The sequence below is a fragment of the Anopheles moucheti genome, chromosome 2 (genome assembly GCF_943734755.1).
Source record: "Anopheles moucheti chromosome 2, idAnoMoucSN_F20_07, whole genome shotgun sequence".
Classification (NCBI taxonomy): domain Eukaryota; kingdom Metazoa; phylum Arthropoda; class Insecta; order Diptera; family Culicidae; genus Anopheles; species Anopheles moucheti.
In genome coordinates, this window is record NC_069140.1 from 41539569 (window position 1) to 41611657 (window position 72089).

Genomic DNA, 72089 nt, shown 5'->3' on the forward strand with positions numbered 1-72089 from the left:
CTAGAAATTTATTTGACTTCCCGCGCCTGCCATTTTCGTCGGTGTGCTTCGTGTATCTTCGCAATCGCAACTCAATTCCCTTGATCCAGGAAAGTGTATGTTCTTTCTACCTTTTTTTCCTCTATCCCGGTACAACATTCCCTTACAGTACGATTGTTAATGTCGCTATTGTTGCTGTTGCTATTATTGGTCTTTTCCGTGGCACTTCCGTTCGGTTCAATAGCAGCACCAGCAGTAAGATTTATTGCATTCCTGATCGGGTCGTTGCTATCGAGCAGGCTCGAAACCGGCTTATGTTTATGCTGTCGAATTTTGCTGATTCTTCTAAGAAAGAGATGCAGACAAATATTGCATTGTAGGTGCACTTGCAATTCTTACGATGGAACGTTTGTTCCGATGTGAAACCAATCCACGGATACATATCTCTTCTGCTGAGCTGGAAAATGAGCTGATAAACAGTAAACAATCTACAAGATCGCATACAATGTGCCCTTCTTGATGGTGTGCTATGGTGTGCTTTTTTAAGATTAGCCTAGTTGTATGTGTTTTAAGGATTTTAATATAGATTTTTGCATTAGTATTTTATACAAAAAGATAGATCAGTGAAGAAAACCCAAAGCAAATGTAAGTTTGAAGATTGATAAAATCCAATAAAACCGTATTACTTATAAATTATTACCTACGTAGTCTGTAGTTGAAATATGTGTTAAACTCGATAGAAAATACATCTAAATTCACTAATTTAGACCTACCTTACTACCCTTTTGTAGTACGCTAATATTGTAATATTGTTTGACGTCCTTCAGGAATACAGCACAGGAAGGCAAAGAGGTATGCAATCAGACTCCTTCCAACTTCGCCATCAGAAATTCAACAACGCAAAACCAGATTATATCTTCCGATGCCTTCTATTGGGACTTCAGCAATAAAATAAATGGCAGCTCAGAACCTGCTCGTAGCTGGTTAGATCATCAACGAAATCGATGCCACAATTTTGTCTATCTTCGAAAACTTTTCTTGCCTGACCAGGAATAAAAGGCCGCATGAAAAAATAGAGATGCTTATTATTGCAATAATATTCTACCACTTATGATTTGCACTGTCTTTCACCGCATGAACATGGGATGTTTCAGTATTTATTTCGTGAGTTTCTTCGTATGCGTCACAACTAAAGTCGTCGGCATAGATTGTAAATAATTTAGTTACTTTAAATAATAACATTAAAATCTCATAAAATATATAACACCATGTCCGATGAAACGTTTATATACATTTCTTTAATACAAATTAAAGTTACAAGTTAAAGTAAAAAGTAGCGCTAAAATGATTCGACTAGTGAACAAATAGATGAGAATTATCTAAACAAAATTCAAAGTGTTCAAGTATTTCAAATATAGGTAGCTGAAAACTTTATCAAAATACTCTTTTTGGAATGCTGATTTTGAAAGAAAAAAAAGCTGATATTATTATACGACAGCATCTTTAGATGGAAACAAAAAACCCTTACTCGCAACACGCTCACACCATTAACTGCTATGTCACACGCGTAAATCCTATTCCTATAGAACTTGTTTCCGTTTTTGTCAGGACGATAATGGAAAATCAATGACAATATCAGCTTGTTTGTCCAACATTTGCCCAAAGCGAGCTGTTTTAGCGCTGAGAAACTGTTACGTAAACGAGATTCGCGTAGCCACGTACCCGTCAGTGGTAATTAAATTTCGGTTTATTACCCGCCTAGTTAGCGTCCATCGGAACATTATCGTTGTCTTGTCCCTGGATGGAGACTTCCGACACCAGCACACACACACACACACACACACACACACACACACACACACACACACACACACACACACACACACAAACACTAGCGTCAGTCAGCAATAATTCTTAAGCAAAGCATTCTCACGCTCCTGCACTCTTGCGTTTAACGTTTTTGTTTCGCAATGCAGCCAAAACACAAATGGATCAATTCATCAACGCATCAGCGACCAACTGCAAGAACTGCGATTGCTTTTTGCTGCCCTGTTTCGCAATGACACCGTGATGGAAATGTCATGAAGACATGGACGCACGCATCTTCCAACGCAAACGCCTACCCCACCCCCACCCCATCAATGTGCTGTACTACCGTATCGAAAAACATATTGAATTAATAATTGAATCCAATCGAATGGAAGCGGGTATCAGTGAGCTGTGTGTGTCTGTACGAGCAAGCTTTTTGTCGCTTGATTAATTGTGCTTGCACAAAGCGCGCTCTTGTCTTGTCCCGGTTCGCTTGTGGCTGATGGGCCGTGGTTCTGGTGAACGAACACTACACGGAACGAAATCGGTATCGAAAAACCATGGTACAATGCACTAGTTTTGTTTCTCTTCCTGGCTGTAGCTCAGTTCGAGTGTGTGTGTGTGAATGTGAGTGATTTTTCCCTTTGTTTATTTGGTGGTTTCAAGCACAAAAACTACCACCTTTCCCACACACAGCGATGGAAAAGCTTTTAGCCCTCGTACTCGTCCCGTACAACCAATAGAAAAAAAAATCCCCACTGTGGACAATGGCGGCGGACGGAAGGTACAGTGGTTCTCGGGGAAACGATTGAAATAAATGCTCGCAAACCCGCAAACGAAGGATCCGTTGATGGCAGAAGGAGAAGAAAGACGCATGTTAGACAATGGAAACTCTCGTTCAGCCTTTCGCTTAATTTGATTGGATTTAAGCAAAATCGCTCTCGCACATACACGCAAAAACAAGGGGAACACAATTTCGCCGGCTAGTGGCTGATTTTTGCTGCCCGGCCACGACCGTGTCGGTGGAAAGAGAAATTGCACACTTTTTAATCGTACTTTCGCCTATTATCAAGATGATGCCATCGAGGCGGTTCATTTCGGGGTATGTTGGTCCATTTGTGTGTGTGTTTTTTTGCACATACTGTTGCATTTTGCATGTAAACCTGCCGAGCCATTGCAATTTAAGGGCTGCTGATCGCATCGCACCATCGCTGATCACTTACAATGGATTTTACACTTTCATTCACGCTTCAGTCTGCACCGACGTGTTTTCAATGACTTTCAATCAATTTTCTATTTCTGCGAGCAAAAACAATTGGTTAGCGGATGTGTTTTTTTTTCGTTTTATGAAGTGCTGAGTTTTAACTTCTTTTTTCGCTAGTTTTTTGTCTGCCCAATCTCACGTGGCAAATCAAAGTAGAATAATGGAGTGTGTGTGCATGTTTTAATTTTATTCTATTACGGGAGTCACATTCATGGAATCACTTTTATGTGAGCCATTTGAAGAGTGGACAAAATAATATTATTTAATTTGAACAAATGTGTTTTAAAGTGCACATTTAAAATTTATTTATTAATTGATTAATTTCAAGAAATTATGTAATTATATTGCAAATGCGATTTAAATAATTTCAACAAGTCCAATTTTTAGTTCAATTATTACCGTTGATTTATATTCAATTAATCTAACATTATTATATTTCTTTATAGCTTTGTATATAAGCATTTGCGTTCAATTGGCAAACCCGAGGCCGATTCTGAACTTAATCAAGTTTTACTGCAATGTATCGAGTTTGATCCAGATTTCTTCTGCTTCGAATTTCATGTTTTCCTGCTTTCAAACATTTTGAAAAGTTTTCAGTGTGTTATTAAAGAACCTGAATAAGCGTAATGAAACAAATAAGCAATACTAATTTTTTTGCAATTCTAATAATTGTAATTAATTAAAATGAATGAAATTGTTTAGCAAAGATTTATTTGACCTATTTATTATATTTCGTGTAAAATGCTTTCGAATTAGACTTTGAAGAAACTTTGTAGCGTAAAAAATGCATCAAAATGTTTTGTCCTGCCTATGCATCCGCTATGCCTTCGCGGTGCAAATGAAATGCACACTACTGCCACGCTTGCGAAGTATATTTTAGCTTCACCAGTGTGAAAGCACTTAGATCACAGGATGAGCGCCCTCAAAGGGATTTGTGGTTAGGAATTTCGGGGTAAATGAGGGCCAACCACCACCACCAGCACCAGTGACGAAGAAAACAGACAAACGAGTGTTCGCGCCGTAGAACGGGCATCGTAGGCAAATAAAAGTGCATCGCAATCATACTCAAATGCGAAAATACAAATCTGATGGTGTGGAATATTTCGATCAATTGACACGGCTGCATAGGCGAACGTTTCCGGAACGCGTGGTACAGTCTTCTCCCGGGTTTGCCACTGCCCGAACACACCGGCACACTCGAAAGACCACGGGTTCTAAGTGTCCTGAGGTGTTTGCAGTGCACAACGAATGATGTTATGGTAGGGTAGGATGAAATTGTTGGTCTATTGGCATTTGGACTGCCATCTCGCTATCCCGAGGAGATAGGGAAAGGGAAATCGAGGCTAGCGAACACACGAAAAAGAAAAACACATCACCGAAAAGGGGCTGAAGTAGAAACGGTTCATACTCGAGTTTTCGTTATCGGGGGCGGAAAATTGATGAGCGAGAGTTTTGTTCTGCATTCTGCCGATCGGATGGCAGTTATGGTGGTAGTGCTTTTGTCTATTTCTTTTGAGATTTTCCTCACCGCGTACCGGCAAGCAAACCCACGGCCACAAACTGATGGGGCGTCATCGGAAGTCGAGACGCTCCAAACCGAGCGAAAGTTCTCAAAATTGCAATGATTTAGAGTCGATTCATGTGCGATTCCGTTCTATTTGGTTCTTTATGCACCGGTCCTCTTCATGCCTCGGGGACGAACCAATTTCGGCGTATTGATGTGGTTTTTGCTACCGGCTACGGCGACACAAACCGAAACCACGACTTGTCGCAACAAGATTTTTGCTCCTCGATAACAATTAGTCGAACGGGAAATGAATTGAGCGAACATTAATATTGAAGCCAGCATGCAGCTGCGGAATGGCCGGGATGTTCGTTCAACTTCCGTTTCAGGGGTTTTTGAGGATGGAACACGGCTGGCACTTTCTTTTAATTGGAGTGTTAAGAGGTGTGGCTCTTTTTTTCTTTCTGTTATTTTTCCACTACACACGGTTTTATCAAGATGCGATCTATTTGTTGTAGTTTTTTGTAGGTTCAACCATAGAAATTTATAGAAAGGTAAGAAAGGTAGTAATTAATTTTGAACAGATATCTTAGTCCCATGCTTCCTGTGAATATAAATGTTAAAAATGTCCAACAAATTTTTAATGACACATTTTTTTTATAATACTTGCAATTCTCAATACGTTCGATCTGAATACTAAATAGAATTGGAAGTAATGTTAAGTGGAGGTATAGGAAAAATGTAGAATTAACGTTATTGCGGTCTATGTATTACTAATCTCAAATGTTTTCCTCTCCCAATTTATGATTTTAACTTACAATGATGCTTGTTTCAAAATGAGGATCATTGAGAAATTTTTGAAAACATACAGTTCTCACCATAATTATAAGGTGAAGATTATAAGAGATTTTTCAAAATTGGTTGCTCACGCGTAACGAGGCGAACAGATTAAAGGTACATTTTCACATTCGGTTTTTGAAGATCTAGTTGAAGCTCAACGTCACTCAAAGTGGGAGTCATGTTTTAAATAGTGCAATTCCTTAGTCCTTCATATATTATGGAGTAACACACGATCCTAATGATATAATACGTACATATGAATCGTGTTAACAAACATTCATACATTCGTGTCTTTACTTTTGTTTTGTACATCCTAACTAGCACTACTACTTGCTGCTAGACATTAAATATCACTGCACGAAAGCACATCAATTAGGCCATGCTGGAATGGTTTCAAGCAGCAACGCAACCGTTTACCAAAGCTTTTCAGGCGCCTTTTAGGCAAGCAACACACTAATCCGATTGCGAGATCGCTTAAGCTGCCGGCCGGTCCAAATAACGTTAAGTGACACTTGATTTAGATTCGCGCTGTTATGGTGAATTGTTTCCACGCGTAGCTTTGTTTAGTCGCGTTCCGGGTGCACCGTTTCTTCTGCTTCAACTTTTCGATTGTATCATCTCCGACTTCCACAACACACAAGCAACGTCCGGTGCGGTGCGAACAAACTGTCGCTCCTTAGTTTGATGGAGAGTCGGTTTTTGGTCATACTTTTAATTCGGCCAACCGTATGAATTATTAAGCAGCTTTTCTTCGTACCGCATGCCGGCTCGGTGTCCAGTATCGTGGGTACGGTTTTTGCTGAAGCGTCACCAGCGCCGACAAACGGAAATCATCCAAAATAGTACCAGTTCCGGTGGGATGCCGGATGAATCCTGCGGATGCTGCCGTGTGCCGGACGTGAACGTGGAAAAGGCACACCCGCTTTTTGAGGTAGGCTTTGCGCGTAGTCACATTTGTCAACATTAATAGCAAATATTATTCTTTCCCCCATCCTTAGCGAGAACGACCCTTTAACAACGTTCCATTTTTTTATTCCTTCCTCTAACCTCAACACCGGAAGAAGAGAAACATTTACCGAAATGGAGTGTTTGTGTGTGAGTGTGTTTGTGTATTTGTCTCAAAGCATTTGCAGCACCTTCTTGTTGGTGAAAAGTTTTGCGACCTCCATGCTCGATCTCGTCCCATTTCTGTGTCCATTTTGCCCCATATTACCATGAGCTGGGTCGGTGATCCTGAAAGTTTAACCTCTCCGACCGAAAGTTGCTCGTTTTGCCGCACAACTTTTCACGCGCCAGATTATTGCTAGTTGTAGTAGTTCCGATACGCATACAAAATATGCTAATTTCATTCCGTACCCTGGCATGTACCGACTGGGTAGAACTTCTTGGCGTTCCTTACCGCCATCAACAACAGCGTCCCATTTGCAAATGGATGCACATTAAGAAAAGCGCACGTCCTGGGTGTCCATAAATTAGTCAGGGCACTCGGCAGAGTTTAGATCAATAGATGAAATCGTAGTGGGTACGTTGGTGAGGAAAATCATATTTAACTTGTTACGTGCGAATGATTGTCTCTGAGTAGTTAGCCGGTATAATGTTTTGGCATGAAATATGGAAAAAAGGGGTTATAGACATTTTATCTATGCATTTATTGAGCGTTGTACATAATAACTATTTTAATGTGGAAACAACATTGATAATCGGATATTTACAATCTCAACAATTCAGAAAAATTGAACAAGATTAACAAACACTACCATGAAGATTACAAAAAGAAGCAAGAGGGATTGTTAATTAGTTTTCAAAAATATATTTCAACGTGTGAATAATTTATTATCTAGTGCAATCTGACCGAAGCGTATTAAAAACTCTTGCGCGGTTACTGTAGCTACGTATTGCACAATACATTAAAGTACAGATCATTTGCTTCCAGAACCGTTGTTCTTTTGAATTAAGGTTCTATTTTAAATCACTAGTTCTTGTTTAATATAAGATTTTAGTTAAGTTGCAACATATACAGAGTCTTGATTCTGCATTTAATGTATTCAGCAACTGAATGATAATCTTCCAGCATCCAACATAACTGTAAAATTATCTTTTGGTAATTGACGATGGCACAGGTATAAAAACTATCGCAATCACTAGCTACCGTTGATGCACCGATCTACGTTTTCTATGTTGGTGAACAGCGTTATTTAAAATAGCCCAAGGAACCTGCATTTTATACTCTTGATTCTTGCATTCTTCATTCAAGGTCTCAACTTGAATGCCAAATTTGCAAAGTGCTTCATAGTATCCATGGTACTGGAAACATAAAGCTGCAGGAAATAGTACTCATCGTAACTGATAAAGTGGAGGATCAAACTCCTTGTAGGCCCAGGGCGGAATTATAGTCAAATTTTGCCAGACCCTTCGGGGCCCCCTCTAGCATAAGGTGAGGGGGCCTATGTATACATCTTTTACTACTACACAAATGTTTTGGGGCCTACTGCCTACTCCGCCTACCGTTTGATCTGCCGTTGCTTAATAGGCAATACAGATGATAGAATCTATTAGTGCAATACATTTCAATTTGTTCTTCAATCCTCAGCACAAACAAGTTCTATATCTATGTAGTATTAATTTTACAATTAGTATAAATTGAATATGTACATTGTACTTTGAAACCTCCCCTAAATCACATCCCAATTCCATTTGTTTCATTAATATGGCTCTGTTATAAAGCTTAAAAACTTCATTTCGAAAGACATGAATCACTTGCCAGATCAGTTCCCCGTGCTGTCCGCAACTGAAACAAAACCACAACACCGCGGATACAATGCGATAAAAAGGGTCAGGAAAATGTTAGCAAACTCGCTCAGCGATGCGAGAAAATTTGCACCGAAACGTAAGTCAGCTGGAAGGAAGCGAACCGAAAGTTGGCTCGCCTTCTAATTTGCTCGGCTGAACCCGCTGAACGCGTCCCCTGCGGGCAGGGTTTGCCGTTGCCCTGAAAATAGTAGCATCAAACCCTGGCAGCATCCCCGAATAGGGCTGCCACATTGGCAAATACACCTCAAACACGGGAAGGGTGGCGTTAATATTTCCGATGCAAACATTTCACCATATTACCTTCAACGCCATCGCCGTTTTCTGATTACGAATCAAACTTGTTGGTGTGTAACGATTGCTGTTGAAATGTTTTACCCAAAAGCACATTTTATCACACATTAAAGGGGAAAAGTTTTTACCTGCTTTTTCATCGAAATAAGAGGGCAACAGTTTAGAATGTGTGCAGTGAACGTACAATCACGACATATCATTTGTATATCCAGTTTATCTTTAGCCTTGATGCTCACCGTCAGGGTTTATGGGTTGGAAAAATAGAGAGTTAATTCTCCCTTAATTTAGTGCTACTTGAAGTGGAAAAAAAGTATTACATCTTATTACATTTGCTTGTGGTAGTATATTTATCAACAGGAGATTAATTCTTTTTATTAACAGCCATCCCACAGCACACAATCTCAGCGCTGGTTATAGAGGTTTAAGTGTGCACTGATGGATTGTGTCTAAATGGGAACAGTGCTGGTGGAAAATAAATTAAATTTTTACGCCATCCTCAGTTACAGCCCACCTATGATGGTTCTTGCCCGCGTTTCAACAGTAACTTGTTGTGGAAAGGACAAAAAAGAAAATACTGAAAGGGCTGTGTGGTCGGGCTGAAAACAACATACCAAAGAACGTCTCCCGTCCTATACTTTTCCGGAGTCAAACCCGCGCCACCCAGTGGGCACACCGATACAGCAAGCACATCCTTCAGCTATCCATCGCCACGCGAACCAGCTCTCTAAAACCATTAATTAAAACACGTAGCTGCCATAAAGTAGATGTCTAGTCTAGGAGTGTGCACTCTCATCGCGAACTTGCCGACCACTGGATTGTTACAATTTATGCCGGTTAGCATTGCGATTATGGCTCATTCATAATTACAAGTGCTATACAGAGTTGGAGGCTTGCGGTAGCTGAGCCTTGAGGTTGCTGAGCCCAGGAATGGTTCAGAAACGGGTCACAGCGAAGCGGTAATAGTTGTGTGCGGTTGATTCAAATTACTTGTGCAAAGCGGCACGTGGAATGTAATCTGCTCAAGGCAGGTGAGGTTGATGGCTGGGAAAAAATGTTGTAGCTGAAACGAACGAAACGCCTGGGAGAGATTAAAAAGCAACCATTATGTGGCAAACAGGCACGCATTCCGGGTGCGTCCGGGCGAAAGTATTGCAATGTTTTTTAATGAGAATATCTCCATTTTCCTAGCGCACATTTACCCATTTACAGACATTGAATAGTGAATAGAACCCAATTCTCTTGTGCAGGCACTTTGGTATATTTAGTGAAGAATGTATGGCAAAATGGGGGTTTTAACGTTCGTGAACAATCGCTTCAACTATCATTCGTTATGTTGAATGGAACATTTCTTCTTATCGGCACAACAACCTTAAGCGGGCTAGGCCTCCCGTGTCTGGTTTAATTTGACTTAATTTACCAGTAGCTAGATAGACAGTCTTGCGGACCAGCCGTCGATTTACATACGGTTAAGGATGGAATATTAATTCTTCTTTTTCCAAAAATTACTACATAAATGCTGTTTTGCAGAGTGCAAGGAAAGCTTTGCTATTCTTCAATTGTACTACAGTTATCCGAGGTCAAGGTTATAATTACTTCATGATGTCTTCAAACATTAAATGTGACAATTCGGCAGGACCAGTTAAATTAATGTTGACACTCGTTAGCAACTATAACACTAGACAAGCAAATGTGTCTGGTACTGATATCAATATCCGCATAATTGATTGACCAAAAGTATGTTCTAAGTTTACATTTGAAGTCTTACAATAGCGTTATTATAGTTTTAATATCTTCCCCGTAAACATCTGGCAATTGTAAACTTACCGATACCGTTCAAAGCTGTAAATAAATATATTTTTCAATACGATTTGTTGTCCCATTACCACATTCTGGAAATCTCTTTTAGTAAATTAGTCAGCATGCACTTATTAATGTAAGGAAATCTGTAAATTATATCACTCAAAACAAACTTCATCACCTGCGGTAAAATCATATAGAAGCAAAGGTCAAATTAATTTTACTCTATGAAATTACTTCACATTTAAAATGCTGCACCCTTAAAATGACCGGATGGTCACTACAGTGTTAAGCTTTTTTAAATTTTCCACATTTTCCATCACATTTCAAACGAATTACTACACTGCATCCGATTGCTTCAAGCCACTTCTTTAAGCTGTCTGTATGCTAAGTTCCGTCACCCTATATACGCTTCAAGATATATTCAAAATCAGTAATAATCACATACTCACTCTCACTCGCCTCATAAACACGCTTGCCACGACATTTGCCTTTATGACAGGAGCCCGACGGAAACCGGTACGGAACAATGCAAAAGATTTTATTAGACTTAATTAAGCTCATGGTGTAATAAATGGACTTGTTTTTATCCTTCACGCCCAAGTGTTTCATCGTTCCATCTAGAGGTGCGCCTTCTACCTACGGCTCGCGTTCGACACTCAGCATAATCGTCTGGCAGAGGTTGAGTGAAATGGTTGCTACGCCTTTTTGCCCTCGGAAGTGCTCTCGAGAAGTCGCATTGTAATTCGCACGCAGCCAAAGATGTGTTTGTGTGTGTGTTTAGGTCTGTGTGCAAGGAAAGCTTTGCACGAAACAAACGGCACCTTCACCGGATGGGCAACGGCACCCTATGTGTTACGGTGAGCCGATGGACCATTAGACAATAACGAACGGTACAGCAAAGACATCAGCATCTTTGGTGTAATGCTTGTCTTCCACTTCATTACTAACGGGTAGACTTTCCGTTGTTTGGCCGCCGTCTGGAACGCGTGTTCATGTTCAAGAAGCTTAACTACATGCAACACACTACACCCGAAGCCGGGCAAGATATTAAAGGGGCCGCGAACGGGACACGCTTTGAAGTGACAATTATTCGCTGTAGCAGTGTTAAAATGGCATTTAAAACGCCCGTTTTGGCATCTTGTTCAACGAAAGATTGCAAAACAAAAGGATCTGCACGGATACGGGTGGTACGCAGTCTGCTTCAAGGTTCAGCATTAGAACACCTCTGCAAGATGGTTGTTTCCCGCCAAATGCATAAGGATAACAGCTACTTCGGCGCAGCTTCAAATAAGAGGGAAAAGTTTTCCCCATCGTCTTATAACGAAACACGCATCCAGCAAGCAAATGTTTAATTTTGTTATCATGTTTCGGTGTGTTGCTTTTGCACTTTACACTTCATCACCCGACAAACACGAAGCAACAAACAATTTCACAAGGCATGTTTTCAGCAACATTAGCAAAAGCTGCTAGCGGTGGTGTGAATGCAAAATGTCTTTAGAGTATTATTTTGTGTAGCCAAAGCTAAAAACTTACTCAAAATTACCAGCTGTCACATGGTACTCTCATCGGCTTTGTTCCAAACCATTAACCAGAATGATAAAGTGCAGCTTTTCTAGTTCGATTTCACCATATCACTGTAGTCTTGCATGTCCATGAACTTATGACTATGCAAAGGCAGAATTTTTTGGATGAAGCAAACGGTCAGGACGTTTATATAATTTAATTGATGACAAGTGTATTGGTGTCGACATCGGTCTTCACACGACACGACCGGTCCAATATCCCATCCGGACCATTCCCCCGAACGTAATCGTTCTTTACTCGATTTAATCCGACATGGGGTAGTTTTAGATGATCAGCATTTTTTCAATGACTTCCATCTGTTGGTGCTGTAGGACTTTTGCTTTCTGGCTGCTTTTTACTACTGCTTTGTTGATTCGTTGCTGCAGTAGTTTACGCTTCAATCTCTCCATAATGTGATGAAATGATGAATTAAAATTTAATTAAATTAATAACTACTGTATATGAATAATAGATGAATATGTTTTAAACAAGTTTTGAAAATTTAGAACCACATCTCTCTTATGGATTACTGAACTTACTTATATTTACAGTTGTTTCTAACTTTTCCACTAGTTATCAACTGTGCAGGACAAGACTACAATAATAATGTAATCTTTCTAGAGCAAATATATCTTTACGCTGTGTGAAATAATTGCAAGACTCTCAAAAACGATTATAATAATCAAAAAACAGGAAAAAAACAAAAAGAAACCTTCAATAATTTGCATGACCGATAGTGAACGTGAAAAACATAACTATCAGGAAAACAACAGAAAACCCATTCAACTAAATGTGTATCAAAAGCATTATAGCATTGAATGTTGTACAACTATAGCACAATATGTAATGAAAGCGTACTCTTGGTCGTCATTGCATACCGGCTAAAGGGAACAATCGCCCCGCTAGTTCTATCCACTTCATATGTCATTGGGAACAACAAAAATAACTTCTCGAAAATCACAATACGAGATGCATCTTCGTTATTTCTCTTCACTACTATTTGTATACAGAGTAGATAGCATTCAACCAGGCCGGTTTGTCAAGCACATGCACTTGACATGGTTCGCTAACTATTGCCAGAAAGATGTAACCGATTTTGCTTTCCACAGATACCATGAGCGCAGAATTCGTTCTCTTTTCGGCACTTGAACTCTGGAATGATAGTGGATAAGTGTACTTCGGTGGAACAAAAGTAGTTCAAAGATCTGTTGTTATTTGGTTCAGGTCACTGTCAATACTGTTACCGCGTGATGTAACTGTAAAAGAGAAATGTATTTAAATGGGTTCTATTTTTAAGTAGCTGATTTTGAAACCATAAACAGACAAGTCTTTGTGAAGGCAGAGCTATGTTTAACATTCGGCAAAGAGGTTGAAAATCGATTATAATATTGTTTCTATAGATGAAAATTTTATGTAAACTGAATCTATTTCAAGAATAAACCCAGGAAAACTATGAAACTTTCGATAGATGCGCCATAAAAACAATTAGCTGAAGTATGCTTATTTTGCATTACAAAGAAGCGGAACAAAACGGATTACACGGGCAATCTACAAAAATGCAGCAAAAGCAAGTGCCACTGCACATTTGCACAAACCTTTCTTGCCGAAGCCGAAACTCGCTGGAGCGTGGTGATCAAAATTACACCATCCGGGGCAGAATTTACATCCGGCGTGTGCAAAATCCGCACGTACACTTGCATCCAGCGCCGGACACACGAATTTGCAGCGGCGAGCTAATTACGCGATGCGATGCAGAAATCAGTTCCTCCATAATTCACCAACGCCCGGAAGGCTCATGCTACATTACCTCCGATAAGGAAAATGGATGAATGAGCTGCCCGTTCCAGGCCGCCCGTCGAGCCACACAATTTTTCCACCAATTTCCATCCCTCGCTGCCGGGCCGAATGTGTTCGCGTTCCTGACATGACCAAGTGTGCTGCAATTATCAAGGTCGTACCAACCGGCTTACAGCGTGTGTGGCCGAGCGCGCTTCGACTCGACGATCGTGGCAAGGGTAATGTAGTGCTCGGGTTTTGCTAAATTATAGATGTCGAGTACCGATTGGAATGCAAACATTTTAATCAAATATGAAATATATGACGGGCTTTTGGTGCTTTTCCTGCACGTTTGTGGAACAGTTCAGTGTCAAACTCGGGAGGGATGCGGGCCGGTTCCTGTTGTGTGAAGCTTACTGAGGTAATCGCTTCCCGACAGGTTGGCTCACGAGTGAAATTAATATGCTCGTGCTACCGGATGGGGCACGTTGCTGTTTGCAAGCGTCTGGTAGGTAATGTGTCTATTTCTAGACACGTACACTGTGCTGTATCAAACAAATTCATTGTCTCATTAATGGTGATGCAAGCAACACATAATTGAGACAATGTACGTATGGCGTTGCTATTTAGTGTTGAACAGAACGCTTGAATATTTGAAAATAAACAGCTTGCGTTTAGCGTAAAGCACTTGCCGCATTCTGTATTGAGCATCTAATATTTCTACAGATATATCGAATATCGATAGGAATACATCGAGAACTCGAATCAATTGAAGGGGAGATACGAATTTAAAAACGTTCATGCAGCTTCTTGCATTTCCAGATCTCAGAAATATCGTGCGTACTACCATGCTAAATCATCCCCATGCCAAAATGACTATTGTGCAACGGTCCATTTCATTCTTTCTCAAACCACTGTTTTGAAATTTGTTGCATAACCCCGAATTTCTTGAATACATATGAACCGAATGATTTAAAATAGTCATCATTAGTGTTTTATAAGGTTTAATACAACTTCTCAAGAGCTAAATTCCTTTCAATTAATTAACTTGTGATAAAAACCAAACCCGAACTGCTGTCGAACTGCTTAATTATCTTTAAACATATTACATTAAGCTTCTTACGAGCTTCCTACTGAATCCTACATTTGTGTCTCAGCGATTCTCAATTTGATTAATTAATTTTCCTATTTTACTACTACGGTCAGACAGCGTCAGAAGCGTCTAGCTATTTGTATTCCAGTTTATAACTCATTGTGTGAAAAGTAGTACACGACGATCAACGCAATACGTACGATAGCAACTTTCCTTTCTGAATACTTTCCATATTTCTCTTGCAAAGATGTGCAGACCGCTTTAAACAGTGGATATGTACTTGAAGTTTCGAGACACATTGCCCCAAAACATGCTAAACTAACTATTCTTCACCGCAGAGCAGCGATGCTTTCGCCCTTAACGCCACGTTGCTCACTCGCATCACTTTACTGCTTGGTGGCTAATCTACTTGGTGGAAAGAAAAATGAATGATCGAACTTACTATCATGCCTGTTTCGATATTAATTGGATGTGGGAATACATTTTATGAATTATAAATTACATTTTCCCTATACCACCCAGTGCAACCAGTTTTCCCTCGCTTATAGGTTGAGCTTCATATATTTCGCACTCTTTTTCTCTCGCGCTCACTCTCTTCTTTCACTCATTTTGTTATCGGGCATGTGATCCGGTCACTCGGAATGGACTCATCCATCTCATCGGGTGCACGTATCTTTTGGGTACACCGGCAACCGGCGATGCTGCTGGGACCTGTATCGGGTTTTCCCGGTGCTTCCCGGTATCTTCACCGGCTTTGCCCATTACCGTCGCTTTCCGGGAAATCGCAACAGCAACGAAAACCCGCAGTGCCCGTCGAACATGCCCGGGTGGTTGTTCTTCGGATGATGAAAGAAAACAAGCCAGCCCAACAAGATGGCACGGCGGGAATAGGAAGTTAGATCAATCTCAAAAAGACGGTCGAACGGTCGCCGGCAGCACATAATGCTCATAATGAAATGTTCACTTTCTACCTGATTTATTTATACCATTCTGATTTGTTTCTTTTCTCTGCCAAGTTTCCAATACACCTGGAGCCGATGGTAAGGGGTTTGATTAGGGCGCTAGTGGGAAATAACATTAATCTACTTATCGATATTTCCCATGCTTTGAATTATTTCATTTACGAACCAATGAGAATCGGAGAACCTTTCGCTCCCCATACCAAAATACTTTAGCAGATAGTGGAGAAATCTGGTGTGTTGCGGCCTAAATAATATTCGTTACATTTTTCTTACTACTAAACACGTTCTTCCATTTCCATTACGAGCAGCTCTTAAAAATAAACGCGTTTTCATTATGACACTGTCAGATGAATTTTCAAAAACTACCTCAAGGGAATCGCAACGAGTAAGCCAAAAACTCGTTTACATACGACATTCCACCGTGCTCTGTGCTGGCTTCACAAAGCTAAAGAAGCTCCAAAGGTAACCCTCGAAAAACACGAGCAAAAAATGTGCATAATTTGTCATCCACCAACTGGGTACGGGTCAAAAGAAGGAAAACCTTTTGTACCAATGGTCACACGCTCGATGCAGAAAAAGTAGAAATGAAACACCGAGCAGGATATGATTAAAAAGATATGACCCATCATGCATATCAAATACTTTTTCGTGGAAAAGTTTAGGTTGGCAAGTGGCTGTTTCAACTCAATGCAGGAATAAAACAAAAAAAGCCAATATACAACGGAGCTACCTGTGAAAACGACCCGGGTGACGCATCAACCAGGACGTGACATCAAAATTAATGCCATTGAGGTATTTGTCTTAGAAAATGTGAAACACACTTCACCTATTTGGTGATGCAACATTTCATATTTTATTTTCCGTTTGTCCTCGGTGTCGTATTCTGATATCAGCAATTGTCATTAAAATTATTTATAATGTGATTTAATGTTGCTAATAGTGACGCCATTAACGTTGCTAAATGGCTTTACCTGTATCTCACTTTCGTTACCGAATCAATCATTTGCAATATGCAATTAATAGCCACCATTCACGGTGCATTCATCTCCTGGGAAAGGTTTCAAATATTTACAATAATTATTACAGCAAGGAAATCTCGTTACTCGCTCTTTGAACCAGACAGAACAGAAAAATAACATGGCTCTGAACGATTGTATTTAGGTTTTCGATCCGTTAATTTACACGGTTTCTATTCCCACAAGATTACGGCCCGATAACGATCGGCCCCATAATGGTATGCACATTCATTATGATGAATTGCAAACGACAAACATCGTTGTAACACACACTCACACACCCACATGTGTCTGTGAGGTTTTCCTTTTGTGTTACCATGCGGACCATACGTAGAACGGCACAGCCACAATTAAACTAAATTGCTTTCGTGAGCAACCAATCAATTTCCAGCACAGAATAGAATCCACGAATCTGTCGGATTAACTATCGCAATTTAGAGATAGTGAATGATGGGACTAGCGCTCAAATGGTGGGAAGTGGCTGAGAGCAGACTAGGGGCTGATGGGCAACATATTCTTGCCCTCAAGCGAGCAAAGCCAGCCCACGACGACAGGTGGTATGCGATAAATCCTGCTTTTGTCAACGACGTAAACGTTTGTTTACGCTTGTTTCGCACCTTTCGAAGCGCTTGTGGTGGTTTGTTGGTGGAATTTCGGTCTGCTGATGTGTATTGGAAGAGTTACGAGCGACAAAACGCACCGAACGCACCGAGGGTAATCGGTGTTGAAATGTTACAAATACATACACACAACCACACTCGGAAGAACTCGATCGTTGTCATGCTGTCAGTGAATGCTAATCGCATAATAGAAAGCAGTGCTCATTTGCCAGGATGCTTGGTATACTTCAAATGAGTAACTTAAATTAGCATCCAGCGATTTACGGTGCTCCTGGAGAAGGATGTTGGTGGGTAGAATGTGATCGTATAGAAACCCATACAAACTAACAATGGTGGACTTAGGCATGCTGACTAGGATGAAATATGCTATTAATATTTGTTATTTATTGTTAAATTCAATGTACTTCATATAGTCCCTTTGCAATGCGTTTGTGTTTAACGATTACAAACTGTGTTAAATTGGCGGCACATGACTAAAAACAAATCAAAGGAACAGAAACGAATACGACACCAAATTACGTCAAGTTATGATCTAGCAGGAAGCTAAGTCACGATCTCGCCAAGTCGTACAAGTCGAGTATAATATGACTTGAAAGTATCTGCTCAATACCATTTTCGTCGGTAAATGTTCGTAATAAGTCATCTAAACCAAGGTCCGAAGATTTTCTTTACAGTACTTGACAAAACTATATCGCCCTTTTTTATAGGAGAATTCAAGATTCAATAAAAAGTAGGGATGAATGAAAATAATAGTTGTAAAAGTTATAAAGTGAGTATAAAGGTAGTAGGCGGTCATCTAGGGCCTCCCCGTGGGGGGAGGGACCCAAAAAATTGTGCATTGTGCAATTTTTGAAAATTTAACAACAGAGTTAATTAACATATTTATAATTATGAATTAATTTATATATATAATATCCTTGGGGCGGCCCGGTGACATGATGGTAGCGGAGCCGGTCTTCACACGAACGGACCGGACCAAAATTATATCCGGACCAATCCCCCGTAGCAAGGACTGACTATCCGGCTACGTGGTAAAATAAGTCGATACGGCCACGTCGTTCTGAAGAAACAAAAAAAATGCAAGTTTATTGCATGCAAGTGTATTGCATGCAAGTTTGTTGTACGCAAGGTTGCTCAACATTGCATACGAAGTTGCGCGCCACCTTGTGCGCCATCTTGCGCGCCATCTTGCTCAGCTGGTACTAGGTGTTACATCTTCCGTGGATGCTCTCCTGGTATCGGCAATCTGAAAACAGGTGGTTTGTATGGAAAGTTATTGTTGAAACATTGCATACCTTCCGGTGGTTTTCAGGCAAAATTGCTGTACAAGGTGCTACCTCTTCCGTGGATGCTCTCTTGGTACTATTCATTCGGAAATTCTGGTGCAATTTCGTTTATTATTTCAAGCCACAGAGTCGAATATTCTTCTCTGTATTTAATTGATCTAACTGTCAAATCATTACAAAATCATTATCAAATCATTGTCTGTCAAATCATTACATTGTTTTACAAGCCAGCTCGTTATCCAGCTTCTCATGCAAAATCGAAAGCATCAGCCGACTCTGTTTTCCCCAATTACATGTCCTCATTCTTCTCATTCGTTCTTCTTCTCATTCAATAAGTTCGTTTATTACCCACAACTTTCAAAAAATATAATTTTAAACACAAGCTACACCGATTTTTTATTTGTGTTTGTAATCAATGACAGCCAAAATTGAGCTATTTCATACACGTAATGTATAATTTTACATTATTTGAAACATGAAAGTTAAGAGACTTATTAATTTGTTTGTTATACATTTACACTTTTCCACACCACTGGTCGCGTTGTAACAAGTTCAAGTTGGTTTTGAAGTATGCAAAACGAGAGCTTCTGTTCTAATTTGGTATCACTTCCGACCTCAAACAACCTGCCAGCACAAAGAACCATCACAGAAGAAGGAGCATTAGCCGGAAAAATATCACTCCCAATTCGTCATTCGGGTTTTGATCCACATGAGGTCACTAATTAGAGCCACCCCGTACACAATGGGCCAAAAAGAGAGAGAAAAAGAGAGGGCCAAAAAGAGAGAGAAAAAGAGAGAGCGAGAGAGTAAGAGAGAGAGAGAGAGAGAGAAAGAGACTAAAGCACACAGATATCATGCACAAGTGCTTTCAGCTACAAAAGCTGCCAAATTGCTTTTCCAAAATGCACCGAACCAATTGCAGGACAAAGGAAGGAGCGAAAAGAAAAACAACTAAATCGAATTAAGTCAAACACAAAGCCGCACCCATCTGCGCACCATCCAAGCGTTTCGGTCGCTCTCGGTATAATTTAAATAATCGTATCCAAAAGTAAATAGAGCTGTTCCTGCACAAGAAATTCAATCCCTATGCATCAGTCAGTGCGGGACAGTTGGAAACATTGGTACAGTCAGGATTGCAATAAAAATAAAAAAAGACCACCGGGCCTCCACCCTTATTTCGTCCGAAATGCTTTCGCAGTCATCCTTTCGGGCCAGGATAATCACCGGAAGCACTAATAGGACACGTTCGTTGTCATTGCTCGATTCTTTCCTGTCCACCTACAAACCGAGGTTTTGTCGTTTTTCGCATATCTTTCTGATAGAAGTTGCTTCCTGTGTTTAGTGTCGCACGTCCATGGTGGCCGTTTGGTTGGCATTAGTTGCTTAATTCAATGGCGAAATTAAATCTAACGACCAAACCACGATGGATGAGATGACAAATGCGGCGACTTGCAAAATACGAAAAATGGGCCAAAATTCTTTCAAATGTCAAAATGTTAAAAAACCCATTCAGTTTTATACGTTTGTTCCACAATCTCTTGTGGAGTTTAAGAAACATAAACGAATTAGGTGAAGGGCTTTAGAGACATCGTATAAATATCCGATTAATTATTTTTTTCGACATTTTACATTCATGAAGTCTTCAAGTTCAAGAAACCTATGATAGTTGTTAAAATAACTAAAGCGATATAGTAAGATATTCTACTCTTCCTCACCAGCAATACGCTTCTGGACAACTGTGTATCATGCCAGCGCTGGTCGGTTTTTACTATGAACGGATTTTCTATGCAAAAAAGGTGGTTATTATATTTGCAGCACTAACGTTACGCTGCCAACATTCATCTGTGGCTAGTTTGGCAAAAGTCCCATGTGCTTCGTTCGGTGTGCAAATATGCTCGAAAAACCATTCGTGGAAGAACTTCCTTAGCAGCACATCCTACGACGATACCGGACGTGTTTGATCCAAGGCCCAAGAAGCATGTACCTTTCTGAATTCCGGTAGAAATGGTTTACAAATTAATATCAAAGACATAAAAATTATAGATAATGAGCCGGATTAAGGTACTTTTGATATAGTAGTATTTTGATGTTTAAATATGCTATATTAGACATTTATTTAACATAATTGTTTTAATTATTGATAATTTCTAAAAGCATTGTAACTTACACGCGTTACCAAAATTAAGCCACATTAAATAATTTTTTAAGATAAAATTATGTTGATAGCGATCAAAGCATAAAATTATCATGCTAATAACTGCTAATCGTAATAATATTCTGGCAATATTTCCATTTAGTTTAAGACAAAATAACATAATCAATACTGCAGTGTAATTAATTTCAACCAAAGAATCATTTTAAAAATATGAAGCATGGATGCTTTATTTTGCCTGTACCTGTATCTATAAATACTCAAAAATGTAAACACGAATTGTAAAGGAAGGAAAGGGTAATATTTTAAACCATTATCACTATCGGAAAACCACTTTATTATGAAGATGCTATCGATGCCGCTTAAAAAAGTCAGGTCTGTAGCTATATTTGATGCCATTAAGCTATCGTTTGCAAGAGCTTTGGTTAATTACATCGTGCAAATGGGTACACCAATGGCGACAACAATTTCACATTCACATTTTATTTTCGTTTATTATTTCGTTTGGTTTGTTGGTTGTTACAACTTTATTTTTTATTCTAAATACTTATTTGCTTTACAAAGTTTAATCTAAAAGTTGTGTTTTATTCTCCACAAATACTCGATAACGACCCAATGTAGGATAAAAGGGTTGCTGAAAGTCGTAAGTACTAATTATTATTAATGATACCGTACAACACATGGACACGTTTGAGATTAAAACACTGAGCTCATGGTAAACCTTTCCCAAAATACTGTTTGTCTATTAATGGCCACGATCGAAGCGTACACAATGTTCCGGTACCGCTTTGCCTTGCTTTGGCTGCAAGGCATTCAAGAATATTTCGCCCATCCTTCATCCCACCCAGTAAACTATCGGTAAGACAACGTGGTCGACCGAGACCTTTGCCACGGACAATCGGGGTTGATATGAAGTAAACTTCGCCACAATTTGGCCCAGCACCACCGTCCGACCATGTAATCCCGTGCTGCGATTCTTCCTTAGCGTGTGACAAAATGATGAATTTATGCATCAGCTTGTGGCCACCGTATTATTACTATTACTATCCCTATAAAACCCCATCCCAAATGGGAGCAGGACAGGCCACGGTAAAACAGTGACGCTCCGAGGATGGCTTCATGGAAAAGGCGGATGAATAAATTTGTCCCAATCAGGACGTCCGGTGCAAAAAGGGATTATGGGCTAGAATGGTGGCTTGCGGTTTCTAATTTTCCACACTTTTCACACAATTTTACAGTCTGTCCCGTGATCGAACCGAGTTCGAAGATCACCATCAGCGCAAGCATGTATGATGGAAATTCAATAGCCCATCGTAAGCTTCTTAGCAAACAGTGGTGTTAAGGGGCGAGCACGATAGCATTAAGCATCCGTGCAATGTGTTGTTTGCAATGGATTTAGCATCGTTGATGGTCTGTAAAGATGCATGATATAAAAAAGGAAATTATATCGTAACTATTTTTTAAATTATTTCCCTTTCCACATGTTTCTCCGATTACTGGATATTAAGTAGTGTTCAAAGGGTTTTTCCGATACAAAGCTTTCGATAAACCACGTCTGAAGCAGCATGTACCACGTAGAATAAAGAACTTTAGTTTTCCAGAAATGAAGTTAAGCTTAAAGTTACAACTACGGAGTTCTCAAAGTTGGAGTTGGAGAACTCTTTTCTAGTTCTAAGAATTTCTAGTGCCATTCTAAGCCATACGGAATAGCTATTTAAAAAAATACTACATAAAAGATAATGATCAAGTTTACTGCTGCAGTCGGTATCCTCCATTCGGGTAACCGGGGGTAAGTAATTGCTGGGTGCCATGTCCTCTTTCTACGTGAGCATAAATTCAATCACCTAGTTTTTATACTCCGTATGTACTAACGTCTTATGTAGTATTTATTATGTTTCGTCTAAAAATGGCATGCTTACATTATCTTCAACCTCATGATTCTAAAAGGCATTTACCTGAACAAAGTTAACTTGGCTTTAAAAAACTCAAAGCAGATCAGTCACTACTAACATTATCTGAGTATTATCCCACATTTTGCTGGGCAAACCAAACTTGAAGGTATATAAAGCTGCTAAATTATTTAATAAACCATATAATAAAGCTCTGCCAACCAATCAAACCCTTCTAATGAAATGTTCAATCAGAATTCACCATAAGAAGTTTGCAAACTTGCCGTGCACCGTATCCCGCCCGGCATCAGCGATGGAATGCACAAGATAAGCAACACTCTGTCACGCCGGAAGTAGGACGCGGTAATTCGATTAAATGAGCTATCTAACCGTAAACTGATAGATATCTGCATGTCTCCTAGTTCTTGCGCCAAGCGCATCTTCCTACCAGGAAGGTGCGTACCACTAATGTGTAGATGTGCAGCGTAGCGAACGGAAACACTATCCAAACGCTTTGTGGTTCCGTTTTTCACTGACATATCATCGCCAATAATTGAACGCTGATAAGATAACTAAATTGAACCGTCACAGCTAACAAGCGGTATATTAGATTTATTATTATGCTCATCAGTCGCACAGACTGGCCGTGTTACCGTCGGTTTGGCATTGGTGCACCATGACATAGATCGCACTAACGGGTTTATCGTTGAGTAGCGAATTTCGAACAGCAACTAGCCTTCCTTTGCGGTTTGCGGCACAAGCGCATTCATAGGTGTTCTTCCTGCTGTTGTTATGGTTTTATTTTTGGTAGGAATCGGAACAGGAATCAGTCAAGACACATATGAAAAGCATAATGGACATGAAAAGATTTATGAATTTAGCATAAATTCGATAAGTAGCATGGCACTAATTCCGTCAGTGGTCCAAGTTAGATTAGATTCTTATTGTTACTTCAATATCAAATTGTAAATTAATTAGAAAACAACCAAATGCTTCGGTACCTAAATCGGTATCAAATGCTTCGGTACCTAAATCGGTATCAAATGCTTCGTATGGCTCTATACGCAACAGCGAATGGCGACAGAAGAAAAACTTTCAAATGATTTCTTTTATTTCCTCCCCGTGGTGGTGCATCCACAGGTATGTACCCGAGTGCAATAGTCAAAAGTGCATGCGAAAGCGAAACATTCCGTTGCGCAGGCAAACAAAGGATGAACTGTAAAATTCAATTGAAAAGCCAAGAATGGAATAAAACTCCCACAACTAGGTTATCGAGAACAAGTGGCATTGGAAATGAAGCAACACAAAACAACAACAAACGGACACAGGAAGAAGAGACGAAAGCACCCAAAACTGTCATCCTTCGGTGCGGCTGCATCCGATTGGCTTATTTAAACTTTCATTTCCACCCGAATGGCATGCAATAAGCTGCTTTAAGGATTGGGTACGGTCTCGTGCACGGAACTAAGTGCTCGAATCTCGGTACCATCTCAGATGGTTTCCACTGATACTGCTCTCACGCAAGAAAGCATATAAAAAAGCGCATGTGTATGTAGGCCAGCTAAGGGTACGGTTAAGGAAAGGTGAGTGTGCATTATGAATACCAAAGGTATATTTTTGGGGAAAACCTTCAACCTAAGAAATTTAAATCTATCTATTGAATTAATGATTCATTGTGGCATGATGGTAGCGGAGTCGGTCTTCACATAAACGGACGGGACCAAAATCCCATCCGGACCAATCCCCAGTGGAGGATCAATCCTTTTGGAGGCCCAGGGCGGAATTTTTAAAGGGGGGCCCATAATTTTGCTACGGCATTATCGGTGTTAGGGAGATGTACTTCAAACATGATTTAACAACACCAGCAAAATCTCGGAAAGAAAGCTCCCTTGCGTACATCTCAGAGTTCTGTTGCATAGCCCTGTAAACGGGCCTAGTAAGCTAGTCTATATATAAACGTTTGTATGCGCTAAGGAGAACCATAACGCCACTACTTGGATCACATCTTCTACGATTTACGTACATTTACGATTCCTGATTAGTCCAGCGCCTGCTACGATTTTTCGCCTAAGGTACAGTTTTCAATCGGTTTACTTTACGAAAACAATCAGATAAATTTCTAAGAAACCTGTTTCGCTCATGTTGAAGATTTAGGCGATGAACAACACAATTGTTTTCAGATTTGCGAAATCAGGAATGCATGCTTTTCAAGAGGTGACACCTGCAGTGTGGAATAAATTTGCCTATCACTATTGCTATTGCATACTATCAAACCCGTGAGAGCGATCGCTAGTGTAAGGAAGATGGATGAAACGGAAAGCATCCTTCATCTCGCTCAAACTTCCGGTCGGCTGGTACGAAATTCCATACAAACCAGCTATTTTCAGATTGCCGATACCAGGAAAGCATCCACGGAAGAGATAGCACCTTGTACAGCAATTTTGCTCGAAAACCGCCGAAAGGTATGCAATGTTTAAACACTAACTTTCCCGTTTTTCGTGAAAAATTTCTTCGAAAACTACCAGTTTCCGAATTTAAAGTACCAGGAGAGCATGCACAGAAGAGGTAGCTCCTGGTACTGCGCCGTAAGGTATGCAATGTTTATACACTAACTTTGCAACCAACTTGCAACGCAATGCGCCGTAAGGTATGCAATGTTTATACACTAACCTTGCAACCAACTTGCAATGCAAGTTTGGTGCATGCAAGAAACTTGCAGCAAGATGGCGCGCAAGATGGCGCCCAACTTCGTACTTGCATGCAACAAACTTGCATGCAAGCTTGCATGCAAACTTGCATGCAAGTTCTTGCCAGCAAATTCTTGCATGCAAACTTGCATGCAAGTTTGCATGCAAGTTTGTATGCAAGTTTGCATGCAAGAACTTGTATGGAAGTTTGCATGCAAGAACTTGCATGCAAGTTTGCATGCAATTTCTTGTATGCAAGTTCTTGCATGCAAGTTCTTACATGCAAGTTCTTGCATGCAAACTTGCATGCAAACTTGCATGCAAACTTGCATGCAAGTTTGCATGCAAGAATTTGCTTGCAAGAACTTGCATGCAAGTTTGCATGCAAGCTTGCATGCAAGTTTGTTGCATGCAAGTACGAAGTTGGGCGCCATCTTGCGCGCCATCTTGCTGCAAGTTTCTTGCATGCACCAAACTTGCATTGCAAGTTGGTTGCAAGGTTAGTGTATAAACATTGCATACCTTACGGCGCATTGCATTGCAAGTTGGTTGCGAGGTTAGTGTATAAACATTGCATACCTTACGGCGCAGTACCAGGAGCTACCTCTTTTGTGCATGCTCTCCTGGTACTTTAAATTCGGAAACTGGTAGTTTTCGAAGAAATTTTTCACGAAAAACGGGAAAGTTAGTGTTTAAACATTGCATACCTTTCGGCGGTTTTCGAGCAAAATTGCTGTACAAGGTGCTATCTCTTCCGTGGATGCTTTCCTGGTATTATACATTCGGAAACAGGTAGTTTTCGAAGAAATTTTTCTCGACCAACGGGAAAATTAGTGTCCTGGTCCTGGTACAATTTCGTTTATACTTTAAAGTCATTAAGTCGATTTTCCTCTCTGCATTTAATTTATCACATAGTAACAAATGTTTTATATAACCAAGGAAGATATTTTTGATAATTTTTTTACCTTGTAAATTAATTGTTTTGCTATAAATTAACTTTGTTGTAAAATTTTCAAAAATCGCACAATCGGCACAAATTTTTTGGGGCCCCCAACACGGCGAGGCCCTAGGCGACCGCCTACTCCGCCTACCGTTTGATCCGCCGCTGCCAATCCCCCGTAGCAAGGACGGAGTATCCGGCTCCGAGGTAAAATAAGTCGATACGGCTAGGCCGAAAAAAAACAAAAAAAAAAACAATGCACTAAGCAAATGTGGTACCATGAGCCATTTATTCAATATACAGATTAATTGGCCACCGTTCATAAGTTAAGACAAAACTAAGAGTCACTTCGTCAATGTTACCAAGTAGGCTGCTACTTTCAAAGCTTAAAGCGTTGCGTTCAAAGCTTAATCTGTTATAAAATGTTTCTCTCAAGTTGGTGGTGATTGGTTTTATTTCCCTATTTTACATGAAACAAATGGGCACCTTATTAACTTGCACACGAAAAGATTCGCTCTTTGCCGCAATGTTTTCATGTCTTCTTCAGGTTCTCGTCGGTTCACTTACGGTATATTGTCTCTGCTCTAAACTGTCTTTAATTCACTTTGTGCCATTATTAAACAAATGCGATTTGTTGGTTGTTTCGCGCGTCATGGTAATTGAAATATAGTAGGGAACAATTTTTCAACTTCACTGATGTATGATATAATTTAAATACGGTTCACAAATCATTGCTACATCTTTCCGCAGACTACAATATCACAGAGCATCACATTTCGTCCACCTTTCCGGAGCTTTCAGCAGCCAGCCGTTTACCTTCAAAGTCAGCAGTCGTTATGTAAGTTAAAATCGCATCTGGTGTTCAACCGCATCTATTATAACCTTCTATCGAGCAAACCTCGAACGAATTGTTAATAAGGTAAACGCCATCGTTGTGTTGCTTAAAAGCCCATTAGGATTATTAATATACGTCCTTTTGCAAGTAACCTCTCGACAGTCAATGAATTACAATCAAGACTGTCGCATGCCGTGAGACATTCGGGGCGATGTTTCGCTTTCTTTCGGAAATAATTGGGGAGATATCGAGAGTTTTGTTGTTGTTGTTTTGGTTTGCTGATTTGTTTCTTCCTTCGCGTCGGTGAAGTACTGCTTAAAAACGTGATTATCTTTATGAAATCTGTAGCGAACAGCCAATCTGCATCTAAATGATTATGAATGGTCAAAGCATAGCTCAAGTTACAGTGCGATGTTTAACGATTTCTTAACAAAGCAAGGCAAAGCCCCCCGAGCTATAGCGCTGAAAGCGCTTTGAACGAAATGGAATCAGATCAATCGGGGTTAACAGGCTGATAATGTTGCATCAAATTTGGCGGTACAACGTCCGTTGTACGTCCGTTACGATGAATGCTTTCTTGGACGTAAATATGCTTTCAGAACCACAGTACAATCCACCTCAGATAAGGCAACATTTCGGGAAAGTGATACTTATCGATTGAACTTGGTATTGTTCTTTTATTCAATACTTTTTCCTAATTTATATTCTTTCCTGTAGGTTTATTTTTTCGTCTTTTCTCCCAAGGACCCAAATGTCTTCCAAGGATTCGTCTGGAAGGGTCCCGAAGAATTAAGGGTTGTAAAAATGTTTATCACAGCAGAGTATTATGTCAGATTGTAAGACGCTACGACGGGACAACAAAGAGGTTCGTTAAAGGTCTCTCCCTCAAACATTTCAGACACCAAAGTACATTTCTTGTTTAACTTAGCTAGCACACTCGTCGAACTTCACTCATCATTGTATGATGTTTCGTGCTCGCTGTGTGGGAATAAGCTATCTTTCATCTCTAGGCTACCTCAAGTTCAACAGGACCCCCGAATTCGATGGAGTTCGACAATTTCCAACTGTTGCGAGAATGGGAAAATTCTAGTAGGAAAATAGTAGGTGGTCTCAGAATCGCTCTTAGAGTCAGAACAGAGATAACAATGGAAAACAACTTAATGCACTGCCTTGTGATTATAAGCAAAAGCTTCATATTATCCATCAAATCTTCAATAATCTTTTCTAATTGAAACTGGTAGATCAATCGTTCTCATATACCCTAATTAATTAACCCATGTAAAAGGTTCGATATTGTTTATTTTGTGTCTCGTAATTGAAATCATACGAATACAAGCACAAGTCCTCCACTCACTCAACTATACGGAGTAATATTCACATACATAACAGTGTGTATTAGTACATGGCTCATCATTCCATCTGCCAGCGTTGTCCATCGTCATACAATTCTCACCAGCGCCATTGCTTGGTTCTCCATCAGCGTAGTTGATAAATCCATTGGGCCAACCGACCCTAGTGCTTCTCGATAGCCAGATCCACGATCCTTGCAATCCCTGGTCTGAACCGGAGAGCCAGCAGTTCTCATTTACACCAGATTTTTTTATCTTATCCAACACCATATCGTTTTGACGAGTCGTCTCGATCGAGGCTAGAGTTCCTCCGTTATCTATACACTGCTGCCACGCTAAGATGAATGTCAACTTGGTGTTATGGACAGTGTACTGAAGAGCATTTATGGTAGGTAGAGCCATGCCCACAAGCCCAACAATAATAACAACGTTCAAATCTGCCTTCATTCTGAGGAGATACAGTTAAACTCTACACGCAAATTACGATACACCAAATACGCAAATTACGAAGTGGCACCACGTTTTTATAGGTAGACTGTACAGACTGGGACACCTGAATCAACTTAGGAAGGGGAGTATAAAAGCTACCCAAACAGTAAAGATTTACAGCAGTTCGTGTTAGTAAGATCCTCCTGAAACTACAGTGAAAACCATGACGTTCAAAAGTTTGTGTTTAGCACTGTGTTTGGCGTTGTTTGTGGTGGAAGCACACGGTTAGCATGCGTAAATAGTGTGCGGTTTACCGGCTGTAATTGATACTATTTAACCTTTATATTTGATGAAACTTTATTCTGAACAGGGTACAAAGAATATGTCGCATACAAAGGGAAAGTCGACTTCTACCAAGCATGGCAACTATGTAACAGCTATGGCGGACATTTGGCTTCTATCGAGTCAGCCGCAGAGCAAGCGCGTGCTGAAGATGCCGTCCGTGCCGTTGGAAACTTTGCCGTAGAATGGTTCATTGGGGCCATTGGTGCCAATGATCAATTCGCATGGATCGGTATAAACAAAAAAGCAACGTACCTTAATTTTGCTGCCGGCGAACCTAACAATTTACCTAAAGGAGCTGAAAATTGTATAGTTATAGGAGCTGGCGGAAGTACATCGAAATGGAATGATATCAAATGTGACTATAAACAAGCTGCAGGGTATATTTGTGCTTTCGTACGTCAATAATAACCATAATGGGAAATTATTAAACAACGTGGTACCATCATTTGATAAATGTAAATGGTCATGTATGGTGGGCCCAACTCCTCCGAGTTAATAGTGCCACAGAGAATAAGATGAAACAAATATAACAGACATAAGAAACATAAGTCTTGAATAATATAGAGTGTTTATATAGTGTATGTTATATGTATATATATATATATATATATATATATATATATATATATATATATATATATATATATATATATATATATATATATATATATATATATATATATATATATATATATATATATATATATATATATATATATATATATATATATATATATATATATATATATACACACACACGCACGCACGCACGCACACACCACTTTGTTACGAATTTAATGAACGTTACTGTGTAAATCTTCATAATGGGTTGGTACAATTAAGTTCGACTCTATTTAAGCCACGGGCAAACCAATACGAAATTATTTAAATTTCGTATTCTCGCTAACAGATCGTTAAAAAATTTTGTTATGGTAATGTACAATCATCCCTCGCTGGTTGATATTGATGGGCGTTCGTTTCAAAGTTAGAAACGTTACCACTATGTTTTCTGCAAGGTTTGCGCAGATGATAGAATAAGCAGCACGAAGATTCAGCTGTTGATGTTTATTCAGTTGTCTATGGCGTTACAATCTTGCATTTGCCTTGCCTGGTTAACGTGTATTGGCCTGTTAATTTGGATCGTAAGTATAAGTAACCGTGATAAGAGGGTTTTGGGTAAATTTTTTTTTGTAGTCGGAGGGGATTTTATTCACGAATATCTCTCAACCACTACACTCAGCGTATAAGGTTTCTTTTTGAAATAATACATGAATTCAAATTAAAAACAAGTGTTTTTGGTTTAATCACCAATCCTAAAAAAAACCCTTGTTTAACAATATAACACACTTATTCATTTTCATCTTATCTTTCACTGAATTTCCCTTAAACCACCGTTTAAAACTACCATAGCAAGGGGAAGAAAAAAAAACTCTTTCATTTTTATTTTGTCACCCTTCATGACTACGCTACGGCGCCTATAATTGTGCCAAGGGTATCTTCAAACCCATTTGGCTCGTAACGGACCAATCTTTTACCCTTTTACTAGTAAAAATTATACCATTTGTTTAACTGAAATTCTTAATTTCGTATGAAACAATTCATTGAAATATTTCAATATTAATTTGACGCCTTCCATTTGACAGCAGTAGTTCGAAATTGATTACAGGCAGACCCCGCGATACGCTATTATAGCGGACCGCTATAACCCGGGAAATATCCACGTAACTCGAATTTCCCGGTGTAAATTCGTTTATACTTCAAAGTCACAGAGTCGACTTCCTTCTCTACACTTCATTTAATCAACGAATCAGGCGATTTTTAGAAAGAATTCATAAAAATAAGTTAGAAAGAAATGTTTGATATGACAAAAAAAGTATTTTCGACCAGTTTTCAACCTTTTTGCTTAAATTTTGTGCTATAAACTAGCTCAACTGTCAAATTTTCAAAATCCGCGTATCTTCGAATCCGCGTATAAGAAGAACCGCGTATTTCGGGAACTGCCTGTATTTGACAGCTACGAGTTACAAAATGAAGCTGCGAGTACACGGAATCATATGAGAGATATTATTTATGTTAAATATTCTGAATAAAAATTGATATAGTTATATTTTAAATAACATAGTATATGTCCAAATCATATTTTAGATTTTAAGTGACATGCAAAATATTATAACTTTCTTTTTTCAACAAGCTGCAAGAAATTCTGATTTTTATGCTGAATACCGTCTGGACGCACCTTAACATTGATATGTGTCACGAGATCAGTTTTCGTAAACAGTCAGGTGATAGCAGCAGCGAGGAAAGACGATTTCATTTCTTGATCATTCCTGGCAGTGTCCACCTTCCAAAACAGCCGTCGCTTGGATCGGATAAGATGGCCAAGTTAGGGGTTTCTGTGGCAGTGCTTCTAGCATTTGCCGTTTTCGGCTGTGCTCGTGCTTCTTCCAATGTTCCAGTTTTCGTATGGGGCAAACCATCGTAAGTATTTTGGCAAGGTTGGGTCAACAAGTTTAGTCGGATTTCATGGTTCAATTTGATTCTACTTCTCGATTCCAGTGTAACGTATGTTCCGGCCCTCAACCGCTATTCAAGCTCGGAATTCGCAGCATTGGTGGAAGCTCAAATAGATGAACAAACTTTCACGGTCGTGTTTGCGGAAGAACGGCTTTCGGCGGAAGATCTCAGCCAGTGCAAGCTAAAGACGCAGACTTGCTTCAAGAATTTGCAGAAATTGGAACGTAAGTCGTATCTTCCGAGTGTGGAGGAACCACTCAGTGTGCTGGAGGGTTCAAACGCCCAAAGTGTACAGCTGCTCTCCGATGGATCGCTCAGCGAACGCATCGTACCACAGGCGGGTGGAATTGTGGTGGTAAATCTGTCAGGTGGTGATTTTGCGTCACATGATGCCGTCATCGATGCACTGTACACGCGTCTACACAACGCCCACCCGAACATTGTGGCCATCTATACCGCTAAAACACCATCGTTCAGCTACTCCAGCTTGGTGCGTAAGACTCGCCAAACCGAACCAGAACCAGCACCAACAAAGGAGATATTGACGGCCGATGGATTCCTGATGGTGTACGAAGAGTTCAAGTTCGGTCAAGCCGATGCTGAAGAACTGACGTCCGCTAAGCTGGTTCAAGCTGCTAAGGTTGAAAACACCACCACCGATGTAGTGCAAATTCGTCTGACCGGTGCAGGTGCACAGGTGGATCTGTTCTTCCTGCTGACCCAAGGCTCGTGGGAAATCACGGGCGTGTGGTTCGAGAATCAGGAATATTACCTGCGCCACCGGGTCCACGTTAACCAACATTTCTCGTACAGCTGCAATCAGTGGGAATATTATTCGCTTGATTTGCAGAAGAAAATTGTCTTCCAGGAAGTCCAGCTGCAACCATTCTGGCCGAATGCGGAGGGTGAACCCGTGCCAACCAACCGGTTCGGTGACGCATGGTACTGCGTTGGTTTTACCAGCGGTGGCATCCTGTCCGGGCTGTTCCTCATCCTTATTTTCATCATAATTGGCTCGTATGGTATCACCTGGATGATGGATATCCGTACGATGGATCGTTTCGATGATCCGAAGGGAAAAACAATTACGGTGAATGCCGCTGAATAGAGCACCCAGCGTAATTGGTCGTTCATTGGTACGCAGCTTCCGTAGTAGTACATCCGTTGGGCGATGGCCTACTTCTGTGCCTTGCCTTGCAACGTTTGCACTTGGAATGATACAGAAATGAAATACAAAAGCCATTCCGAATAGAGCACTATAACTTACCTGTTTCATTGAGTAACTTACCGAAAAATTATTACATTAACCAAGCTGAAAGGATATTTTGTTCCAAAATTTATCAACCGAGATAATTCTCTACGATCTTGATTTCATTTGTAAAGAGCTTAACCATTCTCAAAAAAACAATCCTTTAAATCCATTTCTACTACGTTTGAAAAATTCTTGATTTACAATTAAAGAACGCACTTTTATCAAGGAAATCACCATACACTGTAGCTTTATTGATATGTTAACAACCATTAAAAATGTACCGATGAAAATTTACGCCCGTAGTAGTTTCCCAGGTTCTTTGGAATGGAGTACCGAATTGCGCCAGAAAGATAGATCATTAATTAATAAGGAATCAAGCATACATTCATCAGGAAACAAGCTTTCACATGAACCGTTGCGGTGATAGGAAGAAACAAAAATGGAAATCTCGCATTCATCTCTTATGATCCGTAACGAATTGCCCGTGTTCTATGCGAATGGAGCCGCATTAATTTGTCGGAAGCTTATCGCGTAGTGGTGCAGACATATCAAAACAAAACAGAAAATGGAGGCTAAATATGCCACTCAGAACAATCGCATGACAACGCAACGACAAACCACCAAGCACACGGTTTTACATTAGTCGCACAGAATCGGTAGTTTCGACGGGAGTTAGTCGACGTACATCGAACCGTCGTTGGCGCACATAGTACCCGAGCACTGCCAGGCAAACTACACCGAACACGGAGAAGGTATACACTAACACCTGGAATGTGATGTACAGTGGCGATGATCCCACCACCGGTTGCTGATCGGCGGGAGTAACTTCAGCCGCGGATGGCATACTGCTAACAGTGTTCATTCTAACGGCAACCGTTGGTTCAGCAACGGAATTCTCCCGAGCTACGGTTGTTGTTTTGATCGTCGTAGATATTTGGGTAGGTTTCTCCGTCTTCTTCACCGTTGTAACGGGGCTCTGAGATGTGGTATGATAGAATTCCGCAATCTCCTGATCGAGTATATCACTAACGTTTTCCGAGGAGTAGTCACTATACTCCGGCGACGCTTTGGTGGATGTTTCCGAATTCGTAGAACACAATTCGACGAAAAGGGACGAGAAGATGAAGGAGTGCGCGAGTCCTTGCATGTCTGCCTGCAGCTTGTAGCGATGCATTTGGTACAATATGCGATGCAGGTAGGTCGAATTCCAGCCATTACCGCAAATTTCCAGCACGCGCAGTTCGGGCAAGTATTCACGCAGTTCGATAAAGTTGATCACCTCTATGCGGTTGTACGCCACAATCAGGGACTCAAGCTCGTTCATGGCGGAGAACATTCGGAAATCGAGCTCCGTCAGATTGTTGAAGGACAGATCTAGCAGCGTCATCGATCGGAGATTGGCGAACGTGTTTTCGCCTATTTGGATGCTTGTGTTGCTAAGCAGCAGTTCTTGCAGTTTTTCCAAAGAGGCAAAAACACTGTCCGGTCGCAGAGGGTTATTGCTGAGGCTAAGCTTGGACAGGTTGATCATGCGCGTAATTGGCCGTACATCCGTGATGGCATTATCGGTGAGCACCAGATCGGTAATATTGAGACCGGTGCCCATTATCGCTTCAATTCGGTTCTGATTCGCCTGCACAAACTTCGCATGGTCACCGATAAATAGGCTCGTCAGTGTGTTGTTACGTAGAAACAGCAGCAGCACCTTTAGGTCAGGGAAGTAAAACGATTTCAACCGATTGTGCGATAGATCTAGCCGGATGAGTTGCTCTATGTTGTCGAAGATCCCGACCGGTAGCTCTGTGAGTAAGTTGTTGTTCAGCGCGATCGATCGCAACATCGGTGAAGAGCTAAACAACTTCGCTGGTAGCTGAGTAATATGATTGCCCGACAGTACCACACGAACTAGACTCTTCAGACCATCAAAGGCGTTCGGTGCGATGCTTGACAAGTTGTTCGAATTCAGATCAAGTATCTCTAGCGCGTCCATTCCGCGGAAGGTGTAGTCCTCGAGCGCTCTGATATCGTTGCCACGGATGTCCAGCTTGATCAGCGTCGGCAGTTTCTCAAATGCTCCCGGTTTGATGTGTTGAAGCGATCCATGAAATATCTCGATCGTGCTCAGATTGGTGTACGATCCGAGAATATCGACCGGAAGCGTAGTTTCGTTGTAGCGCAACATCAGCATATCTTTGATGTTCGCGATGTTCGCGATGCAGTACTTCTCGGGCGTGCTCATTACGGAATTGTTCGCGTTGATTAAAACGCAGCTGCTTGGATGGCATATGCAGAGCACTGCATCCGCCGTCTCGTATGAAACGAGCGCATTCAGGGCTATGCCCACGAGTATGCTGATGCAGAGGAAAGTAAAACAGAGAAAAGACAAGATCACGTTCAAGCACAGTAAGTGCGTTGTATTTGTGCGACGGCTAGTATTGACACTTACCCTGCGTAGCTGTACTTCATCTTTTAAGCAGCCCTTATGAACCTTACCGGATTACTGTTCGCGATTGACTGACGAAGATCTCCGGACACGGATCGACATTGAATCGCGTCAACAAAAAGGGGGGCATTTGGTTTGAGTGCGGTCGTTATCACCAGGACGTAAACGATTTCTCAGCTGAACGTACATGGTAGCATCGATTGTCAATTCTGTCTTCGTTTCACTGGTTTGCGCTTTCTGATAAGAAATCGTTTTCGTTCCCCGGATCGGCTTTAGCCCGTTCGCTGGTACCGCTCTAGCGTCGTGTTTGTGATGCTCGAAGCATCCTGTGTCTATCGCGAATATTTCACAAACGGTTCGGTATTTTGATATTGTTTATGTTGATCGTCATGAACGCTGGGATTTTTGCTTAAAACCAAAATGTAGTTTATTTCTTCCTTGATCCTGTGCTGTTCGTGGGCTCTGTTTGTGTTAGGGGACTTTTCGCAGGATGGTTAAAGTTCATGTAAATACACATAGCGTATCAAAAGGTCGATTCGGAAAGTAACAACGATGCCATGCGGACTACCGTATTTCTTGCAAACCGTTTCCGTTTATGCTCGTCTTCCTATCAAATAGTCTATCAGCACGCGAGTTTATAATATAGACGACAGTATCGATTACTCACACATCAGTGTTTGGTGTGGTTTGTCTCTTGATTATACAATTACTGTTTTCAAAACTTTCCCATGACTCACGCACGCCGTGTTCCTACAACACCAATTGGTCACTGATAACATAGATCTGTATGAAGCAAGCAGAATATGTGAATTATTTGTCTTACTGTTATCATCCAGAAAGTGAATCCTAAATGCATGCGAACAGCTATAACTTTGCCTGCACTAATCAACAACACTGCGCACCTTCAACCATTACTTTCATCACTATAGCGTTAAAACAGACATGTATGTATGCTATCGGATTAGACTAACCGATCCCGCTAGCGAGGGGATTTACTAGCCATTCAAATCACACGACACTAAACTCTCGTGCGAAACAGACGATCTTCGTTGAATGCGTTCCTTGAAAACGGGAAAGTATCGACTATCGACGAACAGTTTGCCCAACAGACCGCAGACCATGCACAGCAGTAGTGCAATGACGACATACTCGGCCGTCTTATCACCACCGTGGCCATGCCCATCCCTAGAACGATCGTCATCACCCAGCTCGTGGTCGGTGTCGTTGCCGAACGTTGGAGTTACCTTTAGCGGACACTTCGACTCATCAAACAGATAGTCGCTGCGTATGTACGGTTGGATGTCATGCTTCTTCAGGTCATCGATCGCGATCGATAGCGAGGTAGAGTTCCACGGCAGATCGTAGATGCCGAGCGATTTCAGGTTCGGAAAGTTGCGCTTGATCGAACCGATCGAGATGTTAGCGATCGGGTTGCCGCTCACCATTAGCCGCTCCAGTAGCCGCTGTGACGTTAGATTTTCCAGATCGATCCTCTTCAGATTGTTGTACGAGATGTCCAGGAAGCGTAACTTCCGCAAATCGTGCAGCGTCTTAAAGTTCAGGCTAATGTTGGTACACTCGATGTTCAGTGCAGTGATCTGCTTGAGGTGCAAGAAATCGACACCCTTTTGCTGCAGATTGTACGAAACGTCCAGCGAGCGCAAGGTGTCGGCACAACGGATCAGAAAATCGAATCCCTGCACACGGTTGTGGGCCAGATAAAGCTTCTCCAGGCTGCAGTTACGCCCGATGGTAACGGTGTCGATCGCATTGTGGGATGCGTGGAATTCGCTACAGTTCCCGTTCACATGCACGGTGGTTAGGTTGTTGTACTTCAGGTTCACCTTCCGCACGCTAATATCCGTCCAAGACATGTCGACCAGCTGGTTGTAAGACGCATCGAGGAACGTGAGCGAAACGGCACCGTCCGGCGGAAACCAACTGTCGAAGCTGAGCAGCAGCAACCGGTTGTGGTTGAGATCGAGCGTCTTGAGCTTCCGGAGCTTGTGAAACACACCGCTCGGCAGTCTGGTTAGATTGTTGTAGGACAGATTCAGTTCCTCCAGCTCGCCGAGAAACTCGAACGCATCATGCTTTATCTCGGCGATACGATTGTGGTGGAACAGCAGGTACTGCAGTTTCGGTGTTTTGGGGAACATGTGCGAATCTAGCAGCGTGATGTTCGTTCCGGTAATTTCAATATGGCTCAGCTTGTTACAGTCGACGAAACTGTTCGGATCAATCTCGCGATAGAACAGACTATTCAGCACGATGAAGCTCTCGAGGTTTGGCAACGAGGCGAACATTTTCGTCGGCACACCGATTATCTTCTTGTTGCTGATGCTCATCTTCGTAATGAAGCTCCAGTTGAATTTAATGTCCGTGTTGGACGTTTCAAAGACATCGTCAAAGTCGATAAACTCGCAGTGCGCAGGCTTTTCACCTTCGTGCTCGAAGCACACGTCCACAAAATCGTTATCCTCGGCAAATGCTATCGATAGCACCACCAAAAGTATCGCCAATGCCCTGCAATATGCAGAAAACAGGTTCGTTATGGCACTCCATCACTTGCTTTCAATAACCTACCAGTATCGAAACATGACGCGCTCACATGTGTTACCGTTGTCCCAAACGACGTAATATGCACTGATGATGGTTCTCTGCTCGGGATAAGCAAAACCGTATCGGGGTGAGCAGGCATTTCTAGCCGCGCTTAACAAATCATGCGCGTCCGTAACGCATGCCACGCCGTTGTTTCCGTGCCGATCGTATGCGTTACGGAATGCATCGACGGCCGGGCCCTGTGACCGGTGGGGACACAATATACTTAAAACCTTAATTGAAGAAGATTGGTACACCGACGTGCATTTCGGGAGAGTGATCTTAAAGTCGCAGTATCCACGATCGGTTCAGGAGAACCGACGCGTCTACGGCGAACCGGCTCAAGCGAACGTGGCGGTCACCCGCCGTAGTATATCAACGCGTTGAGCGAAAGTATGATACGATTTCATGAATACGAACACATGTGTGCGGAGGATGAATGAGAAACAGATCGGCATGAGATAGGAAGATCGGCGCACTTTATCAACGTTGGAAGATATTTCCGGTACAACAGTACGAGATCTAGACACACAAGTACAAGAGTACATTAGCTTGCGCTGCTGCTTGAGCGCATAAGCGCCTGCTATGTATGCAATCTCGTGTTTGCTTCGGTGAATTGACTTAAAGTTCCGAAGGTTTATGCTATGCAACATAAAGGAATGTATACATTCGCTATCATCGTATCGGAATGAAACGGTTTATATCGTTCCAAAGTTTATCTCCAAACCATCCATTCGTATTCGTATGTTCTTCAACAGTGCAGGATCAATCCCCTTGGAGGCCCAGGTCGGAATTATAGTTGGGACCTCTAATTTTAAAAACGATGCAGGAGGGAAGGGGGACATTGAGTCCCTTGAAATAAGACAAGGCGAAAAGCGCAGTAAGAAGCGGCCTACTCCGCCTACCGTTTGTTCCGCCGCTGGGCCGTTCCTAATCATCTTCTGCAAATGGTCCGCCAGGGCCACCATCATCTTCGAATACAATATTGGAACTGGCTATATCACCACCAACACCAATTACCACTGTATATGAACTCTTCTAAATGGAGCTTCAATCATACGTGCGCCAACTTCCAGAAGCTGCACGTGGTGGAATTTACAATTACAGCATCCAAGGAGCACTTTACCGTCGAATTGGTTCGCTCGCTGTGCTTCCGGTAGATTACTTATTACTCAGTTATACTTCTTCAATTTTAACTTAACTTAACAAAACACTTAAACACCAGTAGTTGGTGGTGGACTTAATCGACCGTTTGGCTGTAGAAGGTGCCACTTCGAGCGAAGCAACCGATCGAGCGGAGCACGCCCGAAGTAAAAAGATCAACGACCAGGAGTAGAGGAATCTTAAAAGCTAACCCGACGAACGAGGACGTGATTTTTTAGCTCCACAAATAAAGTGTGCTGGGATAATCCTCCAACGCAGGAGGATGCATTTTCCGTGTCAATCGAGACAGAAAACTCGCCAAAAATGGAGCAGGTTTCCAAGCTCCTGATACCAGGAGAGCATGCAACGCAGGAGGATGCATTTCTGTGTTAATCGAGACAGAAAACTCGCCAAAAATTATCAGTTTGTCAAGCTCCTGATACCAGGAGAGCATCCAACGCAGGAGGATGCTTTTCCGTGTCAATCGAGACAGAAAACTCACCAAAAACGACCAGTTTTCTAAGCTCCTGATACCAGGAGAGCATGCAACGCAGAAGGATGCATTTCCGTGTCAATCGAGACAGCAAACTCGCCAAAAATGACCAACTTGTCAAGCTCTGATATCAGGAGAGCATGCAACGCAGGAGGATACTTTTCCGTGTCAATCGAGACAGAAAACTCGCCAAAAATGACCAGCTTGTCAAGCTCCTGATACCAGGAGAGCATGCAACGCAGGAGGATGCATTTCCGTGTCAAACTAGACAGAAAACTCACCAAAAATGACCAGTTTTTCAAGCTCCTGATACCAGGAGAGCATGCAACGCAGGAGGATGCTTTTCCGTGTCAATCGAGACAGAAAATTCGCCAAAAATGACCAGCTTGTCAAGCTCCTGACGCCAGGAGAGCATGCAACGCAGGAGGATGCATTTCCGTGTCAATCGAGACAGAAAACTCACCAAAAAGCACCAGTTTTTCAATATCCTGATACCAGGAGAGCATGCAACGCAGGAGGATGCTTTTCCGTGTCAAACTAGACAGAAAACTCACCAAAAATGACCAGTTTTTCAAGCTCCTGATACCAGGAGAGCATGCAACGCAGGAGGATGCTTTTCCGTGTCAATCGAGACAGAAAATTCGCCAAAAATGACCAGCTTGTCAAGGTCCTGATACCAGGAGAGCATGCAACGCAGGAGGATGCATTTTCGTATCAATCGAGACAGAAAACTCACCAAAAAGCACCAGTTTTTCAATATCCTGATACCAGGAGAGCATGCAACGCAGGAGGATGCATTTCCGTGTCAATCGAGACAGAAAACTCACCAAAAATGACCAGTTTTTCAAGCTCCTGCTACCAGGAGAGCATGCAACGCAGGAGGATGCTTTTCCGTGTCATTCGAGACAGAAAACTCGCCAAAAACGACCAGTTTTTCAAGCTCCTGATACCAGGAGAGCATGCAACGCAGGAGGATGCTTTTCCGTTTCAAACTAGACAGAAAACTCTACAAAAATGACCAGTTTTCAAGCTTCTGATACCAGGAGAGTAGGCAACGCAGGAGGATGCATTTGCGTGTCAATCGAGACAGAAAACTCGCCAAAAATTACCAGTTTGTCAAGCTCATGATACAGCGGCGGATGATACGGTAGGCGTAGTAGGCGGTCGCCTAGGGCCTCGCCGTGTCGGGGGCCCCAAACAACTTGTGCCGATTGTGCGATTTTTGGAAATTTAGCAGCAGAGTTAATTTATAGCATAAAATCTAATTAAAAAGGTAGAAAATTGGTTATCCTTGGTTTGATAATTTTTTTTTATTTGATTAGCTATATCGGCCCGGTTACACGGCTACGCAAGAGAAGTATGCAGTGTATTCAAACTCCTTCTTCTTTTTCGTCACGACATCTTTAGGATGTTTAAGCCTACCATTTCTATTTTTTAAATTTAATTACCCGTAGGATAGTCAGTGCTGCGTACGGAGGTTTGGTGGTCCAAATGAAATTTTTCCGTGGTCCTGTCTTGTACAGACCGACTGCGCTACCAATACACCATCTGGCCGCCCCGTGAACCCTTATATGCCCTTTTACTTCAACCTATTCATGTATTCTATTTCTTGAACGGGATTTTTCATCTGTTCGTAAATGATCCTACCGTCAGATTCTAGAATAGAAACCATGCTTATTTTCACTTCCGCAATATTCGCAAGCTATTGCCATTGCGATACTTGTGGTGTGGTATTGTTTTCTCTCCCCGATTGAACCGTGAAAATGTCCAGCCTACGTGTTGTACAATTTCTGCAAGTTTGCTAGCCGGTAATGATGTTATAACCGACACAATCTGTCAGTGTACTACGACATAGCTTGCATTGTCATAGAATATGAATAAAATCATATTGCAATCATTAGAACTTTCTTTTCCGTTCGATATTTCATACCTCATGGTTCTTGGAATACCGTTTCTGTCTTTCTTGATTATTAGTTAATCGAAGCTGGATTGTAGGTTCAGCTTATGTCCACCCATCCCAAACTGTCCAAACACTTCATCATATCCCCGTGTAGAATACTGTTCAAACTACAGTGTTGTAATCTCGGTAACATTTGCATCGTTGTTAGACTGAAATTGTTTGAAATTTCCAATTCTAAATCCATACGGTTGAAGATTATCACTGCGAAATCGTTGATCTAAATTAAAAAAAGAACACGAAATACTAAAAAGATACTTACAAAAAAGAAAAGATACTTGAAGAAATCGATACATTGATATAAAAACGATGTGTTCAGTGAAGAACCTATCATAGTAGTCTTGCTAAAACATTGTCGTGCGTGCTGAAAGCGGTCTCGTTTTTTGCATTGAAAACTCAGTTTGTTTGAGAAAAATTAGTGAGTGCTTTGTGGTGTTGTATCCCTATAATTTGCTACTGACTATCAAATTGTGCCTGAGGAGCACATAGTATGTTTCATACTGATGTAAATGTGCAAGTATAAATGTGACGAAATTATCGCAAGTGTCTTCACAATGAGATCGGCCCAGAAATTCTTGGATTTTTTGACGCACGGACAACCGACCTAAAATTGAAGCATCAAACTTAATACGCGAAAATCAATTCAATCAATTCACATTAATATGTGCAGGCCCACGAGAAATGACAAATTTGTCCAATGACCAAATAAACTGGGCAACTGTGAAAACCACAATACCGTAGCCGCGCACACAATTGTTCTCAGATTTCCGATGCCAGGAGAGCATGTTTTGCCAGAGGTGACATCTGTAGCTTGGCATAAATTTGCCCATTACAATTGCTATTGCATACTATCAAACACATGAGAACGATCGCTAATAAGTAATATCAATAAAACGGAAAGCATCCTTCATCTCACTCAAACTTTCCGTCGGCTGGTACGAAATTCCATACAAAACCAGCTGTTTTCCGATTTCCGATACCAGGAAAGCATCCACGGAAGAGGTAGCACCTTGTACAGCAATTTTGGTCGAAAACCGCCGAAAGGTATGCAAAATTTAAACACTAACTTTCCCGTTGGTCGAGTAAAATTTTGCAGCAATTTTACTCAAAAATCGCCGAAAGTTATGCAATGTTTAAACACTAACTTTCCCGTTGGTCCTGAAAAATTTCTTCGAAAACTACCAGTTTTTGAATGTATAATACCAGGAGAGCATCCACGGAAGAGGTAGCTCCTGGTACTGCGCCGTAAGGTATGCAATGTTTATACACTAACTTTGCATCCAATTTTCCGCCGTAAGGTATGCAATGTTTATACACTAACTTTGAAACCAATTTTCCGCCGTAAGGTATGCAATGTTTATAAACTAACTTTTCATACAAACCAGCTGTTTTCAGATTTCCGATACCAGGAGAGCATGTACTTCAGGAGGTGACATCTTCCATCCCCCTCCCCCCTTCCCCTCCAAGATGCTGACCAAGATGGCGGCCAAGATGGCGACCAAGATGGCGGCCAAGATGGCGGACAAGATGGCGGCAAAAATGGCGGCCAAGATGGCGGACAAGATGGCGGCCAAGATGGCGGACAAGATGGCGGCCAAGATGGCGACCAAGATGGCGGACAAGATGGCGGCAAAAAATGGCGGACAAGATGGCGGACAAGATGGCGGACACAAGATGGCGGACAAGATGGCGGACAAGATGGCGGACAAGATGGCGGCCAAGATGGCGGACAAGATGGCGGACAAGATGGCGGATAAGATGGCGGACACAAGATGGCGGACAAGATGGCGGACAAGATGGCGGACACAAGATGGCGGACAAGATGGCGGACACAAGATGGCGGCAAAAATGGCGGCCAAGATGGCGACCAAGATGGCGGACAAGATGGCGGCCAAGATGGCGGACAAGATGGCGGCCAAGATGGCGGCCAAGATGGCGGACAAGATGGCGACCAAGATGGCGGACAAGATGGCGGACACAAGATGGCGGACAAGATGGCGGACAAGATGGCGGCAAAAATGGCGGACAAGATGGCGGACACAAGATGGCGGACAAGATGGCGGACACAAGATGGCGGACAAGATGGCGAACAAGATGGCGGACAAGATGGCGGACAAGATGGCGGACAAGATGGCGGACACAAGATGGCGACCAAGATGGCGGACAAGATGGCGGACAAGATGGCGGACACAAGATGGCGGACAAGATGGCGGACAAGATGGCGGACAAGATGGCGGACAAGATGGCGGACAAGATGGCGGCCAAGATGGCGGACAAGATGGCGGCCAAGATGGCGGCCAAGATGGCGACCAAGATGGCGGACAAGATGGCGGACAAGATGGCGGACAAGATGGCGGACAAGATGGCGGACAAGATGGCGGCCAAGATGGCGGAAAAGATGGCGGACACAAGATGGCGGACACAAGATGGCGGAAACGAGATGGCGGCCAAGATGGCGGACAAGATGGCGGACAAGATGGCGGACACAAGATGGCGGCCAAGATGGCGGCCAAGATGGCAGAAAAGATGGCGGCCACGATGGCGGACAAGATGGCGGCCACGATGGAGACCAAGATGGCGGCCAAGATGGCGGCCACGATGTTAGCCAAGATGGCGGACAAGATTGCGGCCAAGATGGCGGCCAAGATGGCGGCCAAGATGGCGGCCAAGATGGCGGACAAGATGGCGGCCAAGATGGCGGACAAGATGGCGGCCAAGATGGCGGACAAGATGGCGGCAAAAATGGCGGACAAGATGGCGGACAAGATGGCGGACACAAGATGGCGGACAAGATGGCGGACAAGATGGCGGACAAGATGGCGGACACAAGATGGCGGACAAGATGGCGGACAAAATGGCGGACTCAAGATGGCGGACAAGATGGCGGCCAAGATGGCGGCCAAGATGGCGGCCAAGATGGCGGACAAGATGGCGGACACAAGATGGCGGACAAGATGGCGGCCAAGATGGCGACCAAGATGGCGGACAAGATGGCGGCCAAGATGGCGGACAAGATGGCGGACAAGATGGCGGACAAGATGGCGGCCAAGATGGCGGCCAAGATGGCGGACAAGATGGCGGCCAAGATGGCGGCCAAGATGGCGGCCAAGATGGCGGCCAAGATGGCGGCCAAGATGGCGGACAAGATGGCGGCAAAAATGGCGGACAAGATGGCGGACACGAGATGGCGGCCAAGATGGCGGACAAGATGGCGGACAAGATGGCGGACACAAGATGGCGGCCAAGATGGCGGACAAGATGGCGGCCAAGATGGCGGAAAAGATGGCGGCCAAGATGGCGGCCACGATGGAGACCAAGATGGCGGCCAAGATGGCGGCCACGATGTTAGCCAAGATGGCGGACGAGATGGCGGACAAAATGGCGTACAAGATGGCGGCCACAAGATGGCGGCCAAGATGGCGGACAAGATGGCGGACAAGATAGCGGCAAAAATGGCGGACAAGATGGCGGACAAGATGGCGGACACAAGATGGCGGACAAGATGGCGAACAAGATGGCGGACAAGATGGCGGACAAGATGGCGGACAAGATGGCGGACAAGATGGCGGACACAAGATGGCGGACAAGATGGCGGACACAAGATGGCGGACAAGATGGCGGACAAGATGGCGGACAAGATGGCGGACAAGATGGCGGCCAAGATGGCGGCCAAGATGGCGGACAAGATGGCGGCCAAGATGGCGGCCAAGATGGCGGACAAGATGGCGGACAAGATGGCGGACAAGATGGCGGACAAGATGGCGGACACAAGATGGCGGACAAGATGGCGGACAAGATGGCGGACAAGATGGCGGCAAAAATGGCGGCCAAGATGGCGGACAAGATGGCGGACAAGATGGCGGACAAGATGGCGGCCAAGATGGCGGACACAAGATGGCGGACAAGATGACGGACAAGATGGCGGACAAGATGGCGGACAAGATGGCGGACACAAGATGGCGGACACAAGATGGCGGACAAGATGGCGGCCAAGATGGCGGACAAGAAGGCGGACAAGATGGAAGCAAAAATGGCGGACAAGATGGTGGACAAGATGGTGGACAAGATGGCGGCCAAGATGGCGGACAAGATGGCTGATAAGATGGCGGACAAGATGGCGGCCAAGATGGCGGCCAAGATGGCGGACAAGATGGCGGCCAAGATGGCGGACAAGATGGCGGACACAAGCTGGCGGACAAGATGGCGGACACAAGATGGCGGCAAAAATGGCGGCCAAGATGGCGACCAAGATGGCGGACAAGATGGCGGACACGAGATGGCGGCCAAGATGGCGGACAAGATGGCGGACAAGATGGCGGACAAGATGGCGGACACAAGATGGCGGACAAGATGGCGGACAAGATGGCGGACAAGATGGCGGACACAAGATGGCGGCCAAGATGGCGGCCAAGATGGCGGCCAAGATGGCGGACAAGATGGCGGACAAGATGGCGGCAAAAATGGCGGACAAGATGGCGGACAAGATGGTGGACACAAGATGGCGGCAAAAATGGCGGCCAAGATGGCGGCCAAGATGGCGGACAAGATGGCGGCCTAGATGGCGGCCAAGATGGCGGACAAGATGGCGGACAAGATGGCGGCCAAGATGGCGGACAAGATGGCGGCCAAGATGGCGGAAAAGATGGCGGCCAAGATGGCGGACAAGATGGCGGCCACGATGGAGACCAAGATGGCGGCCAAAATGGCGGCCACGATGTTAGCCAAGATGGCGGACACAAGATGGCGGACAAGATGGCGGACAAGATGGCGGACAAGATGGCGGACAAGATGGCGGACAAGATGGCGGACACAAGATGGCGGACAAGATGGCGGACACAAGATGGCGGACAAGATGGCGGACAAGATGGCGGACAAGATGGCGGACAAGATGGCGGCCAAGATGGCGGCCAAGATGGCGGACAAGATGGCGGCCAAGATGGCGGCCAAGATGGCGGCCAAGATGGCGGACAAGATGGCGGCCAAGATGGCGGACAAGATGGCGGACACAAGATGGCGGACAAGATGGCGGACAAGATGGCGGCCAAGATGGCGGCCAAAATGGCGGCCAAGATGACGGCCAAGATGGCGGCCAAGATGGCGGACAAGATGGCGGACAAGATGGCGGCCAAGATGGCGGCCAAGATGGCGGCCAAGATGGCGGCCACGATGGCGGCCACGATGGAGACCAAGATGGCGGCCAAGATGGCGGCCACGATGTTAGCCAAGATGGCGGACGAGATGGCGGACAAGATGGCGTACAAGATGGCGGCCACAAGATGGCGGCCACAAGATGGCGGCCACAAGATGGCGGCCAAGATGGCGGACAAGATGGCGGACAAGATAGCGGCAAAAATGGCGGACAAGATGGCGGACAAGATGGCGGACACAAGATGGTGGACAAGATGGCGGCCAAGATGGCGGACAAGATGGCGGACAAGATGGCGGACAAGATGGCGGACAAGATGGCGGACAAGATGGCGGACAAGATGGCGGACACAAGATGGCGGACAAGATGGCGGACACAAGATGGCGGACAAGATGGCGGCCAAGATGGCGGACAAGATGGCGGACAAGATGGCAGCCAAGATGGCGGCCAAGATGGCGGACAAGATGGCGGACAAGATGGCGGACAAGATAGCGGCAAAAATGGCGGACAAGATGGCGGACAAGATGGCGGCAAAAATGGCGGACAAGATGGCGGACAAGATGGCGGACAAGATGGCGGACACAAGATGGCGGACAAGATGGCGGACAAGATGGCGGACAAGATGGCGGCCACAAGATGGCGGCCAAGATGGCGGACAAGATGGCGGACAAGATGGCGGACAAAATGGCGGACAAGATGGCGGCCAAGATGGCGGACACAAGATGGCGGACAAGATGACGGACAAGATGGCGGACAAGATGGCGGACACAAGATGGCGGACACAAGATGGCGGCCAAGATGGCGGCCAAGATGGCGGACAAGAAGGCGGACAAGATGGAAGCAAAAATGGCGGACAAGATGGTGGCCAAGATGGTGGACAAGATGGCGGCCAAGAGGACGGACAAGATGGCTGATAAGATGGCGGACAAGATGGCGGAGAAGATGGCGGCCAAGATGGCGGACAAGATGGCGGCCAAGATGGCGGACAAGATGGCGGACAAGATGGCGGCAAAAATGGCGGACAAGATGGCGGACAAGATGGCGGCCAAGATGGCGGACAAGATGGCGGCAAAAATGGCGGACAAGATGGCGGACACGAGATGGCGGCCAAGATGGCGGCCAAGATGGCGGACAAGATGGCGGACAAGATGGCGGCCAAGATGGCGGACAAGATGGCGGCCAAGATGGCGGACAAGATGGCGGACAAGATGGCGGCCAAGATGGCGGACAAGATGGCGGCCAAGATGGCGGCCAAGATGGCGGACAAGATGGCGGCCAAGATGGCGGCCAAGATGGCGGACAAGATGGCGGCCAAGATGGCGGCCAAGATGGCGGACAAGATAGCGGCCAAGATGGCGGACAAGATGGCGGCAAAAATGGCGGACAAGATGGCGGACACGAGATGGCGGCCAAGATGGCGGCCAAGATGGCGGACAAGATGGCGGCAAAAATGGCGGCCAAGATGGCGGACAAGATGGCGGCCAAGATGGCGGCCAAGATGGCGGCCAAGATGGCGGCCAAGATGGCGGCCAAGATGGCGGACAAGATGGCGGCCAAGATGGCGGACAAGATGGCGGCAAAAATGGCGGCCAAGATGGCGACCAAGATGGCGGACAAGATGGCGGCCAAGATGGCGGCCAAGATGGCGGACAAGATGGCGGCCAAGATGGCGGACAAGATGGCGGCCAAGATGGCGGCCAAGATGGCGGACAAGATGGCGGCCAAGATGGCGGACAAGATGGCGGCAAAAATGGCGGACAAGATGGCGGACACGAGATGGCGGCCAAGATGGCGGCCAAGATGGCGGACAAGATGGCGGACAAGATGGCGGCCAAGATGGCGGCCAAGATGGCGGAAAAGATGGCGGCCAAGATGGCGGACAAGATGGCGGCCACGATGGAGACCAAGATGGCGGCCAAAATGGCGGCCACGATGTTAGCCAAGATGGCGGACGAGATGGTGGACGAGATGGCGGACAAGATGGCGGCCAAGATGGCGGCCAAAATGGCGGCCAAGATGACGGACAAGATGGCGGACAAGATGGCGGACACAAGATGGCGGACACAAGATGGCGGACAAGATGGCGGCCAAGATGGCGGACAAGATGGCGGACAAGATGGCGGACACAAGATGGCGGACAAGATGGCGGCCAAGATGGCGGACAAGATGGCGGACACAAATTGGCGGACAAGATGGTGGACACAAGATGGCGGACAAGATGGCGGACACAAGATGGCGGCCACAAGATGGCGGACACAAGATGGCGGACAAGATGGCGGACAAGATGGCGGCCACAAGATGGCGGACAAGATGGCGGAAACAAGATGGCGGACAAGATGGCGGACAAGATGGCGGACAAGATGGCGGACACAAGATGGCGGACAAGATGGCGGCCACGATGGCGGACAAGATGGCGGACACAAGATGGCGGACAAGATGGTGGACAAAATGGCGGACAAGATGGCGGACACAAGATGGCGGACGAGATGGCGGCCTAGATGGCAGACAAGATGGCAGACAAGATGGCGGCCAAGATGGCGGCCAAGATGGTGGCCAAGATGGCGGACAAGGTGGCGGACACAAGATGGCGGCCAAGATGGCGGACAAGATGGCGGACAATATGGCGGAGAAGATGGCGGCCAAGACGGCCAAGATGGCGGACAAGATGGCGGACAAGATGGCGGACACGATGGCTGCCAAGATTGCGGCCAAGATTGCGGCCAAGATGGCGGAAAAGATGGCGGACACAAGATGGCGGAGAAGATGGCGGCCAAGATGGCGGCCAAGATGGCGGACAAGATGGCGGACACAAGATGGCGGACAAGATGGCGGACAAGATGGCGGAGAAGATGGCGGACAAGATGGCGGACACAAGATGGCGGCCAAGATGGCGGACAAGATGGCGGACAAGATGGCGGACAGGATGGCGGACAAGATGGCGGACAAGATGGCGGCCAAGATGGCGGACAAGATGGCGGAAGATGGCGGACAAGATGGCGGACAAGATGGCGGACAAGATGGCGGACAAGATGGCGGACAAGATGGCGGACAAGATGGCGGACAAGATGGCGGACAAGATGGCGGACAAGATGGCGAACACAAGATGGCGGCCACAAGATGGCGGACACAAGATGGCGGCCACAAGATGGCGGACACAAGATGGCGGACAAGATGGCGGACAAGATGGCGGCCACAAGATGGCGGACAAGATGGCGGAAACAAGATGGCGGACAAGATGGCGGACAAGATGGCGGACAAGATGGCGGACACAAGATGGCGGACAAGATGGCGGCCACGATGGCGGACAAGATGGCGGACACAAGATGGCGGACACAAGATGGCGGCCAAGATGGCGGCCAAGATGGCGGACACAAGATGGCGGACAAGATGGCGGCCAAGATGGCGGCCAAGATGGCGGACAAGATGGTAGACAAGATGGCGGACAAGATGGCGGACACAAGATGGCGGAAGATGGCGGACAAGATGGCGGACAAGATGGCGGACAAGATGGCGGACAAGATGGCGGACAAGATGGTGGACAAGATGGCGGACAAGATGGCGGAAAAGATGGCGGCCAAGATGGCGGACAAGATGGCGGACAAGATGGCGGACAAGATGGCGGACAAGATGGCGGACAAGATGGCGGAAACGAGGCGGCCAAGATGGCGGCCAAGATGGCGGCAAAAATGGCGGACAAGATGGCGGACAAGATGGCGGACACAAGATGGCGGCCAAGATGGCGGACAAGATGGCGGCCAAGATGGCGGACACAAGATGGCGGACAAGATGGCGGCCAAGATGGCGGACAAGATGGCGGACAAGATGGCGGACAAGATGGCGGACACGAGGCGGCCAAGATGGCGGCAAAAATGGCGGACAAGATGGCGGACAAGATGGCGGACACAAGATGGCGGACAAGATGGCGGACACAAGATGGCCGACACAAGATGGCGGACAAGATGCCGGCCAAGATGGCGGCCAAGATGGCGGACAAGATGGCGGACACAAGATGGCGGCCAAGATGGCGGCCAAGATGGCGGACACAAGATGGCGGACACAAGATGGCGGCCAAGATGGCGGCCAAGATGGCGGACACAAGATGGCGGACAAGATGGCGGCCAAGATGGCGGCCAAGATGGCGGACAAGATGGTAGACAAGATGGCGGACAAGATGGCGGACACAAGATGGCGGAAGATGGCGGACAAGATGGCGGACAAGATGGCGGACAAGATGGCGGACAAGATGGCGGACAAGATGGCGGACAAGATGGCGGACAAGATGGCGGACAAGATGGCGGACAAGATGGCGGACAAGATGGCGAACACAAGATGGCGGCTGAGATGGCGGCAAAAATGGCGGACAAGCTGGCGGCCAAGATGGCGAACAAGATGGCGGCCAAGATGGCGGACAAGATGGTGGACAAAATGGCGGACAAGATGGCGGACACAAGATGGCGGACAAGATGGCGGACGAGATGGCGGCCTAGATGGCAGACAAGATGGCGGCCAAGATGGCGGACAAGATGGCGGCAAAAATGGCGGACAAGATGGCGGACACGAGATGGCGGCCAAGATGGCGGAAAAGATGGCGGCCAAGATGGCGGACAAGATGGCGGCCACGATGGCGGACAAGATGGCGGACAAGATGGCGGACAAGATGGCGGACACGATGGCGGACAAGATGGCGGACACGATGGCGGACAAGATGACGAACACAAGATGGCGGACAAGATGGCGGACAAGATGGCGGACACAAGATGGCGGACAAGATGGCGGACAAGATGGCGGACACAAGATGGCCGACACAAGATGGCGGACAAGATGCCGGCCAAGATGGCGGCCAAGATGGCGGACAAGATGGCGGACACAAGATGGCGGCCAAGATGGCGGCCAAGATGGCGGACACAAGATGGCGGACACAAGATGGCGGCCAAGATGGCGGCCAAGATGGCGGACACAAGATGGCGGACAAGATGGCGGCCAAGATGGCGGCCAAGATGGCGGACAAGATGGTAGACAAGATGGCGGACAAGATGGCGGACACAAGATGGCGGACAAGATGGCGGACAAGATGGCGGCCAAGATGGCGGACAAGATGGCGGAAGATGGCGGACAAGATGGCGGACAAGATGGCGGACAAGATGGCGGACAAGATGGCGGACAAGATGGCGGACAAGATGGCGGACAAGATGGCGGACAAGATGGCGGACAAGATGGCGGACAAGATGGCGAACACAAGATGGCGGCTGAGATGGCGGCAAAAATGGCGGACAAGCTGGCGGCCAAGATGGCGAACAAGATGGCGGCCAAGATGGCGGACAAGATGGTGGACAAAATGGCGGACAAGATGGCGGACACAAGATGGCGGACAAGATGGCGGACGAGATGGCGGCCTAGATGGCAGACAAGATGGCGGCCAAGATGGCGGACAAGATGGCGGCAAAAATGGCGGACAAGATGGCGGACACGAGATGGCGGCCAAGATGGCGGAAAAGATGGCGGCCAAGATGGCGGACAAGATGGCGGCCACGATGGAGACCAAGATGGCGGCCAAAATGGCGGCCACGATGTTAGCCAAGATGGCGGACGAGATGGCGGCCAAGATGGCGGCCAAGATGGTGGCCAAGATGGCGGACAAGGTGGCGGACACAAGATGGCGGCCAAGATGGCGGACAAGATGGCGGACAATATGGCGGAGAAGATGGCGGCCAAGACGGCCAAGATGGCGGACAAGATGGCGGACAAGATGGCGGACACGATGGCTGCCAAGATTGCGGCCAAGATTGCGGCCAAGATGGCGGAAAAGATGGCGGACACAAGATGGCGGAGAAGATGGCGGCCAAGATGGCGGCCAAGATGGCGGACAAGATGGCGGACAAGATGGCGGAGAAGATGGCGGACAAGATGGCGGACACAAGATGGCGGCCAAGATGGCGGACAAGATGGCGGACAAGATGGCGGACAGGATGGCGGACAAGATGGCGGACAAAATGGCGGACACAAGATGGCGGACAAGATGGCGGACAAGATGGCGGACAAGATGGCGGACAAGATGGCGGACAAGATGGCGGACACAAGATGGCGGACAAGATGGCGGACAAGATGGCGGACAAGATGGTGGACAAGATGGCGGACAAGATGGCGGACACAAGATGGCGGCCAAGATGGTGGCCAAGATGGTGGCAAAGATGGCGGACAAGATGGCGGACGAGATGGCGGACACAACATGGCGGACACAAGATGGCGGCAAAGATGGCGGCCAAGATGGCGGAGAAGATGGCGGCCAAGATGGCGGACAAGATGGCGGCCAAGATGGCGGAAAAGATGGCGGCCAAGATGGCGGACAAGATGGCGGACAAGATGGCGGACACAAGATGGCGGACACAAGATGGTGGACAAGATGGCGGACAAGATGGCGGACGCAAGATGGCGGCCAAGATGGCGGACAAGATGGCGGCCAAGATGGCGGACACAAGATGGCGGACAAGATGGCGGCCAAGATGGCGGACAAGATGGCGGACAAGATGGCGGACAAGATGGCGGACACGAGGCGGCCAAGATGGCGGCCAAGATGGCGGCAAAAATGGCGGACAAGATGGCGGACAAGATGGCGGACACAAGATGGCGGCCAAGATGGCGGACAAGATGGCGGCCAAGATGGCGGACACAAGATGGCGGACAAGATGGCGGCCAAGATGGCGGACAAGATGGCGGACAAGATGGCGGACAAGATGGCGGACACGAGGCGGCCAAGATGGCGGCCAAGATGGCGGCAAAAATGGCGGACAAGATGGCGGACAAGATGGCGGACACAAGATGGCGGACAAGATGGCGGACACAAGATGGCCGACACAAGATGGCGGACAAGATGCCGGCCAAGATGGCGGCCAAGATGGCGGACAAGATGGCGGACACAAGATGGCGGCCAAGATGGCGGCCAAGATGGCGGACACAAGATGGCGGACACAAGATGGCGGACAAGATGGCGGACAAGATGGTGGACAAGATGGCGGACAAGATGGCGGACACAAGATGGCGGCCAAGATGGTGGCCAAGATGGTGGCAAAGATGGCGGACAAGATGGCGGACGAGATGGCGGACACAACATGGCGGACACAAGATGGCGGCAAAGATGGCGGCCAAGATGGCGGACAAGATGGCGGCCAAGATGGCGGACAAGATGGCGGCCAAGATGGCGGAAAAGATGGCGGCCAAGATGGCGGACAAGATGGCGGACAAGATGGCGGACACAAGATGGCGGACACAAGATGGTGGACAAGATGGCGGACAAGATGGCGGACGCAAGATGGCGGCCAAGATGGCGGACAAGATGGCGGCCAAGATGGCGGACACAAGATGGCGGACAAGATGGCGGCCAAGATGGCGGACAAGATGGCGGACAAGATGGCGGACAAGATGGCGGACACGAGGCGGCCAAGATGGCGGCCAAGATGGCGGCAAAAATGGCGGACAAGATGGCGGACAAGATGGCGGACACAAGATGGCGGCCAAGATGGCGGACAAGATGGCGGCCAAGATGGCGGACACAAGATGGCGGACAAGATGGCGGCCAAGATGGCGGACAAGATGGCGGACAAGATGGCGGACAAGATGGCGGACACGAGGCGGCCAAGATGGCGGCCAAGATGGCGGCAAAAATGGCGGACAAGATGGCGGACAAGATGGCGGACACAAGATGGCGGACAAGATGGCGGACACAAGATGGCCGACACAAGATGGCGGACAAGATGCCGGCCAAGATGGCGGCCAAGATGGCGGACAAGATGGCGGACACAAGATGGCGGCCAAGATGGCGGCCAAGATGGCGGACACAAGATGGCGGACACAAGATGGCGGCCAAGATGGCGGCCAAGATGGCGGACACAAGATGGCGGACAAGATGGCGGCCAAGATGGCGGCCAAGATGGCGGACAAGATGGTAGACAAGATGGCGGACAAGATGGCGGACACAAGATGGCGGACAAGATGGCGGACAAGATGGCGGCCAAGATGGCGGACAAGATGGCGGAAGATGGCGGACAAGATGGCGGACAAGATGGCGGACAAGATGGCGGACAAGATGGCGGACAAGATGGCGGACAAGATGGCGGACAAGATGGCGGACAAGATGGCGGACAAGATGGCGGACAAGATGGCGAACACAAGATGGCGGCTGAGATGGCGGCAAAAATGGCGGACAAGCTGGCGGCCAAGATGGCGAACAAGATGGCGGCCAAGATGGCGGACAAGATGGTGGACAAAATGGCGGACAAGATGGCGGACACAAGATGGCGGACAAGATGGCGGACGAGATGGCGGCCTAGATGGCAGACAAGATGGCGGCCAAGATGGCGGACAAGATGGCGGCAAAAATGGCGGACAAGATGGCGGACACGAGATGGCGGCCAAGATGGCGGAAAAGATGGCGGCCAAGATGGCGGACAAGATGGCGGCCACGATGGAGACCAAGATGGCGGCCAAAATGGCGGCCACGATGTTAGCCAAGATGGCGGACGAGATGGCGGACGAGATGGCGGACAAGATGGCGGCCAAGATGGCGGCCAAAATGGCGGCCAAGATGACGGACAAGATGGCGGACAAGATGGCGGACACAAGATGGCGGACACAAGATGGCGGACAAGATGGCGGCCAAGATGGCGGACAAGATGGCGGACAAGATGGCGGACACAAGATGGCGGACAAGATGGCGGCCAAGATGGCGGACAAGATGGCGGACACAAATTGGCGGACAAGATGGTGGACACAAGATGGCGGACAAGATGGCGGACACAAGATGGCGGCCACAAGATGGCGGACACAAGATGGCGGACAAGATGGCGGACAAGATGGCGGCCACAAGATGGCGGACAAGATGGCGGAAACAAGATGGCGGACAAGATGGCGGACAAGATGGCGGACACAAGATGGCGGACAAGATGGCGGCCACGATGGCGGACAAGATGGCGGACACAAGATGGCGGACAAGATGGTGGACAAAATGGCGGACAAGATGGCGGACACAAGATGGCGGACAAGATGGCGGACGAGATGGCGGCCTAGATGGCAGACAAGATGGCAGACAAGATGGCGGCCAAGATGGCGGCCAAGATGGTGGCCAAGATGGCGGACAAGGTGGCGGACACAAGATGGCGGCCAAGATGGCGGACAAGATGGCGGACAATATGGCGGAGAAGATGGCGGCCAAGACGGCCAAGATGGCGGACAAGATGGCGGACAAGATGGCGGACACGATGGCTGCCAAGATTGCGGCCAAGATTGCGGCCAAGATGGCGGAAAAGATGGCGGACACAAGATGGCGGAGAAGATGGCGGCCAAGATGGCGGCCAAGATGGCGGACAAGATGGCGGACAAGATGGCGGAGAAGATGGCGGACAAGATGGCGGACACAAGATGGCGGCCAAGATGGCGGACAAGATGGCGGACAAGATGGCGGACAGGATGGCGGACAAGATGGCGGACAAAATGGCGGACACAAGATGGCGGACAAGATGGCGGACAAGATGGCGGACAAGATGGCGGACAAGATGGCGGACAAGATGGCGGACACAAGATGGCGGACAAGATGGCGGACAAGATGGCGGACAAGATGGTGGACAAGATGGCGGACAAGATGGCGGACACAAGATGGCGGCCAAGATGGTGGCCAAGATGGTGGCAAAGATGGCGGACAAGATGGCGGACGAGATGGCGGACACAACATGGCGGACACAAGATGGCGGCAAAGATGGCGGCCAAGATGGCGGAGAAGATGGCGGCCAAGATGGCGGACAAGATGGCGGCCAAGATGGCGGAAAAGATGGCGGCCAAGATGGCGGACAAGATGGCGGACAAGATGGCGGACACAAGATGGCGGACACAAGATGGTGGACAAGATGGCGGACAAGATGGCGGACGCAAGATGGCGGCCAAGATGGCGGACAAGATGGCGGCCAAGATGGCGGACACAAGATGGCGGACAAGATGGCGGCCAAGATGGCGGCCAAGATGGCGGCAAAAATGGCGGACAAGATGGCGGACAAGATGGCGGACACAAGATGGCGGCCAAGATGGCGGACAAGATGGCGGCCAAGATGGCGGACACAAGATGGCGGACAAGATGGCGGCCAAGATGGCGGACAAGATGGCGGCCAAGATGGCGGAAAAGATGGCGGCCAAGATGGCGGACAAGATGGCGGACAAGATGGCGGACACAAGATGGCGGACACAAGATGGTGGACAAGATGGCGGACAAGATGGCGGACGCAAGATGGCGGCCAAGATGGCGGACAAGATGGCGGCCAAGATGGCGGACACAAGATGGCGGACAAGATGGCGGCCAAGATGGCGGACAAGATGGCGGACACAAGATGGCGGCCAAGATGGTGGACAAGATGGCGGACAAGATGGCGGACACAAGATGGCGGACAAGATGGCGAACGAGATGGCGGCCTAGATGGCAGACAAGATGGCAGACAAGATGGCGGCCAAGATGGCGGCCAAGATGGTGGCCAAGATGGCGGACAAGATGGCGGACACAAGATGGCGGACAAGATGGCGGACAAGATGGCGGACAATATGGCGGAGAAGATGGCGGCCAAGATGGCGGACAAGATGGCGGACAAGATGGCGGACAAGATGGCGGACAAGATGGTGGATACAAGATGGCGGCCAAGATGGCGGAAAAGATGGCGGACACAAGATGGCGGAGAAGATGGCGGCCAAGATGGCGGACAAGATGGCGGACAAGATGGCGGACACAAGATGGCGGACAAGATGGCGGACAAGATGGCGGACAAGATGGCGGACAAGATGGCGGACATAAGATGGCGGCCAAGATGGCGGACAAGATGGCGAACACAAGATGGCGGACAAGATGGCGGACACAAGATGGCGGCCAAGATGGCGGCCATGATGGCGGACAAGATAGCGGACAAGATGGCGGACAAGATGGCGGACACAAGATGGCGGACACAAGATGGCGGCCAAGATGGCGGACAAGATGGTGGACGCAAGATGGCGGCCAAGATGGCGGACACAAGATGGCGGACACAAGATGGCGGCCAAGATGGCGGACAAGATGGCGGCCAAGATGGCGGACAAGATGGCGGACAAGATGGCGGACAAGATGGCGGACACGATGGCGGACAAGATGGCGGACACGATGGCGGACAAGATGACGAACACAAGATGGCGGACAAGATGGCGGACAAGATGGCGGACACAAGATGGCGGACAAGATGGCGGACAAGATGGCGGACACAAGATGGCCGACACAAGATGGCGGACAAGATGCCGGCCAAGATGGCGGCCAAGATGGCGGACAAGATGGCGGACACAAGATGGCGGCCAAGATGGCGGCCAAGATGGCGGACACAAGATGGCGGACACAAGATGGCGGCCAAGATGGCGGCCAAGATGGCGGACACAAGATGGCGGACAAGATGGCGGCCAAGATGGCGGCCAAGATGGCGGACAAGATGGTAGACAAGATGGCGGACAAGATGGCGGACACAAGATGGCGGACAAGATGGCGGACAAGATGGCGGCCAAGATGGCGGACAAGATGGCGGAAGATGGCGGACAAGATGGCGGACAAGATGGCGGACAAGATGGCGGACAAGATGGCGGACAAGATGGCGGACAAGATGGCGGACAAGATGGCGGACAAGATGGCGGACAAGATGGCGGACAAGATGGCGAACACAAGATGGCGGCTGAGATGGCGGCAAAAATGGCGGACAAGCTGGCGGCCAAGATGGCGAACAAGATGGCGGCCAAGATGGCGGACAAGATGGTGGACAAAATGGCGGACAAGATGGCGGACACAAGATGGCGGACAAGATGGCGGACGAGATGGCGGCCTAGATGGCAGACAAGATGGCGGCCAAGATGGCGGACAAGATGGCGGCAAAAATGGCGGACAAGATGGCGGACACGAGATGGCGGCCAAGATGGCGGAAAAGATGGCGGCCAAGATGGCGGACAAGATGGCGGCCACGATGGAGACCAAGATGGCGGCCAAAATGGCGGCCACGATGTTAGCCAAGATGGCGGACGAGATGGCGGACGAGATGGCGGACAAGATGGCGGCCAAGATGGCGGCCAAAATGGCGGCCAAGATGACGGACAAGATGGCGGACAAGATGGCGGACACAAGATGGCGGACACAAGATGGCGGACAAGATGGCGGCCAAGATGGCGGACAAGATGGCGGACAAGATGGCGGACACAAGATGGCGGACAAGATGGCGGCCAAGATGGCGGACAAGATGGCGGACACAAATTGGCGGACAAGATGGTGGACACAAGATGGCGGACAAGATGGCGGACACAAGATGGCGGCCACAAGATGGCGGACACAAGATGGCGGACAAGATGGCGGACAAGATGGCGGCCACAAGATGGCGGACAAGATGGCGGAAACAAGATGGCGGACAAGATGGCGGACAAGATGGCGGACACAAGATGGCGGACAAGATGGCGGCCACGATGGCGGACAAGATGGCGGACACAAGATGGCGGACAAGATGGTGGACAAAATGGCGGACAAGATGGCGGACACAAGATGGCGGACAAGATGGCGGACGAGATGGCGGCCTAGATGGCAGACAAGATGGCAGACAAGATGGCGGCCAAGATGGCGGCCAAGATGGTGGCCAAGATGGCGGACAAGGTGGCGGACACAAGATGGCGGCCAAGATGGCGGACAAGATGGCGGACAATATGGCGGAGAAGATGGCGGCCAAGATGGCGGACAAGAAGGCGGACAAGATGGAAACAAAAATGGCGGACTAGATGGTGGCCAAGATGGTGGACAAGATGGCGGCCAAGATGGCGGACAAGATGGCTGATAAGATGGCGGACAAGATGGCGGAGAAGATGGCGGCCAAGATGGCGGACAAGATGGCGGCCAAGATGGCGGACAAGATGGCGGACAAGATGACGAACACAAGATGGCGGACAAGATGGCGGCCAAGATGGCGGCCAAAATGGCGGCCAAGATGACGGATAAGATGGCGGACAAGATGGCGGACACGAGATGGCGGACAAGATGGCGGCCAAGATGGCGGACAAGATGGTGGACAAGATGGCGGACAAGATGGCGGACACAAGATGGCGGCCAAGATGGTGGCCAAGATGGTGGCAAAGATGGCGGACAAGATGGTGGACAAGATGGCGGACAAGATGGCGGACACAAGATGGCGGCCAAGATGGTGGCCAAGATGGTGGCAAAGATGGCGGACAAGATGGCGGACGAGATGGCGGACACAACATGGCGGACACAAGATGGCGGCAAAGATGGCGGCCAAGATGGCGGAGAAGATGGCGGCCAAGATGGCGGACAAGATGGCGGCCAAGATGGCGGAAAAGATGGCGGCCAAGATGGCGGACAAGATGGCGGACAAGATGGCGGACACAAGATGGCGGACACAAGATGGTGGACAAGATGGCGGACAAGATGGCGGACGCAAGATGGCGGCCAAGATGGCGGACAAGATGGCGGCCAAGATGGCGGACACAAGATGGCGGACAAGATGGCGGCCAAGATGGCGGACAAGATGGCGGACAAGATGGCGGACAAGATGGCGGACACGAGGCGGCCAAGATGGCGGCCAAGATGGCGGCAAAAATGGCGGACAAGATGGCGGACAAGATGGCGGACACAAGATGGCGGCAAAACTGGCGGCCAAGATGGCGACCAAGATGGCGGACAAGATGGCGGCCAAGATTGCGGCCAAGATGGCGGACAAGATGGCGGCCAAGATGGCGGCCAAGATGGCGGCCAAGATGGCGGACAAGATGGCGGCCAAGATGGCGGCCAAGATGGCGGCCAAGATGGCGGACAAGATGGCGGCAAAAATGGCGGCAAGATGGCGGACACGAGATGGCGGCCAAGATGGCGGACAAGATGGCGGACAAGATGGCGGACAAGATGGCGGCCAAGATGGCGGCCAAGATGGCGGCCAAGATGGCGGACAAGATGGCGGCAAAAATGGCGGACAAGATGGCGGACACGAGATGGCGGCCAAGATGGCGGACAAGATGGCGGACAAGATGGCGGACAAGATGGCGGACAAGATGGCGGACAAGATGGCGGACAAGATGGCGGACACAAGATGGCGGACAAGATGGCGGACACAAGATGGCGGACAAGATGGCGGCCAAGATGGCGGACAAGATGGCGGACAAGATGGCAGCCAAGATGGCGGCCAAGATGGCGGACAAGATGGCGGACAAGATGGCGGACAAGATAGCGGCAAAAATGGCGGACAAGATGGCGGACAAGATGGCGGCAAAAATGGCGGACAAGATGGCGGACAAGATGGCGGACAAGATGGCGGACACAAGATGGCGGACAAGATGGCGGACAAGATGGCGGACAAGATGGCGGCCAAGATGGCGGACAAGATGGCGGACAAGATGGCGGACAAGATGGCGGACAAGATGGCAGCCAAGATGGCGGACACAAGATGGCGGACAAGATGACGGACAAGATGGCGGACAAGATGGCGGACACAAGATGGCGGACACAAGATGGCGGCCAAGATGGCGGCCAAGATGGCGGACAAGAAGGCGGACAAGATGGAAGCAAAAATGGCGGACAAGATGGTGGCCAAGATGGTGGACAAGATGGCGGACACAAGATGACGGACAAGATGGCTGATAAGATGGCGGACAAGATGGCGGAGAAGATGGCGGCCAAGATGGCGGACAAGATGGCGGCCAAGATGGCGGACAAGATGGCGGACAAGATGGCGGACACAAGATGGCGGACAAGATGGCGGACACAAGATGGCGGCAGAAATGGCGGCCAAGATGGCGACCAAGATGGCGGACAAGATGGCGGACACGAGATGGCGGCCAAGATGGCGGACAAGATGGCGGACAAGATGGCGGACAAGATGGCGGACAAGATGGCGGAAACAAGATGGCGGACAAGATGGCGGACACAAGATGGCGGACAAGATGGCGGACACAAGATGGCGGCCAAGATGGCGGCCAAGATGGCGGCCAAGATGGCGGCCAAGATGGCGGCCAAGATGGCGGCCAAGATGGCGGACAAGATGGCGGCAAAAATGGCGGACAAGATGGCGGACAAGATGGCGGACAAGATGGCGGCAAAAATGGCGGACAAGATGGCAGACACGAGATGGCGGCCAAGATGGCGGCCAAGATGGCGGACAAGATGGCGGACAAGATGGCGGCCAAGATGGCGGACAAGATGGCGGCCAAGATGGCGGACAAGATGGCGGCCAAGATGGCGGCCAAGATGGCGGACAAGATGGCGGCCAAGATGGCGGCCAAGATGGCGGACAAGATGGCGGCCAAGATGGCGGCCAAGATGGCGGACAAGATGGCGGCCAAGATGGCGGACAAGATGGCGGCAAAAATGGCGGACAAGATGGCGGACACGAGATGGCGGCCAAGATGGCGGCCAAGATGGCGGACAAGATGGCGGCAAAAATGGCGGCCAAGATGGCGGACAAGATGGCGGCCAAGATGGCGGCCAAGATGGCGGCCAAGATGGCGGACAAGATGGCGGCCAAGATGGCGGCCAAGATGGCGGACAAGATGGCGGCCAAGATGGCGGACAAGATGGCGGCAAAAATGGCGGACAAGATGGCGGACACGAGATGGCGGCCAAGATGGCGGCCAAGATGGCGGACAAGATGGCGGCCAAGATGGCGGCCAAGATGGCGGACAAGATGGCGGCCAAGATGGCGGCCAAGATGGCGGCCAAGATGGCGGACAAGATGGCGGCAAAAATGGCGGACAAGATGGCGGACACGAGATGGCGGCCAAGATGGCGGACAAGATGGCGGACAAGATGGCGGACAAGATGGCGGACAAGATGGCGGCCAAGATGGCGGACAAGATGGCGGCCAAGATGGCGGAAAAGATGGCGGCCAAGATGGCGGACAAGATGGCGGCCACGATGGAGACCAAGATGGCGGCCAAAATGGCGGCCACGATGTTAGCCAAGATGGCGGACACAAGATGGCGGACAAGATGGCGGACAAGATGGCGGACAAGATGGCGGACACAAGATGGCGGCCACAAGATGGCGGACAAGATGGCGGCCAAGATGGCGGCCAAGATGGCGGCCAAGATGGCGGACAAGATGGCGGACAAGATGGAGACCAAGATGGCGGCCAAAATGGCGGCCACGTTGTTAGCCAAGATGGCGGACGAGATAGCGGACAAGATGGCGGCCACAAGATGGCGGACAAGATGGCGGACAAGATGGCGGACAAGATGGCGGACAAGATGGCGGCCAAGATGGCGGACACAAGATGGCGGACAAGATGACGGACAAGATGGCGGACAAGATGGCGGACAAGATGGCGGACAAGATGGCGGACACAAGATGGCGGACACAAGATGGCGGACGAGATGGCGGCCAAGATGGCGGACAAGAAGGCGGACAAGATGGAAACAAAAATGGCGGACTAGATGGTGGCCAAGATGGTGGACAAGATGGCGGCCAAGATGGCGGACAAGATGGCTGATAAGATGGCGGACAAGATGGCGGAGAAGATGGCGGCCAAGATGGCGGACAAGATGGCGGCCAAGATGGCGGACAAGATGGCGGACAAGATGACGAACACAAGATGGCGGACAAGATGGCGGCCAAGATGGCGGCCAAAATGGCGGCCAAGATGACGGATAAGATGGCGGACAAGATGGCGGACACGAGATGGCGGACAAGATGGCGGCCAAGATGGCGGCCAAGATGGCGGACAAGATGGCGGACACAAGATGGCAGACAAGATGGCGGACACAAGATGGCAGACAAGATGGCGAACCAGATGGCGGACAAGATGGCGGACACAAATTGGCGGACAAGATGGCGGACACAAGATGGCGGACACAAGATGGCGGACAAGATGGCGGACACAAGATGGCGGCCAAGATGGCGGACACAAGATGGCGGACAAGATGGCGGACAAGATGGCGGCCACAAGATGGCGGACAAGATGGCGGACACAAGATGGCGGACAAGATGGCGGACACAAGATGGCGGACAAGATGGCGGCCAAGATGGCGGACAAGATGGCGGACACAAGATGGCGGCCAAGATGGTGGACAAGATGGCGGACAAGATGGCGGACACAAGATGGCGGACAAGATGGCGAACGAGATGGCGGCCTAGATGGCAGACAAGATGGCAGACAAGATGGCGGCCAAGATGGCGGCCAAGATGGTGGCCAAGATGGCGGACAAGATGGCGGACACAAGATGGCGGACAAGATGGCGGACAAGATGGCGGACAATATGGCGGAGAAGATGGCGGCCAAGATGGCGGACAAGATGGCGGACAAGATGGCGGACAAGATGGCGGACAAGATGGTGGATACAAGATGGCGGCCAAGATGGCGGAAAAGATGGCGGACACAAGATGGCGGAGAAGATGGCGGCCAAGATGGCGGACAAGATGGCGGACAAGATGGCGGACACAAGATGGCGGACAAGATGGCGGACAAGATGGCGGACAAGATGGCGGACAAGATGGCGGACATAAGATGGCGGCCAAGATGGCGGACAAGATGGCGAACACAAGATGGCGGACAAGATGGCGGACAAGATGGCGGACACAAGATGGCGGCCAAGATGGCGGCCATGATGGCGGACAAGATGGCGGACGAGATGGCGGACACAACATGGCGGACACAAGATGGCGGCAAAGATGGCGGCCAAGATGGCGGAGAAGATGGCGGCCAAGATGGCGGACAAGATGGCGGCCAAGATGGCGGAAAAGATGGCGGCCAAGATGGCGGACAAGATGGCGGACAAGATGGCGGACACAAGATGGCGGACACAAGATGGTGGACAAGATGGCGGACAAGATGGCGGACGCAAGATGGCGGCCAAGATGGCGGACAAGATGGCGGCCAAGATGGCGGACACAAGATGGCGGACAAGATGGCGGCCAAGATGGCGGACAAGATGGCGGACAAGATGGCGGACAAGATGGCGGACAAGATGGTGGATACAAGATGGCGGCCAAGATGGCGGACACAAGATGGCGGACAAGATGACGGACAAGATGGCGGACAAGATGGCGGACAAGATGGCGGCCAAGATGGCGGACAAGATGGCGGACAAGATGGCGGACAAGATGGCGGACACGATGGCGGACAAGATGGCGGACACGATGGCGGACAAGATGACGAACACAAGATGGCGGACAAGATGGCGGACAAGATGGCGGACACAAGATGGCGGACAAGATGGCGGACAAGATGGCGGACAAGATGGCGGACACAAGATGGCGGACAAGATGCCGGCCAAGATGGCGGCCAAGATGGCGGACAAGATGGCGAACACAAGATGGCGGACAAGATGGCGGACACAAGATGGCGGACAAGATGGCGGACAAGATGGCGGCCAAGATGGCGGCCAAGATGGCGGACAAGATGGCGGACACAAGATGGCAGACAAGATGGCGGACACAAGATGGCAGACAAGATGGCGAACCAGATGGCGGACAAGATGGCGGACACAAATTGGCGGACAAGATGGCGGACACAAGATGGCGGACACAAGATGGCGGACAAGATGGCGGACACAAGATGGCGGCCAAGATGGCGGACACAAGATGGCGGACAAGATGGCGGACAAGATGGCGGCCACAAGATGGCGGACAAGATGGCGGACACAAGATGGCGGACAAGATGGCGGACACAAGATGGCGGACAAGATGGCGGCCAAGATGGCGGACAAGATGGCGGACACAAGATGGCGGCCAAGATGGTGGACAAGATGGCGAACAAGATGGCGGACACAAGATGGCGGACAAGATGGCGAACGAGATGGCGGCCTAGATGGCAGACAAGATGGCAGACAAGATGGCGGCCAAGATGGCGGCCAAGATGGTGGCCAAGATGGCGGACAAGATGGCGGACACAAGATGGCGGACAAGATGGCGGACAAGATGGCGGACAATATGGCGGAGAAGATGGCGGCCAAGATGGCGGACAAGATGGCGGACAAGATGGCGGACAAGATGGCGGACAAGATGGTGGATACAAGATGGCGGCCAAGATGGCGGAAAAGATGGCGGACACAAGATGGCGGAGAAGATGGCGGCCAAGATGGCGGACAAGATGGCGGACAAGATGGCGGACACAAGATGGCGGACAAGATGGCGGACAAGATGGCGGACAAGATGGCGGACAAGATGGCGGACATAAGATGGCGGCCAAGATGGCGGACAAGATGGCGAACACAAGATGGCGGACAAGATGGCGGACAAGATGGCGGACACAAGATGGCGGCCAAGATGGCGGCCATGATGGCGGACAAGATGGCGGACGAGATGGCGGACACAACATGGCGGACACAAGATGGCGGCAAAGATGGCGGCCAAGATGGCGGAGAAGATGGCGGCCAAGATGGCGGACAAGATGGCGGCCAAGATGGCGGAAAAGATGGCGGCCAAGATGGCGGACAAGATGGCGGACAAGATGGCGGACACAAGATGGCGGACACAAGATGGTGGACAAGATGGCGGACAAGATGGCGGACGCAAGATGGCGGCCAAGATGGCGGACAAGATGGCGGCCAAGATGGCGGACACAAGATGGCGGACAAGATGGCGGCCAAGATGGCGGACAAGATGGCGGACAAGATGGCGGACAAGATGGCGGACACGAGGCGGCCAAGATGGCGGCCAAGATGGCGGCAAAAATGGCGGACAAGATGGCGGACAAGATGGCGGACACAAGATGGCGGCAAAACTGGCGGCCAAGATGGCGACCAAGATGGCGGACAAGATGGCGGCCAAGATTGCGGCCAAGATGGCGGACAAGATGGCGGCCAAGATGGCGGCCAAGATGGCGGCCAAGATGGCGGACAAGATGGCGGCCAAGATGGCGGCCAAGATGGCGGCCAAGATGGCGGCCAAGATGGCGGCAAAAATGGCGGCAAGATGGCGGACACGAGATGGCGGCCAAGATGGCGGACAAGATGGCGGACAAGATGGCGGACAAGATGGCGGCCAAGATGGCGGCCAAGATGGCGGCCAAGATGGCGGCCAAGATGGCGGACAAGATGGCGGCAAAAATGGCGGACAAGATGGCGGACACGAGATGGCGGCCAAGATGGCGGACAAGATGGCGGACAAGATGGCGGACAAGATGGCGGACAAGATGGCGGACAAGATGGCGGACAAGATGGCGGACACAAGATGGCGGACAAGATGGCGGACACAAGATGGCGGACAAGATGGCGGCCAAGATGGCGGACAAGATGGCGGACAAGATGGCAGCCAAGATGGCGGCCAAGATGGCGGACAAGATGGCGGACAAGATGGCGGACAAGATAGCGGCAAAAATGGCGGACAAGATGGCGGACAAGATGGCGGCAAAAATGGCGGACAAGATGGCGGACAAGATGGCGGACAAGATGGCGGACACAAGATGGCGGACAAGATGGCGGACAAGATGGCGGACAAGATGGCGGCCAAGATGGCGGACAAGATGGCGGACAAGATGGCGGACAAGATGGCGGACAAGATGGCAGCCAAGATGGCGGACAAGATGGCGGACAAGATGACGGACAAGATGGCGGACAAGATGGCGGACACAAGATGGCGGACACAAGATGGCGGCCAAGATGGCGGCCAAGATGGCGGACAAGAAGGCGGACAAGATGGAAGCAAAAATGGCGGACAAGATGGTGGCCAAGATGGTGGACAAGATGGCGGACACAAGATGACGGACAAGATGGCTGATAAGATGGCGGACAAGATGGCGGAGAAGATGGCGGCCAAGATGGCGGACAAGATGGCGGCCAAGATGGCGGACAAGATGGCGGACAAGATGGCGGACACAAGATGGCGGACAAGATGGCGGACACAAGATGGCGGCAGAAATGGCGGCCAAGATGGCGACCAAGATGGCGGACAAGATGGCGGACACGAGATGGCGGCCAAGATGGCGGACAAGATGGCGGACAAGATGGCGGACAAGATGGCGGACAAGATGGCGGAAACAAGATGGCGGACAAGATGGCGGACACAAGATGGCGGACAAGATGGCGGACACAAGATGGCGGCCAAGATGGCGGCCAAGATGGCGGCCAAGATGGCGGCCAAGATGGCGGCCAAGATGGCGGACAAGATGGCGGCAAAAATGGCGGACAAGATGGCGGACAAGATGGCGGACAAGATGGCGGCAAAAATGGCGGACAAGATGGCAGACACGAGATGGCGGCCAAGATGGCGGCCAAGATGGCGGACAAGATGGCGGACAAGATGGCGGCCAAGATGGCGGACAAGATGGCGGCCAAGATGGCGGACAAGATGGCGGCCAAGATGGCGGCCAAGATGGCGGACAAGATGGCGGCCAAGATGGCGGCCAAGATGGCGGACAAGATGGCGGCCAAGATGGCGGCCAAGATGGCGGACAAGATGGCGGCCAAGATGGCGGACAAGATGGCGGCAAAAATGGCGGACAAGATGGCGGACACGAGATGGCGGCCAAGATGGCGGCCAAGATGGCGGACAAGATGGCGGCAAAAATGGCGGCCAAGATGGCGGACAAGATGGCGGCCAAGATGGCGGCCAAGATGGCGGCCAAGATGGCGGACAAGATGGCGGCCAAGATGGCGGCCAAGATGGCGGACAAGATGGCGGCCAAGATGGCGGACAAGATGGCGGCAAAAATGGCGGACAAGATGGCGGACACGAGATGGCGGCCAAGATGGCGGCCAAGATGGCGGACAAGATGGCGGCCAAGATGGCGGCCAAGATGGCGGACAAGATGGCGGCCAAGATGGCGGCCAAGATGGCGGCCAAGATGGCGGACAAGATGGCGGCAAAAATGGCGGACAAGATGGCGGACACGAGATGGCGGCCAAGATGGCGGACAAGATGGCGGACAAGATGGCGGACAAGATGGCGGACAAGATGGCGGCCAAGATGGCGGACAAGATGGCGGCCAAGATGGCGGAAAAGATGGCGGCCAAGATGGCGGACAAGATGGCGGCCACGATGGAGACCAAGATGGCGGCCAAAATGGCGGCCACGATGTTAGCCAAGATGGCGGACACAAGATGGCGGACAAGATGGCGGACAAGATGGCGGACAAGATGGCGGACACAAGATGGCGGCCACAAGATGGCGGACAAGATGGCGGCCAAGATGGCGGCCAAGATGGCGGCCAAGATGGCGGACAAGATGGCGGACAAGATGGAGACCAAGATGGCGGCCAAAATGGCGGCCACGATGTTAGCCAAGATGGCGGACGAGATAGCGGACAAGATGGCGGCCACAAGATGGCGGACAAGATGGCGGACAAGATGGCGGACAAGATGGCGGACAAGATGGCGGCCAAGATGGCGGACACAAGATGGCGGACAAGATGACGGACAAGATGGCGGACAAGATGGCGGACAAGATGGCGGACAAGATGGCGGACACAAGATGGCGGACACAAGATGGCGGACGAGATGGCGGCCAAGATGGCGGACAAGAAGGCGGACAAGATGGAAACAAAAATGGCGGACTAGATGGTGGCCAAGATGGTGGACAAGATGGCGGCCAAGATGGCGGACAAGATGGCTGATAAGATGGCGGACAAGATGGCGGAGAAGATGGCGGCCAAGATGGCGGACAAGATGGCGGCCAAGATGGCGGACAAGATGGCGGACAAGATGACGAACACAAGATGGCGGACAAGATGGCGGCCAAGATGGCGGCCAAAATGGCGGCCAAGATGACGGATAAGATGGCGGACAAGATGGCGGACACGAGATGGCGGACAAGATGGCGGCCAAGATGGCGGCCAAGATGGCGGACAAGATGGCGGACACAAGATGGCAGACAAGATGGCGGACACAAGATGGCAGACAAGATGGCGAACCAGATGGCGGACAAGATGGCGGACACAAATTGGCGGACAAGATGGCGGACACAAGATGGCGGACACAAGATGGCGGACAAGATGGCGGACACAAGATGGCGGCCAAGATGGCGGACACAAGATGGCGGACAAGATGGCGGACAAGATGGCGGCCACAAGATGGCGGACAAGATGGCGGACACAGGATGGCGGACAAGATGGCGGACACAAGATGGCGGACAAGATGGCGGCCAAGATGGCGGACAAGATGGCGGACACAAGATGGCGGCCAAGATGGTGGACAAGATGGCGGACAAGATGGCGGACACAAGATGGCGGACAAGATGGCGAACGAGATGGCGGCCTAGATGGCAGACAAGATGGCAGACAAGATGGCGGCCAAGATGGCGGCCAAGATGGTGGCCAAGATGGCGGACAAGATGGCGGACACAAGATGGCGGACAAGATGGCGGACAAGATGGCGGACAATATGGCGGAGAAGATGGCGGCCAAGATGGCGGACAAGATGGCGGACAAGATGGCGGACAAGATGGTGGATACAAGATGGCGGCCAAGATGGCGGAAAAGATGGCGGACACAAGATGGCGGAGAAGATGGCGGCCAAGATGGCGGACAAGATGGCGGACAAGATGGCGGACACAAGATGGCGGACAAGATGGCGGACAAGATGGCGGACAAGATGGCGGACAAGATGGCGGACATAAGATGGCGGCCAAGATGGCGGACAAGATGGCGAACACAAGATGGCGGACAAGATGGCGGACAAGATGGCGGACACAAGATGGCGGCCAAGATGGCGGCCATGATGGCGGACAAGATAGCGGACAAGATGGCGGACAAGATGGCGGACACAAGATGGCGGACACAAGATGGCGGCCAAGATGGCGGACAAGATGGTGGACGCAAGATGGCGGCCAAGATGGCGGACACAAGATGGCGGACACAAGATGGCGGCCAAGATGGCGGACAAGATGGCGGCCAAGATGGCGGACAAGATGGCGGACAAGATGGCGGACAAGATGGCGGACACGATGGCGGACAAGATGGCGGACACGATGGCGGACAAGATGACGAACACAAGATGGCGGACAAGATGGCGGACAAGATGGCGGACACAAGATGGCGGACAAGATGGCGGACAAGATGGCGGACACAAGATGGCCGACACAAGATGGCGGACAAGATGCCGGCCAAGATGGCGGCCAAGATGGCGGACAAGATGGCGGACACAAGATGGCGGCCAAGATGGCGGCCAAGATGGCGGACAAGATAGCGGACAAGATGGCGGACAAGATGGCGGACACAAGATGGCGGAAACAAGATGGCGGCCAAGATGGCGGCCAAGATGGCGGACACAAGATGGCGGACAAGATGGCGGCCAAGATGGCGGCCAAGATGGCGGACAAGATGGTAGACAAGATGGCGGACAAGATGGCGGACACAAGATGGCGGACAAGATGGCGGACAAGATGGCGGCCAAGATGGCGGACAAGATGGCGGAAGATGGCGGACAAGATGGCGGACAAGATGGCGGACAAGATGGCGGACAAGATGGCGGACAAGATGGCGGACAAGATGGCGGACAAGATGGCGGACAAGATGGCGAACACAAGATGGCGGCTGAGATGGCGGCAAAAATGGCGGACAAGCTGGCGGCCAAGATGGCGGACAAGATGGCGGCCAAGATGGCGGACAAGATGGTGGACAAAATGGCGGACAAGATGGCGGACACAAGATGGCGGACAAGATGGCGGACGAGATGGCGGCCTAGATGGCAGAAAAGATGGCAGACAAGATGGCGGCCAAGATGGCGGCCAAGATGGTGGCTAAGATGGCGAACACAAGATGGCGGCCAAGATGGCGGCCAAGATGGCGGACAAGATGGCGGCCAAGATGGCGGCCAAGATGGCGGACAAGATGGCGGACAAGATGGCGGCCAAGATGGCGAACAAGATGGCGGACAAGATGGCGGACACGATGGCGAACAAGAAGGCGGCATCTTGGCCATATTGTCCGCCATCTTGTCCGCCATCTTGTCCCCCCTTTTTGCCGCCATCTTGTCCGCCATTTTTTCCACTATTTTGGCCGCTATCTTGTCCGCCATCTTGGCCGCCATCTTGTCCGCCATCTTGTCCGCCATCTTGTGTCCGCCATCTTGTCCGCCATCTTGGCCACCATATTGTCTACCATCTTGTGTCCGCCATCTTGTCCGCCATCTTGTTCGCCATCTTGTCCGCCATCTTGTCCGCCATCTTGTGTCCGCCATCTTGTCCGTCATTTTTGCCGCCATCTTAGCCGCCATCTTGTGTTCGCCATCTTGTCCGCCATCTTGGTCTCCATCGTGGCCGCCATCTTGTCCACCTTCTCGTCCGCCATCTTGTCCGCCATCTTGTGTCCGCCATCTTGTCCGCCATCTTGTCCGCCATCTTGTC

General features: G+C 48.5%; 4 protein-coding genes across 4 annotated transcripts; 2 read left to right on the forward strand and 2 right to left on the reverse strand.

The window, feature by feature from the left end:
- The first annotated feature begins 29118 nt into the window (after nucleotides 1-29118).
- On the forward strand, nucleotides 29119-29645 carry LOC128309718 (E-selectin-like). The gene is made up of 2 exons (XM_053046181.1): nucleotides 29119-29179; nucleotides 29266-29645. The coding sequence occupies exons 1-2, from the start codon at nucleotides 29119-29121 to the stop codon at nucleotides 29643-29645; spliced, it is 441 nt and encodes a 146-aa protein (XP_052902141.1).
- Nucleotides 29646-31527: 1882 nt separating this feature from the next.
- Nucleotides 31528-33249, forward strand: LOC128297273 (V-type proton ATPase subunit S1). The gene is made up of 2 exons (XM_053032888.1): nucleotides 31528-31718; nucleotides 31797-33249. Exons 1-2 carry the CDS (start codon nucleotides 31615-31617, stop codon nucleotides 32860-32862), a joined length of 1170 nt encoding a protein of 389 aa, XP_052888848.1. The 5' UTR covers nucleotides 31528-31614; the 3' UTR covers nucleotides 32863-33249.
- On the reverse strand, nucleotides 33145-35770 carry LOC128297270 (carboxypeptidase N subunit 2-like). The gene is made up of 2 exons (XM_053032886.1): nucleotides 35453-35770; nucleotides 33145-35357 (listed from the first exon to the last, which is right to left on the reverse strand). Exons 1-2 carry the CDS (start codon nucleotides 35470-35472, stop codon nucleotides 33641-33643), a joined length of 1737 nt encoding a protein of 578 aa, XP_052888846.1. The 5' UTR covers nucleotides 35473-35770; the 3' UTR covers nucleotides 33145-33640.
- Nucleotides 35771-35882: 112 nt separating this feature from the next.
- Nucleotides 35883-38049, reverse strand: LOC128297272 (chaoptin-like). Its single transcript, XM_053032887.1, has 2 exons — nucleotides 38036-38049; nucleotides 35883-37975 (listed from the first exon to the last, which is right to left on the reverse strand). Exons 1-2 carry the CDS (start codon nucleotides 38047-38049, stop codon nucleotides 36445-36447), a joined length of 1545 nt encoding a protein of 514 aa, XP_052888847.1. The 3' UTR covers nucleotides 35883-36444.
- Nucleotides 38050-72089: the final 34040 nt, after the last annotated feature.

Bases quoted from the DNA above. Each gene is read 5' to 3' on its own strand.
- LOC128309718 (XM_053046181.1), top strand. From the start codon at position 29,119: ATGACGTTCAAAAGTTTGTGTTTAGCACTGTGTTTGGCGTTGTTTGTG. The intron at 29,180-29,265 runs GTTAGCATGCGT...TATTCTGAACAG, and splicing joins GTTTGTGGTGGAAGCACACG to GGTACAAAGAATATGTCGCA.
- LOC128297273 (XM_053032888.1), top strand. From the start codon at position 31,615: ATGGCCAAGTTAGGGGTTTCTGTGGCAGTGCTTCTAGCATTTGCCGTT. The intron at 31,719-31,796 runs GTAAGTATTTTG...TCTCGATTCCAG, and splicing joins TTCGTATGGGGCAAACCATC to TGTAACGTATGTTCCGGCCC.
- LOC128297270 (XM_053032886.1), bottom strand. From the start codon at position 35,472: ATGAAGTACAGCTACGCAGG. The intron at 35,358-35,452 runs GTAAGTGTCAAT...CCTCTGCATCAG, and splicing joins ATGAAGTACAGCTACGCAGG to CATACTCGTGGGCATAGCCC.